Source organism: Schistocerca serialis, chromosome 5 (assembly GCF_023864345.2).
Source record: "Schistocerca serialis cubense isolate TAMUIC-IGC-003099 chromosome 5, iqSchSeri2.2, whole genome shotgun sequence".
NCBI classification, from domain to species: domain Eukaryota; kingdom Metazoa; phylum Arthropoda; class Insecta; order Orthoptera; family Acrididae; genus Schistocerca; species Schistocerca serialis.
Window position 1 is genome coordinate 218,419,971 of NC_064642.1, and position 72,089 is coordinate 218,492,059.

Consider the following 72,089-nt stretch of genomic DNA (forward strand, 5'->3'; position numbering starts at 1 on the left):
TTGTCTTTTTGAAAAGAACGGACACCACCAACACGGCCAGTTTTCTTTGTTTCATTCGATACAGCAGTTGAGTCGGATCCACCTGAAGCAATATCTTCATACAAGTATGTCGTAGCCGAACCACATTTCTTCACTGACGAGCGGAGGAAGAATTTAACCACTACTAGAAAAAAAACAACTACAAGAAAGAAATAAACAAAATAAGTTATAACTGTAAATGATGCTGTGCTACGCAGTACAAATCATGTGAACAAAATCTTACTGCTCCACAAAGAACGGTACTGCCTGAAAATCAGTCGATGCGAAGCAGGCAGTTTAAAACACTGCCAGTTGTTGCCCGATGGGCGGAACATACAAAAATTTTGATGACAATTCCGCGAGAGGGTTGCGCATAAAAGCTTAAAAAGTTTCAGTCGTATGGGATGATTGGCTGGGAAACCCCGAAGAGCAGGTTCAGCCGCCTTATTGGAAAGGCTTTTTCCATTTGCTGAGCACTTGTCAGTTGATTCTGGAGGACTCAGAAACGCTAGACCGTGCTTGTATAGAGTAACGCGAGAGCGCGACTTCAAAAAAGGGAACTTAGAATTTTTCTATTTTTTATTTGTTCTATTTAATTTTCCTCCCCCCCCCCCTCCCCACCCCCCCTCCCCACCCTAAAATGTGGTTTGGCGACGGGGGACGGGGAAGGTGCGCGATCATCCACGGAGTCGACGCCCCTGATGTTGACTGCTATGTTTCCAAATCATCCCAGACAGTTTCTGTGGGATTATGATTGGTAATTAATGGACCCGCCAGATGCGATAGGATACCTAAGTGTTTGTCAAACTAGGAACATATTCATACCTGCCTGGATAGCCGTGAATTTTAAAGCGTCGCTTCCGGGACGGGGAGGTGCGCCAGCCTGGATCGAATCCGCCTGGAGGATGAACGATGAGGATCGGCGTGCCGGCCGGTCTCTATGTGGATGGTAGTGGTTTCCTCCATCCCACCGAGCGAGGTGCGCAGTGGCTAGCACACTGGACTCGCATTCGGGAGGACGACGGTTCAATCCAGCGTCTGGTCATCCTGATTTAGGTTATCCGTGATTTCCCTAAATCGCTCCAGGCAAATGCCGGGATGGTTCCTTTGAAAGGGCACGGCCGACTTCCTTCCCCGTCCTTCCCTAACCTGATGAGACCGATGACCTCGCTGTCTGGTCTCCTCCCCCAAACAACCCAACCCGCACTCCTCCATCCCAGTAAGTAAATACCGGGCTGGTACCCAAATCTCACCTTAGTTACACAGTTCTCAAACATTTAGAAAATTTTCGCCCACTTTCACATGAATAACACTGCACAGGGTGAGCGGTTCTAGGCGCTTCAGTCTGGAATCGCACGACCGCTACGGTCGCAGTTTTGAATCCTGCCTCGGGCATTGATGTGTGTGATGTCCTTAGGTAAGTTAGGTTTAAGTAGTTCTAAGTCCTAGGGGACTGATGACCTCAGAAATTAAGTCCCATAGTACTCAGAGCCATTCCAACCATAACACTGCACACAAACAGTTGCAGTACACATATTGCGTCCTGTGGGGTAACGGGGTGGCGTCAGACAAGGCAGGTGACCACTCCTGAGGCTAACCATGCAAAATCGGTAAACAAACGTGCCGACCCTGCGCTGATGCAGAAAAAAAGGCACGAGAAGACAAGAAACCAGATTAATACACTTGCAGTACTGGAAGACGGGACTGTCAACAGTATACTCATCATGATGACGAAGAAGAAAGGGCAAAACTTGGTCAGTGAGAATGTTGAAATAAACGCAAGTCTTCACGTTCGCGTTAACCTAAATGAGTGGGATCATTTAATGGTACGAAAAACGCACCCAAAACATCACGGGCCACATCCCGCCTCCACTACGAGGGGCGCTCAATATGTAATGCAACACTTAAGAAAAGGAGGGGGAGAGGGTTGGTTTTGTTCAGGATTCCAATGCACCGCATTATTTCCCACTCTTTTGACTACAAAAACCCTATTCGCCGTTCAATGCGATAGCCTTACGCTACCTCACTGAGAGGGCCGGAATGCCCTCATGGTGCCACTCTGCTGATCGACGTCGGAGCCAACGTTTTGCTGCATCGATAAGCTCCCCATACTGCTTCTCGTGGTGTGTAAACTTCGTAGTGCCAAACAGATGGCAGCCGGGAGGTGCGAGATCTAGGCTGTTGGATTGATGAGGGAGAACACTTGGATGAAGTTTTGTGAGCTCCTCTCGGGCACGCAGACTTTTGTGAGGCCTTGTGTTGTCATGGAGAAGAAGGTCGCAGCATATAAGCCGAAGTGCACCATAAGGGAGGTCATCAACCGATGTTCGACAAAAAATTGTCACGATCAGCCTCGTAACGCGGAAACTATTCTGTACAGATGGTTCTTGTTGCTCTTTGCGATCTTCTATTAGGCGGCGAGGAACCCAATGTCTTAGAACACCCCAAATGGCGGACGAAAGAGTCAGCACTACAAACGGAGACGTCCAGTTGAGCAGTGAGGTGTTGGAGTGTGATCCATAGATGACTTCCGAATTCAAGTGTCCTCAGGTCCCAGAGCTTACACTGCATGCCTGTAGCACTCTTGCCTGTAGCACCTCAGTGTGAGTTGGACAACTGTCAGAGTGAGGTAGCGTGCTAAATGTTTGCTTTCTATTGACGCTGAATATTTTCCGTTTTCCGTGAGTTAAGGGAAGTACGTATATATTTCGAACGTAATCCCCATTTAATATTTCGATTATAATATATTTTTTCGTGTATTAAAGCATATAAATAAATAATATAATTTTTGAATAATTCTCAGTACATTTGATAAAATCTTTAATAAGGCACCTGCAGGTAATAACACCATTTCTGTATTTTTCTCATCTAGGTGACGAAGTGGGTACGCACTGTCAAAAGCTTCGTGCAAAGTGGATTACTGAGGATCTACAGAAGGCCACTGCAGCAGTTACATCTGGAGTTACTGTTTTGGAGACTTCAAGGACATTTAAACCCACACTTCGACCTGGCTGAACAAGGATGATGACAACTAGGAAACTTGGCCATAATCCTGTGTTGAAGCCCAACATTGAAAAAGAACTTAAAGAAAGAGTTGTTATGCTGCAGCAAGTTGGTCTTGGTGTCACCAACAAACTTCTATGCAAGAAGGCAGCTTTAAAGAATTTCGAAAGTTTAATCTTGACATTGTTCATAGGAGGGGTTAAAATTTAAGTTCTTACAGGCTTATGCGATTCAATATGCAGACAGTGAAGCACTTTTTTGATCTTTTGGCTTCGGTGTAAAACCAAATGGAACTATTCCCACATCAAAGTTATAATGTGGATGAAACTAGTCTTTACTTAATTTTCAGTGATGCCAACAAAGTTCTCGCTCGAAAGGCTAGTAAAAGTGTGCATGTGGGAACATACTGGAGAACACGGAGAAACAACTACAGATGTCACATGTCGTAATGCTATTGGTATGTGGATTCCACCAACTGTCCTTTACAAAGACGCTATGCAAAAAAGGAATTCGAAGATGACTTGCCAACTGGCAACACATTTGCTACGACAACATAGGGCTACGTCACTACAGAGATTTTCTGCTCATTTATGAGACATTTCTACAGTGCCAGTCTTCTTGAAACTAATTGCTCTTCTTGGACGGCCATAGAAGTCACATGGATGTCAGTGTACTGTATCTAGTAGAACAACTAGGTATCAAGATACTCCGTCCTCCTCCCCATTGGAGTCATGGGCTCCAGCCGCTGACAATAGCCTTTTCAAATCTCTTAACCTCTACTAGAATGATCTTGTTGTCGTTTTATGTCGTCAGAATCCAGGACGATCATTTGAGAAGCTACAATTTCCAAACCTGTTTTCTGAAGCATGGGACTGAGCAGCAACTGTTGCTAATGTTAGTTCTGGGTTTACCGCAACTGTAATTTTGCGTACAACCCAAATCTTCTCTCAGAAACGTCATTTGGACTGAATCCTGTATCTGAGAGAGTCATTGTAGAAGTCAACTCGCTAGCTTAAAGTGATAAGGCTACTGAGAAATCACCAGTTCGACAACTAATGGCAGCAGAAAGGAAAGCTACCAACAGAAGCGCACTTAATGCCAAAGCAACAGTTCTCAACAGAGAGTTGTTTAACACTGATCATCACCAGCATCAACATTGGGTCTTGCAAATGCTGGCAAGAAAACCTCAATCAAAGCACGTTCCAAGTCCTGTAATAAGAGTCTGTACTAGTATGACTGTGGTGGCTACCTCGTCGACAAAAGGAGCAAGAAGGACTGGATTCAGAGCACACAATGTAAAACATTATGTGATAATGAAGCTGTAAAAAAATTAGGGCTCTGTACTTTGTCCTAAAATGGCTGTTCTAAACTTGAAGGTGACTGAATAAGAAGTTCATTGTATGCTTAAATGTTGAATCGTTTCCACAGTTGTTGACTGTATCAGTTCCATCATTGGTTACAATTATGCATCATTTTCATTTTTGACTAATGTAAGGTACGTTGGGTGAGATAATTTCAAGGTGACGTTATTACCTTCACTACTTTTTACGAACACTAGTTTTCCCTTTCCTACATAAAAAATGATACATAAAGAAATAGTACATATGGACCAATAATTTTTAAAGGAAGCTATAAGGGAGGTATTAAGGCACAAGTAATTAAATATTAGACGTTTAGGATGTTTCTATACAACATTAGAGACAAAAACTGCGTACATGGCATTATTACCATCAGTTATCCTATGTAAACTTTTAGATGACAACCATTTGTAGGTATAACGCAACAAACGTGATTTTATTTATTTACTACTGTATTTTATGCTGACTGTGACTGATTAACCAAGATGCTGCCACACCTCTTATTTCATTCGATGCTCCCATTGGCCATGGACGCTTACCTGGAAATGAATTGCTTGTATTTTGTTCCAATAAGTAAATGTGTACACCTGACACTATTATTTGTATTTGTGTAACAGTTGTACATTTCCCACCGTCATTTACTACATTGATGAAAAGATTAATAAAGGTGCTTCGACTCATCCACATCTAAAACGCGACACGCCAATTCGCTGCAGATGTGCGCCTGTACATGAGGCGCCATCGAAAGTTTCCTGGTACTGTTGGTTATGTTGGCCTCCAGTTTCATTCTGACTTGCTAAATAGGCACGTCTTGATTGTGACAGTCATCTGTGATCACTTTATAAAGCATCTATTGCCAATTTGATGTTACTAAGATCAGGCACTTTCAGTTCAGATATGTCTGAAACTAAGTAATCAGTTTCTGTCATATTTGAACTGTTTACATTGTAATTCCACATTACATTCACAAGGTCCTTAAACTATGTACTATTTTTTTGTAAACAGTTACCAGATGGCACTGCATTCATGCAACTTTGTCCCGAGATAAATTTTAGCAGACGGCCCTTACTTCTCGAATGTTGTTGTTGTTGTGGTCTTCAATCCTGAGACTGGTTTGATGCAGCTCTCCATGATATTCTATCCTGTGCAATCTTCTTCATCTCACAGTAACTACTGCAACCTACATCCTTCGGAATCTGCTTTGTGAATTCATTTATTGATCTCCCTCTATGGTTTTTACCCTCCACGCTGCCCTCCAATACTAAATTGGTGATCCCTTGATGCCTCAGAACATGTCCTACCAACCGATCCCTTCTTCTAGTCAAGTTGTCCCACAAACTTCTCTTCTCCCAAATCCTATTCAATACCTCCTCATTAGTTATATGATCTACCCGTCTAATCTTCAGCATTCTTCCGTAGCACCACATTTCGAAAGCTTCTATTCTCTTCTTGTACAAACTAGTTACCGTCCATGTTTCTCTTCCATACATGGCTACGTTCCATACAAATACTTTCAGAAACGACTTCCTGACACTTAAATCTATACTCGATGTTAACAAATTTCTCTTCTTCAGAAACGCTTTCCTTGCCATTGCCAATCTACATTTTATATCCTCTCTACTTCGACCATCATCAGTTATTTTGCTTCCCAAATAGCAAAACTCCTTTACTACTTTAAGTGTCTCATTTCCTAATCTAATTCCCTCAGCATCACCCGACTTAATTCGACTACATTCCATTATCCTCGTTTTGCTTTTGTTGATGTTCATCTTAAACCTTCCTTTCATGACACTGTCCATTCCGTTCAACTGCTCTTCCAAGTCCTTTGCTGTCTCTGACAGAATTACAATGTCATCGGCGAACCTCAAAGTTTTTATTTCTTCTCCATGGATTTTAATACCTACTCCGATTTTTTCTTTTATTTCCTTCACTGCTTGCTCAATATACAGATTGAATAACATCGGGGATAGGCTACAACCCTGTCTCACTCCCTTTCCAACCACTGCTTCCCTTTCGTGCCCCTCTTATAACTGCCATCTGGTTTCTGTACAAATTGTAAATAGCCTTTCGCTCCCTATATTTTACCCCTGCCACCTTCAGATTTTGAAAGAGAGTATTCCAGTCAACATTGTCAAAAGCTTTCTCTAAGTCTACAAATGCTAGAAACGTAGATTTGCCTTTCCTTAATCTAGCTTCTAAGATACGTCGTAGGGTTAGTATTGCCTCACGTGTTCCAATATTTCTACGGAATCCAAACTGATCTTCCCCGAGGTCAGCTTCTACTAGTTTTTCCATTCGTCTGTAGAGAATACGCGTTAGTATTTTGCATCCGTGACTTATTAAACTGATTGTTCGGTAATTTTCACATCTATCAGCACCTGCTTTCTTTGGGATCGGAATTATTATAATCTTCTTGAAGCCTGAGGGTATTTCGCCTGTCTCATACGTCTTGCTCACCAAATGGTTGAGTTTTGTCAGGACTGGCTCTCCCAAAGCCGTCAGTAGTTCTAATGAAATGTTGTCTACTCCCGGGGCCTTGTTTCAACTCAGGTCTTTCAGTGCTCTGGCAAACTCTTCACGCAGTATCGTATCTCCCATTTCATCTTCATCTACATCCTCTTCCATTTCCATAATATTGTCCTCAAGTACATTGCTCTTGTATAGACCCTCTATATACTCCCTCCACCTTTCTGCCTTCCCTTCTTTGCTTAGAACTGGGTTTCCACCTGAGTTCTTGATATTCATACAAGTGGTTCTCTTTTCTCCTTTCATCAATTAAATTCAGTATTTCTTCTGTTACCCAAGGATTTCTACTAGCCCTCGTCTTTTTACCTACAAGGTCCTCTGCTGCCTTCACTACTACATCTCTCAAAGCTACCCATTCTTCTTCTACTGTATTTCTTTCCCCCATTCCTGTCAATTGTTCCCTTATGCTCTCCCTGAAACTCTGTACAACCTCTGGTTCTTTCAGTTTATCCAGGTCCCATCTCCTTAAATTCCCACCTTTTTGCGGTTTCTACAGTTTTAATCTACAGTTCATAACCAATAGATTGTGATGAGAGTCCACATCTGCCCCTGGAAATGTCTTACAATTTAAAACCTGGTTCCTAGATCTCTGTCTTACCATTATGTAATCTATCTGAAACCTGTCAGTATCTCCAGGCTTCTTCCATGTATACAACCTTCTTTTATGATTCTTGAACCTAGTGTTAGCTATGATTAAGTTGTGCTCTGTGCAAAATTCTATCAGGCGGCTTCCTCTTTCATTTCTTAGCCCCAATCCATATTCACCTACTACGTTTTCTTCTCTCCCTTTTCCTACTACCGAATTCCAGTCACCCATGACTATTAAATTTTCGTCTCCCTTCACTATCTGAATAATTTCTTCAATCGCATCATACATTTCTTCAATTTCTTCATCATCTGCAGAGCTAGTTGGCATATCAACTTGTACTACTGTAGTAGGCGTGGGCTTCGTGTCTATCTTGGCCACAATAATGCGTTCACTATGCTGTTTGTAGTAGCTTACGCGCACTCCTATTTTTTTATTCATTATTAATCCGACTCCTGCATTACCCCTATTTGATTTTGTATATATAACCCTCTATTCACCTGACCAAAAGTCTTGTTCCTGCTGCCACCGAACTTCACTAATTCACACTATATCTAACTTTAACCTATCCATTTCCCTTTTTAAATTTTCTAACCTACCTGCCCGATTAAGCGATCTGACATTCCACGCTCCGATCCGTAAACGCCAGTTTTCTATCTCCTGATAACGACGTCCTCTTGAGTAGTTCCCGCCCGGAGATCCGAATGGGAGACTATTTTACCTCCGGAATATTTTACCCAAGAGGACGCCATCATCATTTAATCATACAGTAAAGCTGCATGGCCTCGGGAAAAATTACGGCCGTAGTTTCCCCTTGCTTTCAGCCGTTCGCAGTACCAGCACAGCAAGGCCGTTTTGGTTAGTGTTACAAGGCCAGATCAGTCAATCATCCACACTGTTGCCCCTGCAACTACTGAAAAGGCTGCTGCCCCTCTTCAGGAACCACATGTTTGTCTGGCCTCTCAACAGATACCCCTCCGTTGTGGTTGCACCTACGGTACGGCTATCTGTATCGCTGAGGCACGCAAGCCTCCCCACCAACGGCAAGGTTCATGGTTCTCGAATATGTCTCATAATATGAAGTAGTTTATCGTTTGCTATGTTTTCATTGGAGATTTTGATAAGACGTACTAAAATTGAATGTGTCAGTCATGGGAAACGTAAATCAAAATAATTACATTAAAGGCCTAATGCACCACACTACGATATACCATGGCTGTAGATATAATGTGGTGTAATAGTGGTACATTATTGGTACTGCACGAAATGAGAGTAGAAAGCGGTCGAAGATGGCGACTGAGAAATTGGAGAAGGAGAAGAAGAAGAAGAAAATCTTCCCATACGTGTGAAATATTGGATACTATAAACAAAGTGATTACGTGGATGGAGAGATACAACAGACTGAACTACTGTATAATCAATTGTTGCTCCTGATGAACATAAAACAATACACCCAAAAAGATATTGCGTGAAATGACTCACCTAAAAATACTTCTTTAAAGTGGGGGAAAATGAACCTGCAGTAGCTTGCAGACAGTGTTGCAAATAGTCGTTTATTTTGCACTGCATTTTGCTGAGTGCTGTTGGCAAACAGGGTGCGCTCAGCTCACGAGGCCAACTGAAGAGCTACTTGACAGAAGTAGCGGCTCCGGTCACGAAAACGGACAACACCTAGGAGAGCGGTGTGCTGGCCATATGCCCCTCTGTACCTACATCCTAAGGGCTGAAGGTGACACGGCAACCGGAAAGCCTGTTCGGACGGTGTTTGTTTGTCTTATATAGCAGCACATTATTTTATTTGGAGCTATTCTAAAGCTATTGTTTGGTCGCCGTTTGAGTGTTTTACCTAATGCTGTATTTGATAAGATTTTTATTTCTAATTTTAATTTTAAATAAAATACAATATACAGTACGTTAAAACATTACATAGAGTTTTTCCAAACTTCCCATGCGTTATTTAGCCATTCCATATCTCACTCTCGATATACCGCGTTTCCTCTATGACGCAGGGTAAAACTGCCCCCTGACAATCTCGTTATGCTAGGCTTCTTCATTATTCATCTACTGCTTTGCCCTTCGGCAGCTAACGGCTATCGAGCCATCTAAAATACGGAGTTTCTACTGTAGTAAAATTTGCGAGACTTGTCTTACAAGAAGGAGCATGACGAGAATGTTGACTGCCCATTTTGGATGCGTTACTTACCAATGGACACAAATCGAACTCTCACAATAATTCGTGTGAAGTGAAACAAAAATGCAGTTGCTATTCAGAATACATCGTAGGAAATTAATATTTGTCTGCGAAACGAAATGCAGACTTGGAGAAATTATCTGCAGCACAAGTTACATTCGCAGACCTTGTAATGTAAAAATCACAGTTTGATGTCTTCCTGTCAAAAACAGTGGTGGTCATATTCGAAATCTGAGAATATCATATGAATTGACGTGATAAGTGCACCGAAAACAGTTTGTTAGGGTATCCCAATAAAAGGTTTATACTCTGCAATTGAATCTCTCTTTCATTAAAGCAGGTAGAAATAGCAATTCACAAGACAGTGAAAAACTTAGCAACGCTTTAGCCCTCAAACGGAGTTATGACTTTGTTGTACCATAAGTAGCGTTGTAGGGTCGAAAAGGACACCGCTTTTGTTTATGCCCTGAGAAGTAATTTAATTTTCTTTCATTATAAATATTTATTTATAAATTTCATGCTTGCATATATTAGAAAATAAAACACAGAAGAAAAACAAGTTTATACAATCCTGCAGAAAACCAAAGTGAAATGAAACATTAAAATTCAACAAAGTTTATTGTGTTAGGAGAACGGTAATAGATAGCTGTAAGATGAACAAATACGACGTGAAAAATTAGCAGCATATAATGAACACACTATTTACACATCATCACTGAACCTCCTCTCTGAATTCATTTCGCGTTATCTGAGTCACAGCTTTGTTCTGAACAGTTTCATGTTCACTATTGTGAGAAGTCACTTTCATCTTCGAAATCATTTTCCATCGCTATCTTCGTCTTGTTCTTACGATCACCTCACAAAATCCAGAAAATTTGCATAAAGCAGTGACAAACGAATTAGGGTCCCAAGCCATAGGAACATTGAAAATAAATGAAAATACTAACTAAGCCCAAAAATAAAATGATATTTAGTTGATACATAACGTTTGACCGTATTGAAAACACGAACACTTACGGTGTCGTGGGGTCAATAATGGGACTACCCAAACTTTACGGCTATGCACTGAGAAAGCACACGACTCGATATGCTTCTAGTTCGATAGTCGCCAAGGTGTGTCGAACCTCGAACAAAGAATGACGAATAGAGGAAATGGCAGGGGTGTACAGTTTCACTGGTATCGAAGAGGACCCCACGACTCCGTTATTTCAAAATTGTAAATATACATGGCGTTATCGTCTGAAGAATAGAAGTGAATGCTGAAGTATTACTGGACAACAAAAAATGCAACTGAGGTTTTTACGACGCCAGAGAGTTGAATCTGGAACATCATCAGCTTCACAATTAACAAAAACAAGAATCCGAGACATGTTTGAAATCGATGGTATGGTACATGATATGAAGAAGGGACGTGGCAGGAGAAAAACACGTTCAACAGAGAACGAAAATGTTGATATAGTGATTCAGATGAACACGAAGTCCTCTAGAAGATACGTGAGACAATGCTCTCGTAATACTGGAATCAGCAAAACTAGTGTTCACAATCTTTTGCGAACTCAAGAGATGGAAGCCCTACATTTCGACACTTCTCTATGCTCTGAAAGGGAATGATCTCGACAAGCGAACTGAATTTTGTGAGTGATTCGCCAAGATGTGTGAAGAAAATGAACGTTTCTACGATGTAATTCTTTGATCGGATGAAGCGACGTTAAACTTAGCTGAACAATTAACCGCCATAAGTGCATGTACTAGGCTAACAAAAAGCTACACGTCACTGAAGAAAGGAATATGAGGTGTCATCAACACGCAATGGGTATTTTTTTTTTAATTTCTTAGGTTTTATACAACAGACTTTGAAATTTTTTATCTTGTTGATACACCTTTTCCTGATGAATGTTTGCGTTTCCAGCTATTTTGAAAGTTTTTTCGAGAGTTTGCCAAATTTTTAGCTTCGAAAAAGGTGGATCAAAGAATTTTATTAAATTTTGCTTTAAAAATTGAATGAAGTGCAGCACCGCATTCGAAATGTTGACTGTGGCTTTCGTCGAATGTACTATGAGTAAGGCAGATGTTTACCAGTGGTATAAACGTTCAGTGAGGCTCGAGAAGACGTTGATTACATCGACCGCCCTGGACGCCCTGGCACATCAATTACCGACGATAATGTTGAAGAAGTAAAGAAAATTGTTCGGGAAAATCGCCAGTCTCCATCAGAGAAGTTGCTGATGATGTCGGCTTATCCTTTGGCTCATATTAAACAAATTTTTCAGTTTCTTTGGCCATGAAATGTGTAGCAGCAAAGTTTGTTCCGAAGTTGTTGAATTTCGACCAAAAACGACGTGGCGCAGACATTGCTCAGGAATTGCTGAATGAAGTAGACAATAATCCAGAACTTGTAAAGAGGGTTATAACAGGTGACGGAACATGAGTATACGGGTATGACGTTGAAACCAAGACCCTATCATACCAGCGGAAAATGCCTGAAAAGACAAGACCAAAAAAAATCGTCAAGGTCGATCAAAAGTCAAAGTTCTCCTCACTGTTTACTTATATTGTAATGGGATAGTTCGTCATCAATTCCTGCCATATGATCGTACGGTCAATAAGGAATACCGTCTGGAAGTAATGTACCGGTTGCGGAAGCAATCCGAAGAAAATGGTCAGAAATGTGGCAAAGCCACTTGTGGAAGTTGCATCCGATAACGCTCCCGCTCACACCTATGACTTTTTGGCAAAAAACAAAACCGTTATGTTGCCTCAGTCACCGTATTTGCCGTACATAGCCTTCTGCAACTTCTTTCTATCCCCGAGGCTGAAGAGAACCATGAAAAGTCGTCGTTTTGCCACCACTGATGAGATAAAAGGAGAACAGCCGAAGTTGCTGAACGCCATAACGAAAAGTGAGTTCCAGAAATGGTTCAAAGATTGGAAAAAACGCTGGCACAAGTGGATTACAAGTGAGTGGGATTTCTTTGAAGAGGACAAAGTTGATGTTGATGAATAAACAAAGAGTCTTTACAAAAACACCCGTTACTTTTTGATCACACCTAGTATAAATCTACCACGAGTATTAGTCTGGATAGTGTAGTGCATCGTCTAGAGCAGAGATGGAGAACCAATGGCAAACTTGCCAGTAGTGGCACGTGTCCAAATAATTTGAGAACGGTATTAAATGAGAAATTTAGGTAGGCCTACCTAATCGAAATAATCCATTTTTTCGTCTGCAGTTCAAGTCATAGTACCGAAGTTCGTCGAATACGGACTCTCGGTGTCGAGGTGTCATATAAGCTGTAGATGACAGACCTTCGTTCATGCGCACAAACTGTGAATCACGATGTAGTCAAAAGCATCACCTGTTAGATAGATTGGCAGCTTACGATCTCTACTTACAAGTACTGTACTGCCACCTTGCGACGAAATGATGTTCACAGGTTTGGTTTTGTATGTTGCGCACTTACGTTGTGTGCTGCAATTGTTTATAGTTAGTACCATTTTTAATCTTGTTAGTATTATTCGACATGCCTAGTTTGGCAAAGAAACAAAAAGTGCAAGGGAAGTACATTACAAAATTTCAAACCTAGTGAAATGAGAAATACGGTGTGATTAATACGGGTAACAAAGCGGTGTGTGTTTTATGTTCCGGGGCAGGGGTATGTAAAACATCACTATGGAATAAATTACAAATCTCTTAGTCAAAAAAGCGCACCAGATGTGAAGAAGTTAATTGTATGTGCTGTAAGTAGGCTGTTTAGGTTTTCTTATTGGTAACGCCACTAGCGCTCTGTGTGAAAATTACTGGCTGTGCTGTGTGCAGTCTGTGGCTAGTTTGCATTGTTGTCTGCCATTGTAGTGTTGGGCAGCGGCAGCTGGATGTGAACAGCGCGTAGCGTTGCGTAGTTGGAGGTGAGCCGCCAGCAGTGGTGGATGTGGGGAGACAGATGGCGGAGTTTTGTAATTTGTCATGAACTGCTACATATATTATGATTATTAAGGTAAATACATTGTTTTTTCTCTATTAAAATCTTTCATTTGCTAACTATGCGTATCAGTAGTTAGTGCCTTCCGTAGTTTGAATCTTTTATTTAGCTGGCAGTAGTGGCGCTCGCTGTTTTGCAGTAGTTCGAGTAACCAAGATTTTTGTGAGGTAAGCGATTTGTGAAACGCATAGGTTAATGTTAGTCAGGGCCATTCTTTTGTAGGGATTTCTGAAAGTCAGATTGCGTTGCGCTAAAAAAATATTGTGTGTCAGTTTAAGCACAGTCTTGTATAATTGTTCCAAAGGGGACGTTTCATATGTCGACCCTTAGCCGAGGATACCTCACTGGAATCTTCTGATTTTTTTCTTGTAGTTTGTGTAATTAGTGTAGCTATTGTTTATTGCTAGCGCGTAATTGTAGAGAGAATCTCCTTTGTAGTTGCAGTCTTTCATTGTTGTACAGTAAAACAGTTGTAGCATGCATGTAGATTTGCACCAAGTATTTTGCAGCTGCGCTTGCAGTTAACTACATATTATTTTCAGTGCTATGTTAATGTGATCTCTTATTTTTGCTTTTCAAATTGTGCTTTTCTGTGTTATCGTGTGAAATATTCTGACAATAATGGCCTGTGAAAAACGTAACACTAGGCGTCAAAGTAAACTGAGAAATAACAGTGACGACGAGCGTAGCTTATCAGCACCACCGTGTAGTGAATTAACAGACATTCGAAGTAGTAATTTGGTAACGGTGCATAGGAAAATGGAGCGGGCGTCAAATAATGGTGTAGACAGTGAAACAAGTAGTGAACAGGGAAGCATTATCGATCGATCGGTCGGCAACAGCTCGCCTCAGGAATACGAAATGACAGGACACAATCTTGCAAATACTGCAGATTCAGGTTTTGGGTCCTCGCCGTTCTCTCAAATAAGTCAACACACATTTTCTGCAAGTCAAAATGTGAATGTTGCCGGTGCAAATGCACTGCCGAAAAGCGTAGAGGAACAGATTCCAGACACTAATGCATTGTTATTACAATTAATGCAACAAATGGAACAAAATCTTCAAAAGTTAGACACTATGGAACAAAATCAGCGACAAACACAGCAAAAGCTTCAAAAGTTAGACACCACACTTGAGCAAACGCGTGAAGATTTAACTACTGAGTTACATAACATTGAATCGAAATGTCAAAAAGTCTGTAATGACGTAAAAACACAAATTTGTGAGCATTTTCAACCTATTTTTTCGCGGCATGAAAATGCATTACAGAATCACGAAGCAGCCATAAAAGAACTGCAAACCATTGTTCATGAAAATCATGAGACCTTGTCGGCTAAAATTGACTCAGTTGCATCCACCGTTTCGGTTACGCAACTTGCAAGAACTCAAGAAAACTTAAAGGACACAGTAGATTCGATTTCAACACAAATGGACACTCTGAAACTTGGTTCAGAAAAACACACTGAGGAAATGTGTTCACTATCGGAGAAAGTAGTCGAACTTTCGGATCAGTTCACTAACTTATCTACGAAGGTAGATGATAATCTGAACGACACAAAACCGGTAGTCTTTAATGACACAGAAGAGTGCGAACAAATTAGTAAATTCAAACAAAATCAGAATCAAATTAATACGCAACACCAAAGAGAAATTCGGGAAGTACAAGATCAGCTGACTCAGGTAATACAAGAATTACGTATTTCAGAGGCCACTCGCGCTCCAATACGGGAAGAGGGACTTAGAAATACGGAACAACCACAATATAATAACACAGGACAATTCGGAAATTATGAAAGAAATTGGCAAGGCACACCGAATTTTGAGATGGAACCGCCGAAACGACTTAATAATGACCGACATGCGACTCGCCGACATGATGATTTTGACTATAAGCTGTTCATTACTACACGTAAATTCAAAACATTTAAGAATTCTGGCAACGACATTCATCCACAAGCGTGGCTACATCAATTCTCTCATTGTTTTCCTCCCAACTGGTCATTAGAGCACAGATTAGAATTTATGTGTGGCTACTTAGAGAATGAACCAGCTGTAAGAATGCGGTCGGTCATTCACGATTGCCACAGTGAAGGAGAGTTTTACCACGCCTTCCTCTCAGCATATTGGTCTCAAGCCACACAAGACCGAGTAAAACATAGCATCATAATGATGAAACGTTTCGAACAATCTGAATTTTCCAGTCTTATGAAATATTTTGAAGACATGTTGCACAAGAATCAGTACCTGTCAAACCCATACAGCCCCTCAGAACTCATCCGCATTTGCTTAATCAAATTGCCTGAACATCTACGACATATTATTTTGGCAGGACGTTGCAAAGACGACATTGAAGCTTTTCAGGGACTCTTACAAGAATTAGAAATTGACACTGACAATCGCGGAAAGCGGAAACAGGAACACAACAATTACAGGCCATATCCGTCGCAATTCCACGATGAAAGAAATAACAACTGGACGCGACAAGGCTATTCTCACAACACAAATCGTGACCAAAACAGACACCACCCGTATGACAACCGTTGGCAGAGTAGTAATAATTACAGGGAAAGATCACCTCTCCGCGGTAATGACTATCACAAAGACAATCAGAGAAACAGACAATATGGGAACCAAAACAATTATTATCAAGGGAGGCAGAATAACTTCAGAGGCAACAGTTTGGCGCACAGTTACGATTCACGGAGAAATTCTCCACCACGTGACGGACAAGGAAGAAACTACGGAATCTACCGACATGACGACAGACGATATATTCGTAACGACAGACCTGAATTGCACCAGAACTGGCGGGATTCAAACACGGCAGGGCCTTCTCGTCAGAGTGAATTTGTAGAAGTTAGGTCTCCTAATCCCAATAACGGCGCGCGCCAACAAAGAGACAGACAATGACTCGCACAGCAGGCAGCCGTGTGCGCCCGCCGGCTCCGAGAAAAATAACATAAGACGCTAGCCTTGAGAAAAATTTTTGCATTCTTTACCGATGTATACAACATGATAATTGCTTTGAAGTTGAAAGTCTGCGTACTAGGTAGAGTAAAGGTTTACACCACATTTCACATGTAAAACCGTTTATTGAATGATAATCTGCTGTTTAACTTAGTCTTTGCCATAAAACTTTTCACTTCACATTTCTAGTATGCTTTGTCAGACTTAAGAAACTGTTAACATGCAACAATGTTTGAAGTTAAATATCCAGTCTAGAACCTAGGGAACATTTTTAAACAGAAATTACGAATGCATTGTTATTGCGAACAGACGACACAGTGTTATTGTGTGTGTACATTTTTGCTTGTTAGTTGCACGGTTACGTAACTACTATAAGGCTCACATACTTAGAACATTTACCAGTACTGCTAATGAGATTTTAATGCAACATTTTGGTTTACCTGAAAAATACATTCTGGATTTAAAGTACTTTCTGTGAGATACCAGATGACACAGTGGTTAGTTTATGTGACAGCTACACGATTTTATTACGACGCTACTAATGAGTGACAATTTACAATGTTGCTTTTGCGGTGTTTCTGTTTTAAATCTGCACAGTTTTCTGTTTTATTCTGGAAAGTAAAACATGTTTTAGTAGTAACTTTTGTGGTATAGCAATAATGAGACAGCCTTTTCCGTAGCACAACAATACGTTACAGTACAGTACTTTCTTCATCACAACAATAAGCGTAATAACTACGATATCTATACACAAGGCATTTCACTTTTGTTTATCATGAGGTAAGTACATTGACTTCTGCAGAACTTAGCTTTTGGAGGACGATAACTACGACACTTACACAGAGATTATCTTACAACAAGACGCACAGTTTAGCGCTACAGTACACGTATTTGAGTGATTAATTTTGTTCTTAAAACATTTATTTTTAAAGATTTTTGGATTACAAAGAAAGTTTTCTGTGATATATTTCATTCCATTCTTGTAATCTGTAACGCCTGAGGGTATAATTACATTAATCCTCAGGGGGGTACACGCTTACTTTGTGTACCATGTGTTTGGCAAGCACAAGGAGTCCTAGCGAATATTGTATTTGCTTATACAACTTTACACATCGGTACCATATTTCTATAACACATAAATTACACAGCTATCTGATCATTTAACTGAGAGAGATAAACATTTATTTTACTACATCAGTGACACATGTTTACGCAATTACACAGTTGGATAACTTCACACTTATGAAATTGTATTTTGTCTGTACTTTGTGATCTGTTCATATTTTTTCGGAACCATTGTGATACCATGAGAGCTTTGAATGATATATTTGGTAAGGGAGCATGATTTTTAAAGTACGTTTCAGGCAGATGACACTTTTGACATGAGCAGAGAATTTTCTTAGGTTTTGAAATTATTGGAGGAAGCTACGACGATTTTGAGAGTTGACTGAGGTGTTATGATGTTATTATTACGATGACTATGTGTATTATGCTGTTGCGGTATGTTTATGATCAATAAGCTGATGCTATATGAGGAATTTGATTATGCTACGTATTTATTATGATGAAATATTGAAGAAGTGTCGACGAATATCTACAGGGTGTTTCAAAAATGACCGGTATATTTGGAACAGCAATAAAAACTAAACGAGCAGCGATAGAAATACACCGTTTGTTGCAATATGCTTGGGACAACAGTACATTTTCAGGCAGACAAACTTTCGAAATTACAGTAGTTACAATTTTCAACAACAGATGGCGCTGCGGTCTGGGAAACTCTATAGTACGATATTTTCCACATATCCAACATGCGTAGCAATAATATGGCGTAGTCTCTGAATGAAATTACCTGAAACCTTTGACAACGTGTCTGGCGGAATGGCTTCACATGCAGATGAGATGTACTGCTTCAGCTGTTCAATTGTTTCTGGATTCTGGCGGTACACCTGGTCTTTCAAGTGTCCCCACAGAAAGAAGTCACAGGGGTTCATGTCTGGCGAATAGGGAGGCCAATCCACGCCGCCTCCTGTATGTTTCGGATAGCCCAAAGCAATCACACGATCATCGAAATATTCATTCAGGAAATTAAAGACGTCGGCTGTGCGATGTGGCCGGGCACCATCTTGCATAAACCACGAGGTGTTCGCAGTGTCGTCTAAGGCAGTTTGTACCGCCACAAATTCACGAAGAATGTCCAGATGGCGTGATGCAGTAATCGTTTCGGATCTGAAAAATGGGCCAATGATTCCTTTGGAAGAAATGGCGGCCCAGACCAGTACTTTTTGAGGATGCAAGGACGATGGGACTGCAACATGGGGCTTTTTGGTTCCCCATATGCGCCAGTTCTGTTTATTGACGAAGCCGTCCAGGTAAAAATAAGCTTCATCAGTAAACCAAATGCTGCCCACATGCATATCGCCGTCATCAATCCTGTGCACTATATCGTTAGCGAATGTCTCTCGTGCAGCAATGGTAGCGGTGCTGAGGGGTTGCCGCGTTTGAATTTTGTATGGATAGAGGTGTAAACTCTGGCGCATGAGAAGATACGTGGACGTTGGCGTCATTTGGACCGCAGCTGCAACACGGCGAACGAAACCCGAGGCTGCTGTTGGATCACCTGCTGCACTAGCTGCGCGTTGCCCTCTGTGGTTGCCGTACGCGGTCGCCCTACCTTTCCAGCACGTTCATCCATCACGTTCCCAGTCCGTTGAAATTTTTCAAACAGATCCTTTATTGTATCGCTTTTCGGTCCTTTGGTTACACTAAACCTCCGTTGAAAACTTCGTCGTGTGGCAACAACACTGTGTTCTAGGCGGTGGAATTCCAACACCAGAAAAATCCTCTCTTCTAAGGAATAAACCATGTTGTCTACAGCAGACTTGCACGTTGTGAACAGCACACGCTTACAGCAGAAAGACGACGTACAGAATGGCGCACCCACAGACTGCGTTGTCTTCTATATCGTTCACATCACTTGCAGAGCCATCTGTTGTTGAAAATTGTAACTACTGTAATTTCGAAAGTTTGTCTGCCTGAAAATGTACTGTTGTCCCAAGCATATTGCAACAAACGGTGTATTTCTATCGCTGCTCGTTTAGTTTTTATTGCCGTTTCAAATATACTGGTCATTTTGAAACACCCTGTATATGTGTAATAAGGTAAGGAATAATGAGTAGTGTTTAGGGACTCTGATTTGTGGAAAAGGTTGTTGGAAACCAAGAATCGTACTTTAAGAGTTATGAAATGTGTGTAAATGCGTGAACGTATCACTATGCCGACGAAAACTTTTTGAACACTGTCATATTCATAGGATTTTGTTTCTACACATTTGCAACGCAAATTCTCGACTTGTGAAATATTTTTATATGAGACTGTCACTGTGGCGGAAACTGCCATCGTAAATATTTCAGCAAGAAAGGTAAGTGACCTAGGCATAATGCGTTTTGGGCGCCCAGCTGAGAGGTAGACGTCTGACAATAGAAAGCCATTAGGTGCAAAAAAAAAAAAAAAAATGGGAGGCCATTATCCTCGCTATTGACATTCCTTTGTAGAAAGCATCGCAAATACGACACGCTCAAACTTGGAGACATATGATAACACTGTGGAGCTCTTAATTTATGATATTTACTGAAATGCCTAATGAAATGACGAGAAATATTTTTATGTCTATACACCTGATTATGACTACTGTCTTTCTAGTTGAGAGATTTTTCTACTAACTTATGAAATGCCTCATGACTACTGAATGATGTTCTTATGCTTTACTTTGTACATAGTTGCTTATTTCATTTGATATCTGGTTTCCAGCTGTCTTGCAGCATTGGTTTCATAAAATAAAATTAAATGTATTTGCTAATGTGAACACTTTCTGTCAACAGATCTATTAAATAATTATTTTATGACCCACATTCTTCGAAAAAGGAGCTCTGGAATGGAAAGAACAATAAGAAGGGACTAATAACAGAAACTGCATATATCATTTTCTTTTCAAGGACTTGGTAATTTCTTTTGTAGAAATAGTTGTGGTGCACCACTTTAATTACATAGACATTAAGATTCGATTATACATTACCTTTATCTGCATTGTTGTCTTTAGTGTACTATTTTTTCTGCTTGAGCTTTGTCATGCTTAGGTATACGTTATAGCATTTACTGCTGCTGTTTGCCAGGCATAGTGCTACTGAATTTTAATTTGTGTTACTCTGCTAAGCCAGTTTACTACTGATTTATTTTTCTTGTTTGCTGCTCATTGCCTTATATTAGTTGTAATTTATGCTGCTTGCTTTGCCTTTTGTATTTTTTATCATTGCTGTTTGTATTAATTGTTTTATGCTGCTGCATTACCTCGTCCCTTAGTTTAGCATCTGCGCTCAGTAGATTTAAGTTAGCTTAAGAGGGGGTAGACTATATAAGAAACTAACTATGATGAATTGGAAGAAATGCATTGAGAAGCTATAAGAAAATGGTTTGGCCAAAAAAAAGGTAGTGTACAGTGGAGAAAAACTATTTTGAAAGAGGATGTGAACAGAATACAGAAAGCAGGCTTAGATAGTACTTTTGGGAATAATGATGAACAAAGGGAGATCTCCATGCAAAATACTGCAGTAAAACAAACCCTGTCCTTTCCTTTTGTGTCATCCCTCTATATGTTTGTGTACCCTTGTGTATTTGTGTTTTTCCTGTCTTCATGTGTTTAGCTGATGAGAGCTATGTTGTACAATTTTCCTAATACTATGTTATTTACTTTGTAAAGATGTTGAGACATTATTTATTCTGTTTTGTTGCTCATATGTGAAGGTGATGTTTCAAAAGTTATTCTGATCTTTTATGTATTTACTTATGTCATAATTCCTGTAACACTGATGTATATGTTTATTTCTATTCTTTTGTAAAGCCCCTATTACTACAAATGTTATCTGTATTATTATGTTTTTAATGATGTGTTTTGTACCTTTGTTATTGTGTTCTAATGCTATAAAATTGTACTTGACACCAGTTCATCAAATTAAGTAACTTGTAAGTTCTACTTCACTGCACACGTTTCTGTTGGTCATAGTATATGGACAATATGTGAGAAGTAGGGACTGTTAGTGTTTGCACGTGTGTTAATAATTCAGCAAGGGACTGGATAACAGCATTGCTGGTTCTAAGGACAATTCCAAACACTTTGTGAGTGCACAAGTGGTGGTTATGGACTTGCTATATTCTCCGCAAGAATCTTCGATGGTGATTGTGCACCTGCACAGTCGCAACGGATGGCTGCTGGCCGTCTCTACAAGGACTACAGTGTGTCTACACCTTTGCTGACTCACCAGTACCATTATTTCTACAAGGACTGCAGTGGGTCTGCACCTCTGGTGGCCCACCAATACCGTAATCTCTACCAGGACTACAGTGGTCTGCTCTGTGATGACCTACCTACCAATATTCTTCAAAACTTCGACTGACTCTGCTGTGGGTTTGCTCTGCTGTCTTTCCGTTGGAAGGACAACACTACTTCTTCAAGACTGCATGGAAATCCACTACTTCTGTGTGCAATTTCTTTTACTAATGAGACTGTGAAAAAAAACTCTAATTACTATTATGATGAATGATCAGGACTGTCTTTATGGACTGTGGCAAAATTTTAGCTTTTGACCAACATTGTATCAATAAGTGTGTGCATTTGATTTCTTTGTTATTGTAATTATGAAAAATTTTTTCAAATCATTAGTGGCCACTGCCCAAAACAATTTGTAAAATTTTTTGTGGGGAGCATGGGGGCTATGTAAGTAGGCTGTTTAGGTTTTCTTATTGGTAACGCCACGTAGCGCTCTGTGTGAAAATTACTGGCTGTGCTGTGTGCAGTCTGTGGCTAGTTTGCATTGTTGTCTGCCATTGTAGTGTTGGGCAGCGGCAGCTCGATGTGAACAGCGCGTAGCGTTGCGCAGTTGGAGGTGAGCCGCCAGCAGTGGTGGATGTGGGGAGAGAGATGGCGGGGTTTTGTAATTTGTCATGAACTGCTATATATATTATGATTATTAAGGTAAATACATTGTTTTTTCTCTATTAAAATCTTTCATTTGCTAACTATGCGTATCAGTAGTTAGTGCCTTCCGTAGTTTGAATCTTTTATTTAGCTGGCAGTAGTGGCGCTCGCTGTTTTGCAGTAGTTCGAGTAACCAAGATTTTTGTGAGGTAAGCGATTTGTGAAACGCATAGGTTAATGTTAGTCAGGGCCATTCTTTTGTAGGGATTTCTGAAAGTCATATTGCGTTGCGCTAAAAAAATATTGTGTGTCAGTTTAAGCACAGTCTTGTATAATTGTTCCAAAGGGGACGTTTCAGTGCTATTAAAGATAGGAATCAATATCTACACTCCTGGAAATTGAAATAAGAACACCGTGAATTCATTGTCCCAGGAAGGGGAAACTTTATTGGCACATTCCTGGGGTCAGATACATCACATGATCACACTGACAGAACCACAGGCACATAGACGCAGGCAACAGAGCATGCACAATGTCGGCACTAGTACAGTGTATATCCACCTTTCGCAGCAATGCAGGCTGCTATTCTCCCATGGAGACGATCGTAGAGATGCTGGATGTAGTCCTGTGGAACGGCTTGCCATGCCATTTCCACCTGGCGCCTCAGTTGGACCAGCGTTCGTGCTGGACGTGCAGACCGCGTGAGACGACGCTTCATCCAGTCCCAAACATGCTCAATGGGGAACAGATCCGGAGATCTTGCTGGCCAGGGTAGTTGACTTACACCTTCTAGAGCACGTTGGGTGGCACGGGATACATGCGGACGTGCATTGTCCTGTTGGAACAGCAAGTTCCCTTGCCGGTCTAGGAATGGTAGAACGGTGGGTTCGATGACGGTTTGGATGTACCGTGCACTATTCAGTGTCCCCTCGACGATCACCAGTGGTGTACGGCCAGTGTAGGAGATCGCTCCCCACACCATGATGCCGGATGTTTGCCCTGTGTGCCTCGGTCGTATGCAGTCCTGATTGTGGCGCTCACCTGCATGGCGCCAAACACGAATACGACCATCATTGGCACCAAGGCAGAAGCGACTCTCATCGCTGAAGACGACACGTCTCCATTCGTCCCTCCATTCACGCCTGTCGCGACACCACTGGAGGCGGGCTGCACGATGTTGGGGCGTGAGCGGAAGACGGCCTAACGGTGTGCGGGACCGTAGCCCAGCTTCATGGAGACGGTTGCGAATGGTCCTCGCCGATACCCCAGGAGCAACAGTGTCCCTAATTTGCTGGGAAGTGGCGGTGCGGTCCCCTACGGCACTGCGTAGGATCCTACGGTCTTGGCGTGCATCCGTGCGTCGCTGCGGTCCGGTCCCAGGTCGACGGGCACGTGCACCTTCCGCCGACCACTGGCGACAACATCGATGTACTGTGGAAACCTCACGCCCCACATGTTGAGCAATTCGGCGGTATGTCCACCCGGCCTCCCGCATGCCCACTATACGCCTTCGCTCAAAGTCCGTCAACTGCACATACGGTTCACGTCCACGCTGTCGCGGCATGCTACCAGTGTTAAAGACTGCGATGGAGCTCCGTATGCCACGGCAAACTGGCTGACACAGACGGCGGCGGTGCACAAATGCTGCGCAGCTAGCGCCATTCGACGGCCAACACCGCGGTTCCTGGTGTGTCCGCTGTGCCGTGCGTGTGATCATTGCTTGTACAGCCCTCTCGCAGTGTCCGGAGCAAGTATGGTGGGTCTGACACACCGGTGTCAATGTGTTCTTTTTTCCATTTCCAGGAGTGTATAATTAAATATGTAAGCATGGATTGTCTTACCAGTAACGCGTTTCTCAGCTGCAAATGGCATTGCCCAGCATAGTAAGCCTTTCAGAGGCCGGGCATCTTTAAAGGAAGCCTGGTCAGCATGTGCCCCATCAGTTTTTGAAGATTTCGAAAATAAAACTAAAATAATTGAGCACATTAAAAATACTCCTTTATCTAGAAACAGGCGAAAGACAGAACCTTAAAACAGCAGAAAAAAGGAACAAAAAAAAATACATCAAGTCCTCTGCCTATAGTTTTCTGTGTCTCGACGAAAGTACAGATGTAACTAAACCCACAACTTTAGATGTGTTTGGTCGATATTGTTTTTGTAAATGACATCAAATAAGAATTGATTGCGATGGATATCGTTACTGGCAGCTACTAAGGGCACAGATATTCGTAGGCTGTTAAAAATTTGCTGACTGAAAAAGAAATAGTTTTGAGCAAGATTATTTCAATAACGACTGATGGTGCTCTCTATATGGTGGGCAAAAAAACAAAAAAAGAAGATCCTATTAGTTTATTTGAAGGATATATTAGACATTAAATTTCTGAATTCCACTACATCATACATCAACAAGCCTTGTGTGCAAAGGATGATTTCGTTTACCTTGATGGCGGCTGGAGCCACAAAAATAGTAAACCTTATGTCGTCGCAAGTTTCCAATAAAAGAAAGTTTGAAGCGTTGTTAGATGAAGTCAACTTGATGAACAGTGGCTTATTAATGTAACTTATAACAATGTTTGTTGGCTGAGCTGCAGCAACGTTCTTCAAAGCTTTGTCAGTTGTTTGGAAGAACTCAGCCTGTTTTTACAAAATGAGTAAAAAATTGTGCAATATTTACAGTTAATGAATTTTACATGGCTACCAAAATTAATGTTTTTCTCAAGCATGTACCACCATTTCAACGACCTGAACATAATGCTTCAAGGCATATACAAAAGAGTTGTTGGTGTGACACATTTTATTCAAGCTTTTGAGGCTTGATTATAATTTTATAATAATGATATTGTTCCCAAAAGCTACAGCTATTACCTAAATTTAGCAGCAGTTTGTATGTACGGTACACAAAAAAACCAGACCAAGAAGAATTAACTGAGGAATTTTTTTGTTTGTAGTTTACACAAACTAAAAATGTTTGTTTTATGATTACTATACGAAAAGTAGATTTCTGTTTGCAAAAAAAGAGTATTAATATGGAATTAATTGTATTAGCCAATTCATTAATCACCAGAGCCCAAATTTCTATGCACTATCAAATCATAAAATATGCATTCATTCATGCACTATCGTATGTCTAAACATGCACAAAATCAGCAAGAACAAAGAGTAATATGAGGTAACAAATTTAGTTATTCGATTAGTTTGATGACATGCAATGGCTGCATTAAATATTTCTTTGGAAATATGGCATATAGATAATATAAAGGCTCGCCACCCCTCTTAACAATATGTTTCATAACAAAGATTACTCCTTTCATCGCAATGGGTCACCAGCCCACTTTCTACTTGATGTGAGCAAATTTCTCAATAGCCGGATAGGGTGAAGAGGACGTGCTATGTAGTATTGTATTGTTGCCTGAAAATGGAAAAAGTGCTAAATAGATATTGCCTTGCATGTGAAAAGACACGAAGTGACAAAAGCAAAAAATCCAATGAACTAAGATAATAGTTGTATCTCCGATGCAACAAAATCAAAGAAAATACAACGTTCATTGTTAACACTAACTATGTAAAAAGTGTGATACTGTTAACACTTACTTCTGTTCGAATCCTTGGAAGAATAAGATGCAAAGTTGTACAATAACTTTTTATTACATGGATGAAAAGGTATGTGATGAAATAATTTCTGTTAGGTATCTCAGAATATAATTATTGTTCGTTAACATAAAATAACGGATTTTTTCATATTCATATGTGTGTAAAGCACCTTTACTCTGAGTTATTGCCATTTTCAGTGTAGCAGGTGTATGTTAATTGTTGGCAGCCATTGCTGCAACATTCTTTAAATTCACCTAAAGCTGGGCGTGTCTCCCACATATTCGCTAAAAACTGGTTTTATCAATCAAGAGAAGTAAAATTTGGAAGCAGTTCAAGCACTTATTGTCAGAATTTTAAATTATTTCAGTTACACCAGGGCGCAGCCCGCTGATGTTAAACAACGGCGGAGCTCATTTTCTTTTACTGTTTTCAGCTACTTACAAATGTTTTCTTAGTCGTCAGCAGTCGTACGCGCAGAAACCACATTTATCCTGAAAATCCGATAGCTCTTGTTCTCCTGTTTAATCTGCTGTTTAAGAGAATAGTCGTTATCTCACTCTTATGAAGTTAGCCACATCTTTAATCAAATAGTGATTATTTTGAGACTTTCGACTTTAACTACGTTTGCTATTACGTGAAATGGACCTCATTTTCTTGACAGTGTTGTATACTCCAACTTATATGAGCTTCGTATGAAACAGAAAGAACTTTCAAAGCAAAGGTTTAAAGAATAACAATAACTACTCTCCTTTTATATTTTACATCAAGTTTAGGGAAACTAAAGTGCAACACTTTTCCCCCTTTATCCATCACATACATTTTTAATAAGTTAGTGTTTATTACAGTAACGCCCAGCGTGGGGCCAGAGAAATATAATCTTTCTGTATATAGTAATTAACATTTTACAATATTTATAGATAAGTGAACTTTTGTACATATTTATGCCTTTTGCTATATGTTAATGGGGTTGTAATTTCTCATTCATATACGGCTATCGAGAACTTTGAACGAGAAGGACAAAACTAGTAACCATTCAAGAAAATAGACCAGTTAAATTAAACGACTTAAAGTGAGTCAACAGTCTACACAAGGTAAGGAGCTTTGTGCATGTTTTTGTAGTTGCAGGTCATGTTTCAGTGAGACTGCAGGGCATGCAGCTGAACAGATTTGCGCAGACAGTTCTTAAATAATTTACATAGCACCAGTTGTTTGACTGTTTACTGACGTCAAGAGTAATTTTCTCATAACAGTGAAAGAACTTTGTGTATGCATTTGTGTATAGTTAGTTATTAGGTGTAATACTGTGTGTACTAGGTTGTCACTGATATCACGGTTAGGCTAAAAAAGGAACGACAGGATTGACGTTGAAGAAATCCCCATTACGGGAAACCGCGACAGTTTATCTAAGTTAGACATTAATCTTAACATGAACAGAATGACTTCTGAAGCCCAAATGTGCGGGACAGAAGGACGTGACGAAGGTTTTGAGACACTAAACCCCGAGCGCGGATGCGTTTCTAGTGAAAGTGTACCTACGGTGTTAGGCAATAATAACGTTGTCGATGTTACGGGGCGGGGAGCAGCCGGAACTGATACTTTGCCAGTAATAAGGCAGGAGTAGGACCTAATTATTGTATTGCTACGGAAGTTGGAATTGCGTGAAAAGGAAAGAGGATGGATACGAGAAGAGAAACAAATAATCCTAGAGCAATAATGCGAAAAAAACAAAGAATCCTAGAACAGGAACGCGAACCAAGACAGAAAATCTTAGGAAAGGAATTCGAACTAAAACAGAGACAGATTCTCGCTGACTTTGAAAGGCAGCGTAGTAATATTAGCGCTTTGCAAACAAGTTGTAGAGACCTACCACAAACTGTGGAACAACTTAGTTGGCTCTGAGCACTATGCGACTTAACAACAACTTAGTGACGATGTGACAAGTTTACATCTGAATCAGGATCAGTTACAAGAAAAGATGGAGAATCTGGCCACATCGGTAGGCGAAATTAACAAAGACATGAAAGAGACAATTTAAGAGGAAGTTAAGTTAGAAGTGTTGAATGTAGCATCGGACGTGGTGTCTGGCAAGGATGTACCAGCCAAGAACAACGAGAGGAGTTTGATAGTCTTAAGAATTTAGTTCAGTCCATGTTTGCCGCGTGGCAGAACTAAAGTAAACGGCAGGTCAGAGGACCTGAACAAGAAATAAAAGGTTAAAGACATTACAAATAAGGGAATGTGCCTCATTCACTATCTCAGTACGGGAACACACCTTTAGATACAGCACCATCTGAAACTGCATTGCATGAAGATACAGGTCGTGTTGAGTTCACATTTTCCGAATGTTAACCGAATGACTACTAGCGTACACCCAGTAGCACCAACGTTCACAAAGTCTCAAACAGGAGGAAAGCTTAACTAAGCACTGGCAGTTCCAAGCGTTTAATGAGGACAAAAAGACAATCCACACTGTTGTATTCATATAGAACATCCGTATTGTTTTGCCTCGGTCGTGGACCGAGCGGCAACAAATGCAGTTTACAACATCGCATATAACAGGTTAAGCCTCGTTGTGGGCACTACAAGTTGCAGAAAGTTTCACTCTTTCGCAGAGCACGAAAAATGTCTCCTAGGACGATTTAGGTCAAGTTATTCATAGGAACGTTAACGACTATAGGAGAGAATGGGAAAGGGGGCGGAAACCACAATAACCATCGGAGTGATTGTAACCATAAAGGAAGTGGTTTCAGGCCTTATAACAACAATAGCAATGTGAATAAGTGTACTATAATCACAAATCTAACAACAATGTTACTCATAGTAACAGTAGACCACAGTCCGGTAATCCCGAAAATGGTAACTACCAAAACAACTACAAATCCAAATCGGAATAGGCAAGGTGACACTGGATTTAATTCCAACCGGAATAAGAACATGCGCACTTCAAACGGATCTCGGCAGAATGGTTCAAATGGCTCTGAGCACTATGGGACTCAACTGCTGAGGTCATTAGTCCCCTAGAACTTAGAACTAGTTAAACCTAACTAACCTAAGGACATCACAAACATCCATGCCCGAGGCAGGATTCGAACCTGCGACCGTAGCGGTCTTACGGTTCCAGTCTGCAGCGCCTTTAACCGCATGGCCACTTCGGCCGGCGATCTCGGCAGAATCCCGGACCCTGTGGCTGCAACCCTAATGCAGAACAACAACCAGAACAACAACAAAATGTACCGGAAAAACCGTGTTACCGCGAAGTCAGCGCCTGAGACATATCAGCCGCACTGGCAAGCTTCGCAATGTAGCGAACAAAATGAAACACCGCCGCATAGTGTAGGTATTGTGGAGGTAACGAGAAACAATCAAAATCAACCTTCACAAGGGTCAAACTATGCGCGGTCCCTGTAAGCCTTCGGCTGGAGGTCACGGCACAAGGTGAAGGCACACAGTACAATCTCGTAAACATGATTAGATATAATGACGGTCAAGACCTCAACCAAGAATTGTTCAAGGAAAACAGCAAATGCAAAAAGGAATGTATCGAATAGGTACAAGCTGCCGCATAAATGGTATTCAAGTGTAGTGAGTATTCATTACCGGAGCATCGGTTTCAGTTATGGATAGCAATGTCTATAGATATGTGAACCAATTTAAGAGGTTACCCGTCTTGCTGGTACATAATTGCAAAGTATTGGGTGCCATTGGGGCAAAGAGTCAAGTAATTAAGACGAGGTGTAGGCCGAAGAGGTTTTCGGAAAGGAGTAATATTGTGCGCTTTTCTTTCAGTAAATAATTGATCGGTACCTGTCATCCTAGATTGGGATATTACAACACAAAGGGACACACAAACTGACCTCTCCCGTGAACTCATTAGCTTCAGGGACCATGATATACAACTGTCACTGGGGATGATGAAAACTGTAGAAAGCCATAGCAAGTTTTGTCAGTTCGTGTCCGGTATATCCGAACAAACATACTGATGGGTAGACAATAATCAATCACAAGAGGGTTATTGTAAGATTGGGAATGATCACACGTCATAAGCAGAGGAAATACCTGACTTAATAGAAATGAAAGTTAAAGAATCTCATTGTCTAAGCCCGGCACAGCAAAATGAATTATCATGCCTTTTGAAACAATATGAAGCCGTATTCTTGGAGAGACCAGGCACTATTCGGGGATACGTACATGAGATTCAAGTTTTCGAGGATCAAACGTACTGTCGAACGGCCTACCCGGTGCCGTGGACCTGAAAAGAAGCTTTCATAAAGGAGATAAGAAAGATGCTGGCTTGGAGTATAACAGAACATTCATTTCTCCTTATAGTAGCCCTTTACTGGCTGTTATGTAGTCATATGGTAACATTCGCTTGGTACTCGACGTTCGCGATATAAATAAAATAATAATCCCAGTGCGGACTAGACTCAAGAATTTAGAGGAACAGGTCTTCTGGTACGAAATACCTCAACTCGATTAACATGCGGTCATCGTACTGGCATTGTCTGCGTCATCCAGAAAATACAATGCGTTCATATTTGCTGGACGTAGTTACCAATTTAAGGTATTACCGTTTGGTCTCAATGTAAGTGTGGGCATGTTTATTGCTGCACATAACACGGCGTTAGTCCCTGAGCTGCTAGACCAAGTAATTGTCTACGCTGATGACTTACTTATTGCTACCAGTACTTGGCAAGAGCATGTAGAATTAGTGGACAGAATACTGCGTAAGTCTGCGAATGCTGGAGTAACTGTCAACCTGAAAAAAATCTAAATTCGGTCGACAACAGATAAAATTAGTTGGGCATATTATGTCACCCGACGGGATTGTACTTGAGCCGGGGAAGGTGGATGCGATTGCGAATTGTCGGTACACTAAGACCAAAACACAAAAAGCGTTCTTAGGGCTTGCTTCCTTTTATCGCCGCTTTTTACAGGCGCAACTGGTGAACAATAATGCCTTAATGTGCCTCTTGAGAAAAAATGCTCGTTGACACTGGACGGAAGAATGCAAGGTCGCATTCGATAATATTAAGCAGGCACTAGTAAATTCAGAGATGCTGCATCATCCAGAAATGAGTAAGTATTTCTGCCTGGTGACGGACGCTTCGCGCTACTAGCGGGGAGGCTTGCCTTTTCCAGACAGATAAAACTTCTGAGAAGACAGAGATTCGAATCATTGCATTTGCAAGTAGAGTCCTGTTAGAATGTGAACGGTCATACTCATCGACAGAGTTTGAGGCATTATCGGATGTGTGGGCCTTAAACAAATATCATTATTACATTTAGGGAAAATAAGTAAAGGTATTCTGCGACCACTTGGCACTCAGTCTTCTGTTGTCATGCAAGTTCGTGCACGCTCGGCTGGCTCGATAGACATTAGCCCTGCAAGAATATGACTTTAAGATCCGTTATATAAAGGGACAGAATAACATCGTGGCCGATGCTTTATCCAGGTTGCTCCAAGGTCTCTCGGAATTTGCCGACTTGGTACAGAAATCCACCGAGTACAAGGTACTCCTGATAAAAGACCTTACTTTTAGGCGTATATATCTGAGTATGTGTAAAAATGTAGGGCAATTGCAGGACGCAGATCCCAATTCGTCAAACGTTAAGGAAACGTTGAAGGGTGACTCTGAATAAGTCCTAAGTCGACATTACCAGCCGCAGAAAGAAATATTGTTCTGTAAACACAGACCTGACCAAGGCAAACGGCGTGCTTTAGTGCCTTCGAGGCTCCTACAGGATTTTATTTGATATATCCATAACACCTGGAGACATTTTGGGATGAAAAGGTGTACTGACAAAATAGAGCAATATTGTCACTACCTAAACCTGAAGAAACAATTACAACTGGTACTGAGAACTTGTGTCATGTTCCAAAAGGCAAAGCCGATTAACATAAGCAGCAAATCGGAATTACGTCCAATATTACTTCTGAAGCCACTGCAAATCACTGCACTGGACGTTACAGGATCCCTCCTGACAACAAGAGGTGGTGTGAAGGTCATAGTAGCTATGTATGGCATATTCAGCAAATACATAAAAATGTACCCAGTGAAAGCTGCAACATCCACCTCAATTACAAATAAGATCACCTCTGATTACCTACCGGTGGTAGGCAGCTCCATATCTATTTCGTCAGATAACGCTTCATACTTTGCCAATAGAAAGTGGAAAGAGTTTATGCAAACACAGGGCATAAAGCATATTTTAATATCACGCTTCAGCCCGAGTAGTAATCCAATTGAGAGGATATTACGGGAACTGAACTGTTTTATCACAACATATGCTAATGGTTAGCAAACCAAATGTGTCGAATATAAAGCTCAATTTGAGACAATATATAATAACCTGCCACATATGTCTACAGGCTTTAGACCAGCTTAACTCATGTTCACAACCTCTGAGCATAACGAATGGGTACATCACCTTCCTCAGACTGTTGATCAGGAAGATAAAACAAATCAATCTGTAGTCACTCTTGTAGAGCGAGCGACGCTCCACAAGAAAAAACTTGACAAAAAGCCCACTAACTCACAAACATACAATGTTGGATAGTTAGTGTTGGTTAGGTCCTATCTGAAGGCATCACTAATTAAGAAAAAGAATAATAAATGCCATTGTTATACACTGGGCTATACAAAATTCTGAGTATGAAACTTGAAGGTTGTTATGTACTGGGCAGTTCCGACAATGACCATGTAAAAGGACTGTACCCACATGTTGACATTAAAACATTTTATATGTAAGTTGAACCATTCAGCTGAAGCAGAAATTAAGTACTTTTCTTTGTGCATAGTAGTAATTAAGTATTCTTTTTTGTGTTACTTTGTATGCTCATGTTAAGTGATTAGTGTAGCATTACTTTCGTGTTCCTCACAGAACATTAAGCACAGTGAATAAGAACCCTGACTTGAACATTACCCTGAGATTTCATATTTGAAGTGAGAACAAATACTCCCTACTTGTTAATTAGGGTAAGATTTTATTCTTTCTATATAAATGTTTATTTAATGTGTTTGTATATATATATGTGCTGTCATATTTAAATTGTGCAACATATATCCTCATAACAAAGCTATTAATGTGAGAAAGTTTAACGTAAAAAAAAGGTTAACGGCTAAGATACTTGCATACCCTGCAGGCTAACTGATACGCATACTTAATTATACCGAATTTTAATTTCATATATCAGGACGTTTTGAGTACAGTTTTTGCTGTGAGTGTTTTTTGGACGCTGCAAGATCGCAATTTCTGTCATGTATCACGTTGGTTGTTTTTAACTAAGGCGAAGATACACGCATACAAGTCCTCATTCATATTAGGCGTGACCTAAATAACAGAATGAATGAAATGTCTATTGAATGAAATGTCTATGTAAAATATCAATGGCAGTGGTAGTCCGGTAGTGGCCAATTGACAATAATTCAAAGCCAGTTGCTATTTTGCAGAAAGACTGCGTAAGTCAATACTTGTAAACAATACCGGTACGTCTACATTAGAAATTTCTGAGATGTGTACAGTGGAAGGATCGAAATAATGAAATGAACTGACTAAAATATCCGCTTATGTGTACTGTACGCACACTGAAATACGAACACTGAATTATGTGTTATCCAGTGCATCTGGATAAAAGAAAAGACATGTGAGTGACTGATAAATCACATTGAATGATGTGTATGTATCAGTGAACTTAAAGACCCTCTTACAGTGCTGAAAACTTTGCATCGGACGAAAATTCGTTCTCCGTATAGTAGCTTAAATATGTCATAATAATAACATGCAGACCCCTTCCAAAAGAACTGTGAGTAGTATCAGAGCATATCTAGTGGACCAAGTTGCGAAACAGACTGTACCTACATTGCGCGCAACAATAAAATATTTGGTGTGGTCGCTCGGAAGCTGCGAGTGCTGCCAACTCCGGAAAATGGAATAGAAATAAACTGTAGACGGTGGCGTTTAGGTGAACGCTTTTAGTAGTGCAAAACCTAGTGCATAGTGTTCACTATGCACTAAATGGTGCAGTGTTGATCGTGACTATTTATTGCAGAGCCCTACACGATCATAAACAGTGATAGCCACAAACTATGTGCGAGTGGAATTTGAACGGTCACAAGACTAACTTTTCCCTTGCAGCGTATAACATTATAAATAGGTAAACTAATACTAATCGTTTTCATTACCTCCCTTTGAGATGCAGTTCTGGAGAGTCTTGCAGTCCGTACAATGCGGACAGCAGAGCAGCGCAATTTCCAGCTCATGACCAACTCGTAGCTACGCCGTCATCTGGTTCCGCTGAACTTCAGGTTCCAGCCACACGGACGACTGTCGCTTGCCGATGACGACATATACAAAAACAACGCCTCAAAAATGAAGATTGTAAAATAGTTTAAACAATTCAAATCGATATGAACTGAAAATACTGAACACTCCAGAGCACGTGAACACCAATACGAAAAACCAACATTTTTGTGTCACATGTCATAATGCACTTAAGCGAATTATTTTCAGTGGTAATGTATGTTTCTAAATTGTCAATTTTACCTAATATGTAAACTACTTTAACTGTTGGCAAATCAAAGTCGCCTGAAAGTACACAACTCATGAAGTTAATAGTCACTGTAACATCTACGAGATAAATTTTAGCTACAGTGCGACGAGAGGACATTATACCTCTAACAGTTATAAACATTATCTATCCGACATATGTAAAAACAGTGAAATAAAACAAAACGGTGATTAATATTAATTATTTATATAATATTTTATGATGTAATTGGACATATCGATGTGTATCATACAATGACAATGATAATTGTAAATTCCTTTTATGCTCTGCGTTTCCCTTCCATTGCTTTTACCTGTTTTTTGGTTGGCTTTTGTAGGTTGCGGACGCAAGACGCATATCAAACGGAGGTCTGTTAAGAAATTGTAATTATTTGTTAATTATTTCTTGAGAATAGAGTTCATCATTATTATAAATAGGAGTGAATAATTATTTGTAACTTTAATGCCTCTCTCAATAAGCATTATCTGTGTTAATTATTTCTTTCAGCTGCAAGGAGCGCAGTCAATGATGATAGCGATTTGTGTCGCATTTTTATATGTGCTTCTTACGAACGATTTGCTTGATGAAAATTAGTCTAAATAGTGCACAATATAAAAGTAAAGTTTAATAAGCATTAATGCAAATACTTATCCTGTTAAAAGGAGATTTGCTCTAACAATAGAAAGTCTCTGTCAATTGTCTGCCGCCATCTTAACAATTATCTCAGCGGCAAATTCAAATTACACAACTCTGCAGACATAAATGCCGAAGGTAATAAAAATACGTAAAAATAAATGTGCACCGGTGGTCCCGGACTCATTTTAATGAAAATAATTCGAATTAAATTGGTTCTTTAAAAACACTGCTCATAGCACGATCCATATAACAAACTTTTTCTTGCTGATGTATGGAGCCGAAATTGATTACGCATGAGTTGCGAAGAATATTGTTTCAGGTAACATACGTCAGTGTTGTGCGCGGCTGATATTTGGTGGTTTTAATGATCATTTTGCTGAAGATAACTGTTTCCATCATAATCAATAGTTGTAAAGATTCTGTTGTATGATCTGTGATTTAGTGACACTTACACAACTTACAGACAACACTTCAACACAACGTTAACTTGGATTTCTTTAGCAACTTGACCAAATCTTTAGCCGGGAGAAAAAATTATTTTGTAATTACTCACTGTAATGAAATAACATTATCATTTTCATTTATAAATTAGTTAAATACCAAACCACTGAATAGTGCAGCGAGCGCCACATCACACATGCAGTCAGATGATGCAGTTTCAAGGCTATAGGCCGGTTTTGTTCCCAGTTTTCCAATGCCTGTGAACCCAAATGTGGGAGCAAATTTTAGACAGTTTCCTGGAAGTATTCGAAGTCTTTTCCAAGCTGCACTCATGCTGACAAAAACAATAAAGTAAACCACAGGCAGTTACAGGATGACACAACTGTATTTTGCAATCGCAAATTTTGTATACTTTTAAACAGTATGTGATTATCAGAACAAGTCAAGGAACATTTAAGGACTAATTCTGGCCTAACGTTGAATCAAATGTTTTTTTCGTACACTTGTGTTTGTGAAAAGTGTTTATTGAAACTTGACTACATGAAACAGTAATTTTCCTGTCATCAATGTGAAAACGTTTGGCACAAAAAAATTGCATCTATGGACGAACCTGTATTGTATTGTATTGTAGCCTGGAAACGAAAAAAGTGCTAAATCAATATATTCTTGCGGGTGAAAAGACACGAAGTGACAAAAGCAAAAAATCAAACAAACTAAGATAATAGTGGTATTTGCGATGCAGCAAAATCAAGTAAAATATAATTTGCATTGTTAACACTAACTGTGTAAAGATACTATTCACACTTACTTCTGTTCAAGCCCTTGGAAAACTTGTTCCCTAACATTTTATCATGCGGAAGGAAAGGTCTGTGATGAAATAATTTCTGCTTGTTAACTTAGAATATAGTTATTGTTCCTTATCATAAAATAACTGATTTTGATTAATCTACAGGGGTATTACAAATGATTGAAGCGATTTCACAGCTCTACAATAACTTTATTATTTGAGATATTTTCACAATGCTTTGCACACACATACAAAAACTCAAAAAGTTTTTTAGGCATTCACAAATGTTCGATATGTGCCCCTTTAGTGATTCGGCAGACATCAAGCCGATAATCAAGTTCCTCCCACACTCGGCGCAGCATGTCCCCATCAATGAGTTCGAAAGCATCGTTGATGCGAGCTCGCAGTTCTGGCACGTTTCTTGGTAGAGGAGGTTTAAACACTGAATCTTTCACATAACCCATAACCCCACAGAAAGAAATCGCATGGGGTTAAGTTGGGAGAGCGTGGAGGCCATGACATGAATTGCTGATCATGATCTTCACCACGACCGATCCACCGGTTTTCTAATCTCCTGTTTAAGAAATGCCGAACATCATGATGGAAGTGCGGTGGAGCACCATCCTGTTGAAAGATGAAGTCGGCGCTGTCGGTCTCCAGTTGTGGCATGAGCCAATTTTCCAGCATGTCCAGATACACGTGTCCTGTAACGTTTTTTTCGCAGAAGAAAAAGGGGCCGTAAACTTTAAACCGTGAGATTGCACAAAACACATTAACTTTTGGTGAATTGCGAATTTGCTGCACGAATGCGTGAGGATTCTCTACCGCGCAGATTCGCACATTGTGTTTGTTCACTTCACCATTAAGAAAAAATGTTGCTTCATCACTGAAAACAAGTTTCGCACTGAACGCATCCTCTTCCATGAGCTGTTGCAACCGCGCCGAAAATTCAAAGCGTTTGACGTTGTCATCGGGTGTCAGGGCTTGTAGCAATTGTAAACGGTAAGGCTTCTGCTTTAGCCTTTTCCGTAAGATTTTCCAAACCGTCGGCTGTGGTACGTTTAGCTCCCTGCTTGCTTTATTCGTCGACTTCCGCGGGCTACGCGTGAAACTTGCCCGCACGCGTTCAACCGTTTCTTCGCTCACTACAGGCCGGCCCGTTGATTTCCCCTTACAGAGGCATCCAGAAGCTTTAAACTGCGCATACCATCGCCGAATGGAGTTAGCAGTTGGTGGATCTTTGTTGAACTTCGTCCTGAAGTGTCGTTGCACTGTTATGACTGACTGATGTGAGTGCATTTCAAGCACGACATACGCTTTCTCGGCTCCTGTCGCCATTTTCTGCTCTGGCGGCAGAAACCTGAAGTGCGGCTTCAGCCGAACAAAACTTTATGAGCTTTTCTACGTATCTGTAGTGTGTCGTGACCATATGTCAATGAATGGAGCTACAGTGAATTTATGAAATCGCTTCAATCATTTGTAACAGCCCTGTACATATGTGTGTAACGCACCTTCCTCCGAGTTATTGCCAGTTTCTACATAGCAGATGTAGGTTAATTGTCGGCAGCCAATACTGCAACGCCGCGCGGGATTAGCCGAGCGGTCTAGGGCGCTGCAATCATAGACTGTGCGGCTGATCCCGGCGGAGGTTCGAGTCCTCCTTCGGGCATGGGCGTGTGTGTTTGTCCCTAGGATAATTTAGGTTAAGTAGTGTGTAAGCTTAGGGACTGATGATCTTAGCAGTTAAGTCCCGTAAGATTTCACACACGCACACACAATACTGCAACATTCTCTAAATACATCAAAAACTGAGCGTGGCGCCCACATATTCGCTTAAAACTGGCTTCATTAGTCAAGATAAGTAAAGTGTGGAAGCAATTCGAGCACATATGGTCAGAATTTTAAATTATTTCGGGTACATCAGGACGCAGTCAGCCGCATGTGCTAGACAACGATGCAGCTCATTTTCTTTTACTATTTTCAGCTACTTATAAATGTTTTCTAGGTCATCAGCAGCTGTACATGCAGAAACCACATTTGCCCTGAAAAGAAGACAGCTAATGTTCACCTATTTAATCTGCTGTTTAAGAGAAGCTAGAATCTTTAAGCAAATAGTGATTATTGTGAGACGTTAGAACTTTCTCTTAACAGTGTTGTGTAATCCAACTTATGTAAATTTCGTATGAAACTTAAAGAACTTTCAAAGCAAAGATTTAAAGAATAACGATAACCATTCTCCTTTTACATTTTTCATCAAGTTTAGCGAAATTAAAGTGCATACATCACTTGCGCTTTTAATAAGTTAGGGTTTATTACAGTCTCAAGCTCGTTCACTGCATTTAATCCCTTTCGTTGGAATACTTTCAAGAGCAAATTGTACTCCACAAAACCATAAACGCTGGATGATCCAAGAGAACGAAGTCAGGAAGACTGCAAAGCTGTTCCATTAGAAAAAGTACAATTATGATCGTTTTATTCTAAGTCGTCTACGATGCTCGACGCTGGAAAGTGATCATTCGAAGCATAAAGAACTTACAGTGTCAGGCCTGGGGTCTATCGACACCTAGATTATCGTTTACGAACCCTCCGTTTTCTGCAGCAGTAAATGTCCATTTGGCGCCACGTATCCTCCGCGTGGCACCGACATCTTCCATTCTGGCGTCCCTGGCCCGCCGCATGCTAGCGGTATTAGATTCATAAATTTGCCAAGATATGGTATGAGACCCTCTCCCTCCCGTGGAGCAGGGACGATTTAGGTCTATATCATGACCCTGACAGACCGATGGCACGTTTCGTCAGATCTCGAATGCGCCGTTGTCCAACGTGCATAACCAACCTGTCGCTGGAGGCCCTCTCTCAGCCCCTATACAGCTTTCGGACGTCTCGCCGCCCTTTTATTTCCGCTATTTTTTCCTCGAACTGAGCTCTGTCCATACTGCGACACTGACAACGCGCTTAGTATCCACGCAAACGAACTGTGGCTTTCTTCAGCAGAACAGGTTACCGAATGTGACTAAGGGGAAGCATCCCACGTCGTACTGATACGGAAGGAAGATTAGAGCTTTAATGTCCTATTAACAGCGCGGCCATTAGTGACGGAGCACAAGCGCAGATTACGAAAGGATGGAGAAGGAAATCGGCCATGCCCTTTCAAAGAAACCATCCCGGTAAACGCCTGGAGTGATTTATGGAAACCACGGGACACTGGATTTGCGGTCTACCAGAACTACGGTTCGGTAGTTTTAATACCCTAAACGTCACATTTAATGGTAATATTACCTGTAGTAATGGCAGCATTGGTAGGGAAAGGAACATAAATGAATTTTTGTTGTTGTTTTTGTTTGTTTGGTTATTTGTTTTACGCATAAGTAGTACGTCACCTCATTCAGTGATAGACGATTGTGTATTTTACATCTTTACAGATTATACAGTAAACTGCGTTTTACAAGTAGCAACAATTAGTCGATTACGTAACTTCTGCACTTTTATAAAACCAAAGCCATTACCTTCGATGCAAGCAGAGTTTAAATATACAATCATTATAAAATGTTGTTACCTTGCACTTAATAGAACGCTCATCACCATGATCAAAGGCAAGAGTTTCCTATTATTATTGATGAAAGCAAAAGTTGTTTGTGAATAACAGAAACATGTTTTTATAATTTCAACGAAGTATTGAAGTGATGGTTGACATATTTTTGTTTTGAGTTTTTTTTTAATTTTACATTTTTGTTGAGGAAGCGCTGTATGATATATCTTTATTGTGTTCTTTATTTTATTGCAACATGCCTCTGTTTCACGTTACTAATCAATAATTTTCGAATAAAACATGAATTAAACACCGAGAATTTCAATTTTGCTACAAATATTGGTTACTTTTGGTTACTTTTAAGTAACAGACAGGAGGATAACTGAGAACAAAAATGTTTCGTAGGTTATCCAACGCTTTATATATCCTCACTCAGTTTCTAGGCGATTCGCCACTTCCGGTGTTGGGGGAATCTAGTAGGACACTGATCACGTACGTAAAGAAAGCAACCATTATGAGGTGTCGCCCTATAGGTATGCAACAAACGTAACGTACAGATAACGATGGTACCACCTTAACTGATCACAGTTACTAGGAATACTACTTTAGTCTACGCTTACTTATTATAGTCTACAGTAGTCTACGGCAGTTTTACAACTCTACGGAAAGTCTAAATCAGGATGGCTGGACATCTGAACTGTCGTTCTTCCGAATGCGAGTACAATATGTTAACCGCTGCGCCACCGCGCTTGGTGCGGCATATTAGTGTAACACTGCTTGGGTGTGGAATTGTGTCCTTCCAATGAGACAAATCTCATAGGAATCGATCAACTCGGTGGTCGCGAACGAGCTGTTTACCTCGTACTCGACGCTTTTCGGTGAAATGCGAGAGCACATACGTAGCTCACTGCCCATCCTTTGCCAATGAGTTAAGCGAGCAAACTGAAAATGGCACAAGGTGGTTTACGTATCAGTGGACAACCACATACTGGTATGTCACTATAAGTAACCGCCGCCGCAACCGAGCCCGCTAATGCAGACCTGTGCGTTGGCCTCCTATTCGCAGGTAGCCGGTTCATATCTGGTGGTGGGTCACATTTTCACTGCCAGTCCGGCAAAGAGAAGAGATATTAGCTTGACGTTTCTCGTCACCAGTCTTTGCTTCAATGTTACGTGCTAAATTACAAACCTCCTCGCATTGTTTCACGGAGTGAGAGTGTGTGGTTGTGGTTCAGCATCAAAACTGATAAAGGGATTAGTGAACACAGGGTCGTCGTAGCGAGATTGAATACTGTAACCCCCAAATCTTCCAAAAATAAGCGAAAAATATACATATCCAAAAAAGCAGATAAAAATACACTAGACGCCTTCCTGAGAGACAATCTCCACTCCTTCCAAATTAATAATATAAGTGTAGACAAGATGTGGCTTGAAGTCAAAGAAATATTATCGGCAGCAACTGAGGGATTTATACGAAATAAATTAAAAAACGACGGAGCTGATCCTCCTTGGTACACAAAACGGGTTAGAACACTGCTGCAGAAACAACGAAACAAACATGCCAAATTTAAACAGACGCATAAAACCCAAGATTGGCGATCTTTTACAGAAGCTCGAAATTTAGCGCGGACTTCATTGCGAGATGCTTATAACAGTTTCCACAACGAAACTTTGTCTCGAAACTTGGCAGAAAATCCAAAGAGATTCTGGTCGTATGTGAAGTATGTTAGCAGCAGGAAACAACCAATCCCTTCGTTGCGCCATAGCAATGGAGATACTATCGAAGACAGTACTGCCAAAGCAGAGTTACTAAACACAGCCTCCCGAAATGCATTTACAAAAGAAGACGAAGTAAATATTCTACAATTCGAATCGAGAACAGCTGCTAACATGAGTTACGTAGACGTAATTATCCACGGAGTAGTGAAGCAACTTAAATCACTTAATAAAAGCAAGTCTTCTGGTCCAGACTGTATACCAATTAGGTTCTTTTCGGAGCACGCTGATGCATTAGCTCCATACTTAACAATCATATTCGACCGTTCACTCGACGAAAGAACCGTACCCAAAGACTGGAAACTTGGACAGGTCACACCAATATTCAAGAAAGGTAGTAGGAGTAATTCACTAAATTACATCGTTCCTGTGAAACACAACTAGCTCTTTATTCACATGAAGTGTTGACTGCTATTGACAACGGATTTCAGATCAATTCCTTATTTCTGGATTTCCGGAAGGGTTTTGACACTGTACCAAACAAGCGGCTCGTAGTGAAATTGCGCGCTTATGGAATATCGTCTCAGTTATGTGACTGGATTTGTGATTTCCTGTCAGAGTGGTTACACTTCGTAGTAATTGACGAGAAGTCATCGAGTAAAACGGAGGCGATGTCTGGCGTTCCCCAAGGTAGTGTTACAGGCCCTTTGCTGTTCCTTATCTATATAAACGATTTGAGGGATAATCTGAGCAGCCGACTTAGGTTGTTTGCTGATGACGCTGTCGTTTATCGACTAATAAAGTCATCAGAAGAGGAAAAAGAATTACAAAACGATTTAGAAAAGGTATCTGAATTGTGCGAAAATTGGCAGTTGACCCTAAATAACGAAAAGTGTGACGTTATCCACATGAGTGCTAAAGGGAATTTGCTAAACTTCGGTTACACTATAAATCAGTCTAATTTAAAATCCGTAAATTCAACTAAATACCTAGGCATTACAATTACGAACAACTGAAATTGGAAGGAACACACAGAAAACGTCGTGGGGTAGGCTAACCAAAGACTGCGTTTTATTGGCAGGACACTTAGAAAATGTAACAGATCTGCTAAAGAGACAGCCTACACTACGTTTGTCCGTCCTCTTTTAGAATACTCCTGCGCGGTGTGGGATGCTTACCAGATAGGACTGAAGGAGTACATCGAAATAGTTCAAGCAGGAGCAGCACGTTTTGTATTATCGCGAAATATGGGAGAGAGTGTCACAGAAATGATACATTATTTGGGCTGGACATCATTAAAAGAAGATATTTGGTTGACACCGACCTACATAGGGAGACACGATCACCACGATAAGAGAAATTAGAGCTCGTACGGAAAGATATAGGTATTCGTTATTTCCGCGCGCTATACGAGATTGGAATAATAGAGAATTTTGGAGGTAGTTCGATGAACCCTCTGCCATGCACTTAAATGTGATTTGCAGAGTATCCATGTAGATGTAGATGTACGTACCGGCGTTCAGCGGTGAGGTTATCAGCACCCGAGTGAGGGCGTGCGTCACTGTTGCTGTACTGTGTTCATTATATGAATAAACATGATGCAAACATTACACCACGAATTATCCCGCGTTTTCTGGACTCTCACTGAACTTCCTTTCACGTGGAGAGGAAGCCAAGCTGTCTCGAGCCGCGCAGGGAAGCTGCGCGGTATAGGGCGTCTTGTTACGGTCCTCGCGACTTCCCTCATCGGAGGTGCGAGTCCTCCCTCGGGCATGGTTGTGTGTGTCGTCCATGGCGTAAGTTAATTTAAGTTAGATTAAGTAGTTTGTAAGCTTAGGGACCGATGACCTTAGCAGTTTGGTCCCATAAGGCCTTACCTCAAATTTCCAAAAGCTGTCTCGAGCACAGTCAAGTATGATAATAATATGTTTTATGCTGTGCGATTCGCACACGTCAATTGATAAGGAGACGGTATGACATGTGGGGCACCGATTTTGATCAAGATTTGCAAGGAATTTCTATATTGAAAGTAAGGAGACGTGTGTATCGGCTTTTTTCTAGACATTCTCCAGTTTCTGAAAAAATCAAGTTCAAAGTTGATAACGGAAGATCATATTTTCAGTGCTAAACATCGAAAGATCATCTACAAACAAATATTTACTATCCATATAATATGGGGTCCAATGTTAATAATGCTAGAATTATTAACGGTTTGCCGGCCGCGGTGGCCGTGCGGTTCTGGGCGCTCCAGTCCGCAGCCGCGCTGCTGCTACGGCCGCAGGTTCGAATCCTGCCTCGGGCATGGGTGTGTGTGATGTCCTTAGGTTAGTTAGGTTTAAGTAGTTCTAAGTTGTAGGGGACTAATGACCACAGCAGTTGAGTCCCATAGTGCTCAGAGCCATTTGAACCATTTTTTTTATTAACGGTTTTGTATTTTCATGTTGTAGCGTGGGTACCCATCATTCAATGTGTCTAACAGAGCAGGGTCGACGGTATAGCGGTAAAGACATTAGACTACAAAACTGTTGGTCTGTTTTCGATTCTAAGTCTTCGCTTTCTTTTCTTTCATTGGATATATTTTTCGGTGTACTTGATAACTGAAATCTATCTCTTGGCCTTTTTTTCAGTAAAACATAGGGAGGCACCGGAAAATATTTAGGACGAGGAGATTTCGTTCGAGTGTTGCACATGATGCGAGAAATATTTATGGGTTGCCTGTTTCTGTGATAAGTTTCGCCGCACTGATTGCGAGAACGCTCACGAATACAACTTCGATTAGGATTGCACAATAATATATTTTAGGTGTATTACTGTACTATGTATCACGACGAAAATAACTGTCAATAAGTAGCACACTGGACTCGCATTCGGGAGGACGACGGTTCAAACCCGCGTCCGGCCATCCTGATGTAGGTTTTCCGTAATTTCCCTAAACTGCCAAATGTCGGGATGGTTCCTTTGAATGAGCCGACTTCCTTCCCCATACTTCCCTAATCCGATCGGAACGATGACCTCGCTGTTTGATCCCTCCGCCAAATCAACCAACCAATCAACCAACTGTCAATACCTGAACAGTTCAGTTCAGTCAACACGTGGACAATTCATCATCAGAATGGACAGCAAACCAATACCGACAACGATAGGTCAGATATACATAACGACATCGGAAGCAAAACATGAAGAGGTAGAGGAAGTGTATTAGGATACTGATGGATAATTCAATACGTAAAGGAAGATGAAAATCTAGTAGTTACTGGAGATTGGAGGGCGGCTATAGAGGAAGAAGTAGAAGAAAGGGTTACGGGACAATATGAGTTTGGTATTAGGAATGAGAGATGAAAAAGACTAATTGAGTTCTGCAATAAATTTTAGCTAGTAATAGTGAATACTCTGTTCAAGAGTCACAAGAGGCGGATGTATACTTTGCAAAAAGCCGGGAGATGCGGGAAGACTTCAGTTATATCATGGTCAGACAGATTCCGAAATCAGGTACTGGATTGTAAGACTCACACAGGAGCAGATATAAATTCAGATCACAATTTACTATTGATGAATAGTGGGCTAAGTTTAAGAGAATCAGAGGAAGTTAGGAATGGTAGTTAGGAAGAATCAATGCGCAATGAAACGGGATACGGAACTACTAAGGAATGTAAAGACATGCTTGAAGTTCTCTGAGGCTATAGATGCTGCGATAAGAAATAGTTCAGCAGGCAGTTTAGGTGAAGAGGGAGGTGGAAAGAAAAGCATAGGTACAATGAAGGTAACTGTGAAGAAACCTTGAGTAACAAAAGAAATGCTTCCGTTGATCGATGAAAGGACGAAGTACAAAAATGTTCAAGGAAATTCGGGAACACAGGGAAACATGTCACTTAGGAATGAAATAAATAGGAAGTACAGGGAAGCTAAGGCAAAATGGATGCATGAAAAATTTGAAGAAATCGGAAAAGAATTTAGTGTGGGAAGGACTGACGTGAGTCAGCATATAGATAACTCAAAACAACCCTCTGTGAAATTAAGAAATGGTGGTAACATTAACACTCCAATGGGAATTCCAGTGTTAAATACACAGGAGAGAGCTGATAGGTGCAGAGAGTACACTGAAGGACTCTATGAACGGAAAGACTTGTCTGATGACGTTATTGAAGAAGAAACAGAAGACGATATAGAAGAATTTAAAAGAGCTTTGTAAGACTTGGGAATTAATAAGGCCGAAGGGATAGTTAACATTTCATTAGAATTCTAAAGTCATTGCTGGAAGTGGCAACAAAACGAGTATTTACGTCTCTGTGTAGAATATATGAGTCTGGCGATAAACCATCTGAGTTTTGGAAGAACATCATCCATACAGTTCCGAAGCAAGAGCTGACAAATGCGAAAATTATGGCACAACAGCTTAACAGCATCCAACTTGCTGACAAGAATAATATACAGAAGAATGGAAAAGAAAATATAGGATGTATCACATGTCAATCAGTTTGGGCTTAGAAAAGGTAAAGGCACCAGAGAGGCAGTTCTGTCGTTGTGACTGATAATGGAAGCAACACGAAAGAAAAATCAAGACATATTCATAGGATTTGTCTACCTGGAAACAGCGTTCGACAATGTCAGATAGTGCAATATGTTCGAAATTATGAGAAAAATAGGGGTAAGCTATAGGGAAAGACGGGTAATTCACAACATGCACAAGACTCAAAACAGAACAATCAGAGTGGAAGACCAAGACTGAAGCTCTCGGATTACAAACGGTGTAAGTGAGCGATGTAGTCTCTCGCCCGTTACTGTTCAACCTAAGGTGAAGGAATATCAATGATAAGATTCGGTGATGACACTGCTATCCTCTGTGAAAGTGAAGAAGAATTACAGGATGTGTTGAGTGGAATTAGCAGTCTAATGAGTACAGAATACGGATTGACAGCAAATCTAAGAAAGACAAAAGTAATGAGAAGTAGTGAAAATGAACACAGCGAGAAACTTAACAACTGGATTGGCGATCGCGAAGTAGACGGAGTTAAGGAATTCTGATACCTAGGCAGCCAAATAACCCATGACGGATGGTGGAAGAAGGAAATAAAAAGACCATCAATGGCAAAATGGTATTACTGACCAATAGAAGTTTACTAGTATCAAACACAGGCCTTAATTTGAGGAAGAAATGTCTTAGAATGTGCGCGTGGAACACTGCATCGTATGGTGGTGAAACATGGACTGGGGGAGAATAGGAGCAGAAGAGAATAGAAGCATTTGGGATGTGGTGCTACAGAAGAATTTTGAAAATTAGGCGGACTAGTAAAGTTAGGAATCAGGAGATCCTCCAGAGAATCGACGAGGAAAGGAAAATATGGAAATCACTGACTAGATGAAGGGACAGGATGGTAGAACATTTGTTAAGACATCAAGGAATGACTTGCATGGTACTAGAAGGAGCTATAGAGGGCAAAAACTGAAGTGGAAGGGAGAGATTATAATACAACAAGCAAATAACTGAGAACGTAGGTTGCAAGTACTACTCTTGAGATGAAGAGGTTGACACAAGAGAGGAATTCGTGGCGGGCCGCATCAAACCAGTCAGATTTTTGACTAATAACTCAAAAATAAAAAGCATTATAATATAAATAATATTAACCGCAATTGGTCTATTCGGATTCTGGGGAGACCACAGAAGTGTGCATGGAGGTAAATCGGAGTACCTCAAAACCCCGTAATAACAAAATCAAACCAAAATCTAGAATTTGGCTAATGGCATTTAATGTAAATTCTCTCTTAAAAATGGGAAAACAAAAAACATCCTGGACAAATCCAGATAACGTAAAATCAAAATTATTGCATTTCAGGAATCACGATATACAGACGAAAATCCTTTTAATTCGGAAGGATGCAGGATATACAAAGGAAAACCTGGAAAACGAGCCATGGCAAATTGTCCACAAATTGGAACTGGATTTATAGTAGATACATCAATACTTGATTCAGTCGCAACTTTCAAATCTTACTCGGGTCGGCTCTCCACGATGACAATAAAATCAGCTAATAAGATGTACACCCTAATCAACGGACATGCACCAACTAACATCACTAACAAAAACAAAATAGAAGAAGTAGAAGAATTCTGGAACCAATTAGATAATATTCTCCAAAAAATCCCAAATAACCATGTCAAAATCCTTATGGGCGATTTCAATGCACAAATCGGTAAAGAAAAGAAATATCGATATTGGGTAGGTAAATGGTCAGGGCATACACAGACCAACCGGAATGGCATGCGACTCATTGAAATCTGCAAAAACCATGACCTATTTTTCAAATCAACATTGTTCAAGAAAAGAGCCTCGGAAACGAAAACTTGGATCTCACCTAATCCATTACTAGGTGAATATCAGTTGGATCATGTAATGATCTCCCGCGTAAATACAGTAGAAATCATGAAACTTAAAGTCCTTAATGGACTATACCTAGATTCCGACCACTACCCAACAAAATTCTCCCTGGATGTCATTCCAGAAGAAAGAAAATTCACTAAGAAATCTCCACACCGTAAATATGATGTACAAAAGATAAATGGCAATGAACAATTTACAAAAGAAACGCAAAATTTTAAACCACAAAATTGGCAACAACTGCAAGCAGGACTTTTAAATGCAGCTGAAACTGTAGCACCGCAAACAAGAACACGTAAACACCCATGGTGGACAGATGAGTGTGACCAACTGATAAATCTCAGACAACAAGCGTGGCAAAATTGGTTGTGCAACAAAAATCAAAAGACCCTGGAAGATCTCAAAGATACCAGGAAAACAGTCACAAAAGCAATACGAACAGTCCGTAAACAACACGAAGACAAAAAATTGCAAGGCATAGAAAATGATTTCAAGAAAAACAATTCCCGAAATTTCTACAGAGTATTCAAACAAACATTAACAAAGTACTCTCCTCCATCACTCCAGTTCAAAAATTACCATGGGGAAATTGCTCATACCAACACCGAAAACTGTGAAATTCTTGAAAAATACTTTTCTAAATTACTGAATTGTGAAAAGCCTGCAGAAAAATTTGAGTTCCATCGTACACAACGAAACCCAGACTCAAAGCCACCAAGTTTACAAGAGATTAAAGAGATAGTTCAGTCACTGAAAAATAACAAAACATCAGGAGAAGACCAAATCATCGCAGAATTATGGAAAAATGCAGGAGAAAATCTTATTGCAAAACTCAAAGAAAGTGTAAAATCTGGAAAACTGAAAAAATCCCCACAGATTGGAAGACTGCAATCATACATCCTCTGTACAAAAAAAGAAGTAGAACAGACCCCAACAACTATCGTGGAATCTCTTTATTGTCAATAACACACAAAATTCTGTCTAAAGCCCTACTAAACCGCGGAGAACCTCAGCTGGATTCAAAACTAGGCGAATACCAAGGTGGGTTCAGAAAAGGTCGATCATGCGTAGAACAAATCCTTAACTTGAAAAACTCAATGAAATATTTACGTAGTACTTCAAACAAAAGTTATGTCATCACGTTTGTCGACATTAAAAAAGCATATGACAGTATGGACCGAGAATCCCTTTTTGAAGCATTAGCAGAATTTGGACTAGATCAAAAGACAACAAACAAAGAAACACTCACGGAGACCAAATCCAAAGTAAAATTTATGGGAGAATTGAGCGCAGAATTTGAAACAGATACAGGAGTACGACAAGGGGATGTACTGTCCCCAGTGCTCTTCAATTGTGCTCTTGAAAAAGTTGTTAGAGAATGGAAAAAAGCAGGTGCACCAGCACACAGACTGGGACCAAGACATAAGGGCATAGAATTAGACTGTTTAGCATTTGCTGATGACATGGCACTGATCGCACAAGACATTACCGATGCACAGAAACAGCTAGAATTATTACAAGAACAGGCAGCTAAAATAGGATTACAAATTTCATTTGAAAAAACAAAATTTATGACTGACATCAAAGATGCACCTTCTGATCTCAAAATTGGTAATAACTACATCTCTCGAGTAAAAGAATTTAAATATTTAGGTGAATGGATTGCAGAAAATTGTAATGAAAAGAAATCTGTCAGATCAAGAGTCCAGAAAATGGAGACGGCATTTCAGTCAGCGAAAAACATTTACAACAAAAAGAGTCTCTCGTGGAACTGCAAAATACGACACTATACAACAGTAATTAGACTCGAAGCTCTCTACGCATCTGAGACACTAAACCTTCAACGCAGAACACTAAAAGAGGAATTAGAAATAAAAGAACGTAAGATAATGAGGAAAATCCTAGGACCAAGAACTAAAGATGGGGTACATTATCCAAAACCCAATGCAGAAATATATAAAAATATCTCCAAAATAACAGACACAATCCGCATGAGAAGAATCCAATTCATGGGGCACTTAGAAAGAATGGACTCAAACAGGTTAACGTACAAAATCCATACATTTTTAAAGAACAAAACTACAAGATCGAACTGGTACAAACAGACGGAAAAAGACCTGAGAGAATTAGGGTCTCCAAATCTACATGATAGAAATGAAATCAGAAAAATCACAAACACACGGGGTTTTGAGGAAGAAGAGAGAAAAACTAACCGACATACATGGTCTACGCAACGAAAGCTAGCCCATTCGTTGTTTATGAAGGAATACTGGGCGAAAAGGAAGGCCAACAAATGTTGATTACGCGTGGTCCTAAGTGATCCATCCGCGAAGAAGAAGAAGAAACTTATTTGGTTATTAATCATCCATCCAGATGTTTTACTTTTAAAAAAAGGTAAATAAAAGTACTCCAATTATCAGAACATCATCAGATACACTGAAAAAATATCGATTGAAAACAGTCGAACATGGACCATCAGTTTGGTAGTCTTAATACCTTGAACACTCGACCGCCGACGGCGCTCTGCTAGAGGTAATGAAGGACGCGGTTACCCAAGCAGCAGCATGAAAACACAAAAGGGTTAATAGGCCTAACTCCCAACTTTATTAACTTCGGATCCTATATCGGTGGTAGGCAATGAAGACCTCGTAACTCCGCCTGTCTGTGAAAACTTGTGATTCCAGTAACCAGTAACTCAATAATGAAAGAAGGATTTGAAAGTGCGTGGGTTTCTCTAATCTGTCTATAAGTAGGCTTCTACTACATAGTTATAGATGCTGCAACTTTCAGAATCACTTTATATTGCTTTTTAAGAAACCGTTTTTGCTTCACCTGCAAAATTTAGCAAAATGGAGTTACGAGGTTTTCATTTCCTACCATCTATTATTACATTAGTAAAAAAATGTTTGTTTTTTGATGATCTTTCGATGTATAGTGTGGAAAATACCATTTTCTGTCATTTGGTCTCGTTTTTTTTTTTTCAATAACTACGGAATGTCTAGCAAAAATCCGAAATAGGTGTCTCTGTATTTTCAGTACAGAATATCCTAGCAAAACTTGATCAAAATCGGTGACCCACAGGTCACACCCTCACCTTGTGAGTGATAATACGGCACAACAGTCTTACCGGCGCAATTGACTTGGACACCACTGGGTAACCAGCTGGTCCAATTAACCTGCAGTGATTTGAGCAGCTGCAGTTACGACTTACAAAGAGACGAGCAGAGAAACATTATAGCTTCGAATTTAATTCAATTTTCGACGAGAATGAAGTAATAATATTCGGCAAAACTCCGGCAATACCGCAAACTAGGGTTGCCACATCTAGCAGGGACCTCATCGGGCCGCTCTGAGACGGGGGTGTAGAAATGAATTGAAAAAATTATTTAATATAATTAATTTTTATTTATAACACAATTACGTGGAACTTGTTGCGGGAGAAGGAATTGGTGTACCATCTTTTTCGGAAGATTTCACCTTTTTCAGAATGTCTTTTTTCCGCTTTTACTTATTTATAAAACTCCATGCAAGTCAGCTTGTAGTTAAATTGGCACTGTAAGGTAAATCTGACTGAGGCTGCATTTACATGTTATTTAATTACTTGAGCCAAACTCGTAACAGTATTGTGAAGAAGCGGGACAAAATGAGGTCGCGTCGGGTTGTCGGGACAAGAAGTTCCATAAAGGTGAAGGTCCCGATGTATCAGGACGGATGGCTATCCTGCGCCGGGCTAAGTCCGCATACAGCAGACGGATATTTGGTTCATCATAAGAACAATCCTGATACAAACAAAACAAACACTGTGGTTGGTCTGCAGCCGTAGCACTCGCATGCAGAGTGGTGTTATTACGCTATTGGAAGTAGGTCCTTACTTATGTGTTAGATATCTTATTATCATGTTATGATATTTTAATTTATTAAGAGCCATCAACGGTTTTCATGATTATATTTTAATTACATAGAAACTAAATTATTAGGGCAAAAATGAATAAACAAATACTCTTTGGACTTTTTCCATTGCTTTATACCAAGATGTGGTATGTATGTATGGACAGCATTGTGGCACATCCCGTAGGCTGTGGCGCAATGTCGTTTCTTCTGGGAGTCCTAGTTCTGCAAGGTTCACAGAAGAGCTTCTGTGACGTTTGGAAGGTAGAAGATAAAGTAATGGAGGAATTGATACTGTGAGAACGGGTCGTGAGTCGTTTTTGGGTAGCTCAGTTGGCAGAGAACTTGCCTGTGAAAGGCAAAGGTCCTGAGTTCGAGTTTCGGGCCGGTACACAGTGTTAATCTGTTGGGGATTTTCATACTGCATACTCTATGAGAAAAAAAATGCGATGTTTAACTCCATACTACGAGGGTTGACTGAAAAGTAAATCCTCCACTTGAGTAACTCTTCAACAATTGGCAGCATTGGTATGTGGCAGGTACTGGCTTGTTCCTTAGCCTCTTCTCTACAGCTCCAGTTGGCGGGAAGCTTAAGCATTGATCGGTTGTGTTGTTACAGTGTAAAGTATGGAACCCTGTGCGGACGGTCGGTCAACGCGATTTAAGCAACGTGCAGTCATTGAATTCTAGACAGCAGAAGGTGTCACCCCCAAAGGAGTTTCATCAGAGAATGAAAGCAGTTTACGGTGACTGTGTTGATGTGCGTACTGTGCGTCGTTGGGCAAGTAAGTTTAAATATATTGAGGCGGAAACATCTGACCGTCGTGACAAACAAAGAGTTGGACATCCTGTGACAGCAACCACCGAGTTTCACAAGCAAAATGACAGATTGATTCACGATGATCGTCGTATCACTTAGAGAGAAATTGCAAGCACAATCGGCATTTCACAAGAACGTGTGGGTCACATTATTGCTTTGCTTGGCTATCGCAAGATCTGTGCACGATGGATACCCCGGATGCTGACTCCTGAAATGAGAGCGCAAAGACTTGAAATTTGCCAGTAACTCTTCTCGCATTACGAGAATGAAGGTGACGCCTTTCTCCATTCAACTGTGACTGGAGACGAAACATGGGTACAACATTACGACGCGGAGACGAAACGTCAATCTATGGAATCTCGACACAAAGACTCGCCCCAGAAAAAGAAATTCAAGGCGCAGCCCTCATCTGGAAAAATCATGGCCACAGTGTTCTGGGACTGGGATGGTGTTATCTATGTTGATTTCCTTGACCTTGGAACAACAATAAATTCAGAGCGTTACATCACAACACTGCAGCAGTTAACAAGGGTCCGAAAGGGAAAGGAAAATGTTTTCCTGCAGCATGACACTGCCAAACCACACACTTCACGTGCCACCACAGCAGAACTTCAGAGACTGAATCTCACCACCGTACGAGATCCTCCAGTCAGTCCAGATTTAGTACCGTCTGACTTCCATCTGTTCCCGATAATGCAAGACGATCTGAGGGGACATCATTATGCTTTTGATGAAGATGTTGAGAGAACTGTGAGACTGTGGTTGCGGAAACAGAGGTCGGCTTCTTCCGTGACGGCTTCAGAAAACTTGTTCATCGTTGACACAAAAGTATCCAATTGGCTGGTGATTATGTGGAAAAGTGAGTATTGGTAATAAAGATCACATACTAAGAAGTATTTCTGCGTTTTATTTATTAAAATATTCCCATCCAAATCCAATTAACGAAGGTGGAGGCATTAGTTTTCATTCAACCCTCGTTTATGGCGGCTCGTATGTTCTGCTTGTGACATAAACGATGTCGCATATCGTTAGCCACGTTCCTCTAGACGAGACAAAAATCTGACATCACGGATTCTTCATTTCACACTCAGCAGTGTAACGGAACGTGGAATTCCACACTGTGACGTCACCAGCTCGTCGCCCAGTTGCGTTTTCACGTCCTGTGAGAGGACGGCTGTAAGGATGAAGACCAAAAGAGAAATGCTCACATTAAAAACACACAAGGGAGGGACGCAGTTTTTCTCCGCCGTTGTTCAACCAGCATATCGAAGAAGCAATGAAATAAATAAAAGCAAGGTTCAAGGGTAGGATTAAAATTCAGAGGGAATGGATGTAGAAGACAAACCATAACAACATTTTTAATGCAAACGTAGCTCTGTCTGTTACTTTTTCACTAAACTGCTGAACCGATTTCCATAAAATTTAGTACGGAGACAGTTTAAACGCCGAGGACGAACATGCAAGTAGGCTACTTTAGAAAGCGGAATATGAGATGTTTATTGATATGAAGAATATTACGCAAATAAGGAAAAAATATTTACTCTTGGAAAAGCTATTTACTCTTTGACTTTTCAACTTCATTGTAAATTGTTTGTGAAAGTGCTTTTATTGGTTGATGTTGTTGTTGTTGTTGTTGTTATCTTCAGTCCAGAGACTGGTTTGATGCAGCTCTCCATGCTACTCTATCCTGCACAAGCTTCTTCATCTCCAAGTAACTACTACAACCTACATCCTTCCGAATCTGCTTAGTGTATTCATCTCTTGATCTCCGTCTATGGTTTTTATCCTCCATGCTGCCCTCCAATACTAAATTGGTGATCCCTTGATGCTTCAGAACACGTCCTACCAACCGATCCCTTCTTCTAGTCCTGTGCCACAAATTCCTCTTTTCCCCAATTCTGTTCAGTACCTCCTCATTACTTACGTGATCTACCCATCTAATCTTCAACATTCTTCTGCAGTACATTTCGAAAGCTTCTAATCTATTATTGTCTAAACTATTTATCGTCCACGTTTCACTTCCACACATGGCTACAGTCCGTACAAACTTTCAGAAATGAGTTCCGGACACTTAAATCTATACTCGATGTTAACAAATTTCTCTTCTTCAGAAACGCTTTCCTTGCCATTGCCAGACTACATTTTATATCCTCTCTACTTCGACCATCATCAGTTATTTTGCTCCTCAAACAGCAAAACACATCTACTACTTTAAGTGTTTCATTTCCTAATCTAATTGGTTGATATGCTCTGCATAATACGATTCAATGTAATAAATGCAATGCCTATACAGTCCTCATAGTTTTTAATCCATTATTTCAAACTAATATTATTAAAAGCGAAAGTAATGTGTTATTTATTCACGACCAAACCACTGAACCTATTTCGGTAAAGTTTGGTATGGACACAGCTAGAGCCCTGAGGAAGAAGACAGGCTACTTTAGAAAGTAAAAGAAAAATTGAAGAAATTTTAAAGTCAGTGAGCATAAAATTATTAAATTTGTTGCATGATGTACACTTTGTATGATGTATAATAGCAGTGTCCATAAACCACGCTAAAAATTATTGAATCTGTTGCAGTATGTACACTTTGTATGCTGTACGCGTATAGCTAATTCAGTAGCACGATGTATAGATGCGCGCTTCTATCCCCTGCACATCACGAGCTTACTTATCCGAATAGGCAGCCAAGTGAGGGCAGTTGAGGTCATTGGATGTACAATAGTTACTTACTCACCCTCAATCGTCGTAACAAAACTACTGATATGCAAGTACTGACATGGGTAACAGCCAGTGATAACAATAATAATAATAATAATAACAATTTGTCAAGAAAGACACAGCCATAAAACCAACAGTCCTGTACACAAGCGAAACACTGATACTTGACAGAACACACGAAATTGAAGAAATCAAAAAAGAAGAGAGAATGATCGCTGGAAACATTTTAGGAGCAAGACATAACCAAGGTGGTTACAGGCTACAATCAATCACAACAACAGAAAAGTTATCAAACATCGATACCGACATGAAGAAGAGGCCAATGAAATTCTATGGTCATGTCAATAGACTACGAAGAAAAGCGATTGAGAAAAAGGGCAACAGATTATGTAAGATCACTTAAGAACTCAACATCTCAGCTAAACCAAATTCGAAAGGAGCTCAAAAACGCCAACATAAGACCAACCGACATTTTAGAAAGAAACACATTTAGACACAAAGTAGACAAATGGGAAGTTACATCAGAAAAATAAAAACAAAAAAAAGTACAGACCACGGTAGTCGGAAGTACATTAACAAGCCTTCTCGGAACTAAGGAAAGTATATTGGAACAACAAGAGGTGTCCTAAAGAAAAGCTGATTGATTTACTTGCTAAATGTTTTCCATTTATTGGGAGAATTGCTAATAATAATTTCATGTGATTCAATGGGGGGGGGGGGGTTGAAAGTCTTTGAATTCAACGCCATTTAGGGGATCTTTCTGTCTCTAATCTAACGCTGTTATCTATCTTGCTGGCAACTCTTAACATCATTGAAAGCTGAAGACTGTATTACAGACAGACTGAAAATTTCCGTGGTCCGCTCAGTATTCCATCCCTCAATTTCTTGTATTTCAGGCATAGGTTTTACCACAGGACCACTATGCCCGGCATCGATTTTAAGATTCACTGAACAAGTCCCATAAGTCTTCCTCACTTTCACAGAGGAAACGATACCATAAATTGGTGATAACATTCACCGAAGGCTTTGCTATCCCCTGTAAAATAAAGAAGAGTAGCAGGATCTGTTCAATAGGACGAATACTCTACTGAGCAGAAATAAAGATAGATAGTAAACTGGTTAATGTACTGAGGAGCAGAAGAATTGGCATTAGCGACGGACTTAATATCAGAATTGGGCATCACGTAACAGATGATGTGCAGAAATTCTGCGAACTTCGACGCAAAATTAGCAGTAACTGACGAAGAAATGTTGGATATGATAAATGGACTAGCCGCGGAAAGAGAGTACTCCTGGCTAAAAGAAATCTACTGCGAGGGTCATTTCATAGGTCCTGCACAATGCGATGCCACTACCCGAATTTACTGTATTATTATTAGATCATGCGGCATCGGACTTCCGGAAAGTGGCTCTCTCGTGTAATAGGTTTGAATAGACACCCTATGGTGATCCAACTACTACACGGAATTTTTGGAATAAATAATGATAATGGCGCGTAACAAACTTATTTTTACGTCTGTATTTGATTATTAGTAGCATTGATAATCTCTTTGAAGTGACTGAACAGGGAGCACTTAATTCCGTATGTTTGATATTTCCTAGCAGGAGGACATTATTAATTTAAAACAATACCACAGCCTGAAATCGTTTCACAATACATAAACACACATGATAAACACTTGAACTTGTTTTAGGTTAATGTAAACTACACAAATTGTAATTACTGAATTTAATGTTATTGAGCTACCATTTTGCTGAAGGCACAATGTGTACTGTGGTGGCAGCAATTTCCTTGACCGCTTAATTAAAGAACAATATAGATCTGCTTGTCAATATAGTTACTGAAAACACTAATTCAGAATCACGTTGCTCGGAAGGAACCGAGAAATTTTTGACTATGGCAATGTACTGAATAGCCACAACATCGAGCTGGATAGTAATTAAGGTGGCACAGTACCTGGCATCTTCCATCCGTTGCATGAAGCGGCGTCTGCTGGCAATTTCGGCGTTAATTCCAACTATTTTCTCTTGTAATATAGCTACGCCGATACTCACGCACCATAATTTTCCACTGATGTTGCAGCACATAGAAATCACAGGATATGGGGTAATAATGTGCTATTTCCTGTAAATAATTGATTACACTTGGGGAATGCAATTTAAACCACAAAATTATTATTTCCTCCGAACTTTACACACTGTAGAGAACTTGGTTTGACTGTTACACAAACTGATTCACAAAATATGAATGTACTGGTAATGGCGTCGGTATAACCACCACTGTTCATAATAATACTCTTGTAAGATAACTTATAGCTCATTAGTTATTGAGATCACAATACGCCGTTGGATGTGGCATCTGGTCCTTTCACACCTCGCCGTTGGCACAAGCAACTCGTCGCAATTAACACAGCATTGCACCATGCAGTGCCATGTACCTCAGAGCGGGAAACCGTACTATTTTGCCGCTCACAGCCCATCTCCGTCGAAATACGGCGTCTTACAAGCCTTTGTGTCCATTTTGCTTGTAGCCATACGATAAAGGAAGTCCATATCTGTTTTCAGCTCACTTCTAAATGGTTTATTAGCAACGTTACTGTAGTACACACCGGCAGTCACTTTTACGCCACTTAACACTTGTTCTGCCTCAGAGCTACGCCAACTTACTTCTACCGCCAATATTACGCGTCAACCTGTACACTGTTCTCCTTCTCGGGGATTCCCCCCCACACCTAAACATTATTTAACACTATGCCAAGTTCTCTATTTACAATTAAACATACCATAGCATTACAATATTCAATTACAGTCATTTTCATGTATTAAAGTAATATTAAATTTATATTTTTGCTACACATAACAATATTATTCAGTTTAATTCTTTTATAATTTCGCTGTCAGAGTGCAGCACAAGCCAGACACTGTCTCCCACATAGCGTCCTTTAATTTAGCTGCCACCAGGCGGAAGCACTTCCGCTTTGCCTTCGATTCTGGGCCACAGATGGAATAAGCGTCCACTTTCTCTACTGTTGCGCCTTGACTATGCCTGGCATTCACTAGACGGCACGTTGTCACATTACAACACTGTGCATGCGCAACCTTTACGGTGGTGTGATCAAGTTGAAATACATGTTAGCTGTGAGCGAGAATTTAAGCTTCACTCTCAAATACACTTTGTGATCAAAAGCATCCGGACACCCCCAAAAACATACGTTTTTCATATTAAGTGCATTGTGCTGCCACCTACTGCCAGGTACTCCATATCAGCTACCTCAGTAATCACTAGACATCGTGAGAGAGCAAAATGGGGCGCACCGCAGAACTCATGGACATCAAACGTGGTCAGGTGATTGGGTGTCACCTGTGTCATACGTCTATATGCGAGATTTCCACTCTCTTAAACATCCCTAGGTCCAGTGTTTCCGATGTGATAGTGAAGTGGAAATGTGAAGGGACACGTACAGCACAAAAGTGTACAGGCCGATCTCGTCTGTTGACTGACAGAGACCGCCAGCAGTTGAAGAGGGTCGTAATGTGTAATAGGCAGACATCTATCCAGGCCATCATACAGGCATTACAAACTGCATCAGGATCCATTCAGGCGGGAGGTGAGTAAACTTGGATTTCATGGTCGAGTGTCCGCTCATAAGCCACACATCACGCCAGTAAATGCCAAATGACACCTCGCTTGGCGTAAGGAGCGTAAACATTGGACGATTGAACAGTGGCAAAACGCTGTGCGGAGGGATGAATCACCGTACACAATGTGGCGATCTGATGGCAGGGTGTGGGTGTGGCTAATGCCCGGTGAACGTCATGTGCCAGAGTGTATAGTGCTAACAGTAAAATTCGGAGGTGGTGGTGTTACGGTGTGGTCGCGTTTTTCAGGCAGGGGGCTTGCAACCCTTGTTGTTTTGTGTGGCACTATCACATCACAGGTCTACATTGATGTTTTAAGCACCTTCTTGCTTTCCATTGTTGAAGAGAAATTCGGGGATGGCGATTGAATCTTTCAACACGATAGATCACCTGTTCATAAAGCACAGCCTGTGGTGGATTGGTTACACGACAATAACATCCCTGTAATTGGCTGGCCTGCACAGAGTTCTGACCTGAATCCTATATAACACCTTTGGGATGTTTTGGAACGCCGACTTCGTGCCAGGCCTCAAAATGGTTCAAATGGCTCTGAGCACTATTTGACTTAACATCTGAGGTCATCAGTCCGCTAGAACTTAGAACTACGTAAACCTAACTAACTTAAGGACATCATACACATCCATGCCCGAGGCAGGATTCGAACCTGCGACCGTAGCGGTCGCGCGGTTCGAGACTGAAGCACCTAGAACCGCTCTGCCACAGGGATGGCGTCCCAGGCCTCACCGACCAACATCGATACCTCTCCTCAGTGTAGCACTCCATGAAGAATGGGCTACCATTCCCCAAGAAACCTTCCAGCACCTCACTGAACGTATACTTTCGAAGGTGGAACCTGTCATCAAGGCTAAGTGTGGGCCCACACCATATTGAATTCCAGCATCACCGATGGAGCGTGCCAGGAACTTGTAAGTCATTTTCAGCCAGGTGGCCGTATACTTTTGATCACATAGTGTATGTGTTTGCTGGTTTGTGTGGCTGTGTCGTGAGTTACTTATTTTTACACGTTGAACGCCAAATGTCCACTGGTGGATTATGTGGTCCCAGTGAATATCAAAATCATATGCGGACTGGGCAGAATGTATATACTGATAGTGAGTTCTGAGGATCAAGAACCTGTAGCGTCTCAATATAGGAAACTGCACAAACCCCACCAAGAGAATGATCCCCAAAACCTTACAAATTTCGTTAGCATTGGTGTCAAACCATTTTGTTTTGGAGTTCCGGTTGCAGAAACGTTTTCAGCAGCAAACCTATTGCTCTCTTCAACTAACAGCAATATAGTTTTATCGTCTATGAAGTGTTTAAAATAAACGATAGGAGGTAGTCCTTAATGTTTTTGGACTACCTCTGGATGAACACCAATTTTTGGTGAGGAGAAAGTAAATTTAATTTCTTTCCCTGCTACATTTGTTTCAGACTGGAAGATTCACAAGGGGGACGTCAGCATTAGGCTCAGAATCGGTTTCTCCTGCATTATGTTCATCATCATCATCCTGAGAACTCGAACTGGAACCGTCATCATGCGAAACATTCGGGTCTTCAACAGAATAATCGGAAAGTCCTGTGGAATCATATTCAGGAAGATTAGCTAGCATTTCTGCGATTTCTACATCTGAGAGACATCTGCCAACCATTTTGGTTCTAAATCTGAAATGAAATAAATACGTTACCCCAAAAACAAAATGCCCACATCTGGTCATTTGTTTCCACGATGAGAGAAGTGTGTGTGAATAGTGTAGAGGATCGTAGCACAGTATCATGATGGACTGTTCGTTTCAGTGAGGGTCGTGTAAGCGCTGAAGACAGCACTAGAAGTGGAAGGCCATCGACTGCAGTCCGCAGCTCGTGGTCGTGCGGTAGCGTTCTCGCTTCCCGGGCCCGGGTTCCCGGGTTCGATTCCCGGCGGGGTCAGGGATTTTCTCTGCCTCGTGTTGACTGGGTGTTGTGTGATGTCCTTAGGTTAGTTAGGTTTAAGTAGTTCTAAGTTCTAGGGGACAGATGACCATAGCTGTTAAGTCCCATAGTGTCCAGAGCCATATTTGAACCATCGACTGCAATTTTTAATGACTTTTTGAGAGAGGATCGACGAAAAACATTTGAGGTAATTGTATATGAGGCCAGAATGTCTGTCACTGACATTAATCGTAACTGAAAAGTTAAAGTTGAGAAAATTTGCTGCCAGATGGTTTCCGCAAAATAATCGCAGAAGAATTGTTTCAACGTCAGCGAAGAAAACTAGAAGAGTTTCTGAAAAGGTTTATAGCACCTGATGAAACCTGGATGCAAGTTTTTGAGTCAGAATTGAAGTCTCAGTCGTCACAGTGGGGACGTTCCGACTCTCCACGTCCGAAAAATTTCCACCGCCAGCAGTTAAGGGTAAAACTGATGATGATTTTCACGTGCGACGTGAATGGAGTCGTAGATAGAAACAGAGTGCCTCGGTGGGCTACTGTAAGAGGCACATACTACATGCTGTTTCTGCAAAACATTTCGCGCCCGAAAATTCGTCAAAGAAGTTCTGACATGCTTGCAGCTGGTGTCCTCATTTTGCACGATAATGCAAGACCGCATATTTCCCTATCAGTGAGAGAAACCCTCGACAAATATGGATGGGAAATACGTCACCTTGCGCCATACAATCCCGATATGAGCCCGCTAGACTTTGATTTGTTTCCCTAATTGAAGGAAAAACTCCACGGAAAAGGTTTCGATACAGCTGATGAAGACAGCTCAACAATAATTGTGCCCTATACGGGAATACAGAAGGTGTAAAACCGTTGGGAAGCTACCCTAAGCAAGAATGGAAAATATTTTGCGGACCTGTAAAGTTATTTTGTAAAATAAATTATTTTCTTCAATTCTACAGTGTGCAGAGCTTTTGAAATGAACTTTATAGAATAAAACACAGAGAAAACATTTCAAAAATAAACGTGTGAGAATGCACGTCTAGAGCACAACGTTCTATGGAAATGAATTATTGTCTGCGAGAGCACAGGAACATAAGAGAACCGAAGTGTCTGAGATGTGGTGCTACAAAAGGACGTTGAAAATTAAGTGAGGTCATGTGATATTAATTGCGGAGGTTCTGTGCAGAATCGCCGAGGAAAGGAAACTGTGGAAATCAGTGACAAGAAGAGGGAAAAGGTTGATAGGACATGTGGTAAGACATCGGGAGCAACTTCCATGTTAATTCAGGGAACTGCAGAGGTTAAGAATTGTAGGGGAAGACTGAGATTGGATTATAAACAAGAAATAATGGAGAGCGTTGGGTGTAAGTAGTGCTCTGAAATGAAGAGATTGTCACGGAAACAGAAGAGTAATGACTCAAAATAAGAAATTAAGTTCAGTGGAACCTCGTTTACCGGAAATAGGTAGGACCGTAAACTGCTGGATAATCGAAAAACCAGGTAATCTGGAAAGTCGGAATAACTGAATGACACGAGCTAGATGCTATAAATGCAAAGTCGTATTTATTTTTACACAAAGGCGCAAATTATTCATTTGACATAAATGTTGTTGTTGTTGTGGTCTTCAGTCCTGAGACTGGTTTGATGCAGCTCTCCATGCTACTCTATCCTGTGCAAGCTTCTTCATCTCCCAGTACCTACTACAACCTACATCCTTCTGAATCTGTTTAGTGTATTCATCTCTTGGTCTCCCTCTACGATTTTTACCCTCCTCGCTGCCCTCCAGTACTAAATTGTTGATTCCTTGATGCCTCAGAACAAGTCTTATCAACCGATCCCTTCTTCTAGTCAAGTTGTGCCACAAACTTCTCTTCTCCCCAGTTCTATTCAATACCTCCTCATTAGTTATATGATCTACCCATCTAATCTTCAGCATTCTTCTGTAGCACCACATTTCGAAAGCTTCTATTCTCTTCTTGTCCAAACTAGTTGTCGTCATGTTTCACTTCCATACATGGCTACGCTCCATACAAATACTTACAGAAATGACTTCCTGACACTTAAATCTATACTCGATGTTAACAAATTTCTCTTTTTCAGAAACGCATTCCTTGACATTGCCAGTCTACATTTTATATCTTCTCTACTTCGACCATCATCAGTTATTTTACTCCCCAAATAGCAAAACTCCTTTACTACTTTAACTGTATCATTTCCTACTCTAATTCCCTCAGCATCACCCGACTTAATTCGACAACATTCCATTATTCTCGTTTTGCTTTTGTTGATGTTCATCTTATACCCTCATTTTAAGACACTGTCCATTCCGTTCAACTGCTCTTCCAAGTCCTTTGCTGTCTCTGACAGAATTACAATGTCATCGGCGAACCTCAAAGTTTTTATTTATTCTTCGTGGATTTTAATACCTACTCCGAATTGTTCTTTTGTTTCCTTCACTGCTTGCTCAATATACGGATTGAATAACATCGGGGACAGGCTACAACCCTGTCTCACTCCCTTCCCAACCACTGCTTCCCTTTCATGCCCCTCGACTCGTATAACTGCCATCTGCTTTCTGTACAAATTGTAAATAGCCTTTCGCTCCCTGTATTTTACTCCTGCCACCTTCAGAATTTGAAAGAGAGTATTCCAGTCTACATTGTCAACAGCTTTCTCTAAGTCTACAAACGCTAGAAATGTAGGTTTGCCTTTCCTTAATCTAGCTTCTAAGATAAGTCGTAGGGTCAGTATTGCCTCACGTGTTCCAACATTTCTACGGAATCCAAACTGATCTTCCCCGAGGTCCGCGTCTACCAGTTTTTCCATTCGTCTGCAAAGAATTCGCGTTAGTATTTTGCATCCGTGACTTATTAAACTGAGAGTTCGGTAATTTTCACATCTGTCAGCACCTGCTTTCTTTGGGATTGGAATTATGATATTCTTCTTGAAGTCTGAGGGTATTTCGCCTGTCTCGTACATCTTGCTCACCAGATGGTAGAGTTTTGTCAGGACTGGCTCTCCCAAGGCCGTCAGTAGTTCTAATGGAATGTTGTCTACTCCCGGGGACTTGTTTCGACTCAGGTCTTTCAGTGCTCTGTCAAACTCTTCACGCAGTACCATATCTCCCATTTCATCTGCATCTACCTCCTCTTCCATTTCCATAAGATTGTCCTCACGTACATCGCCCTTGTATAGACCCTCTATATACTCCTTCCACCTTTCTGCTTTCCCTTCTTTGCTTAGAACTGGGTTTCCATCTGAGCTCTTCATATTCATGCAAGTAGTTCTCTTTTCTCCAAAGGTCTCTTTAATTTTCCTGTAGGCATTATCTATCTTACCCCTAGTGAGATACGCCTCTACATCCTTACATTTGTCCTCTAGCCATCCTTGCTTAGCCATTTTGCACTTCCTGTCGATCTCATTTTTGAGACGTTTGTATTCCTTTTTGCCTGTTTCATTTACTGCATTTTTATATTTTCTCCTTTCATCAATTAAATTCAATATTTCTTCTGTTACCCAAGGATTTTTACTAGCCCTCGTCTTTTTACCTACTAGATCCTATGTTGTCTTCACTACTTCATCTCTCAAAGCTACCCATTCTTCTTCTACTGTATTTCTTTCCCCCATTCCTGTCAATTGTTCCCTTATGCTCTCCCTGAAACTCTGTACAACCTCTGGTTCTTTCAGTTTATCCAGGTCCCATCTCCTTAAATTCCCACCTTCTTTCAGTTTCTTCAGTTTTAATCTACAGTTCACAACCAATAGATTGCGGTCAGAGTCGACATCTGCCCCTGGAAATGTCTTACAATTTAAAACCTGGTTCCTAAATCTCTGTCTTACCATTATATAATCTATCTGAAACCTGTCAGTATCTCCATGCTTCTTCCAGGTATACAACCTTCCTTTATGATTCTTCCACCAAGTCTTAGCTATGATTAAGTTATGCTCTGTGCAAAATTCTACCAAGCGGCTTCCTCTTTCATTTCTTAGCCCCAATCCATATTCACCTACTACGTTTTCTTCTCTCCCTTTTCCTACTACCGAATTCCAGTCACCCATGACTATTAAATTTTCGTCTCCCTTCACTATCTGAATAATTTCTTTTATTTCATCATACATTTCTTCAATTTCTTCGTCATCTGCAGAGCTAGTTGGCATATAAACTTGAACTACTGTAGTAGGAGTGGGCATCATGTCTATCTTGGCCACAATAATGCGTTCACTATGCTGTTTGTAGTAGCTTACCCGCACTCCTATTTTTTTATTCATTATTAATCCGACTCCTGCATTACCTCTATTTGATTTTATATTTATAACCCTGTATTCACCTGTCCAAAAGTCTTGTTCTCCTGCCACCGAACTTCACTAATTCCTACTATATCTAACTTTAACCTATCCATTTCCCTTTTTAAATTTTCTAACCTACCTGCTCGATTAAGGGATCTGACATTCCACGCTCCGATCCGTAGAACGCCAGTTTTTTTTTTCTCCTGATAACGACGTCCTCCTGAGTAGTCCCCGCCCGGAGATCCGAATGGGGGACTATTTTACCTCCAGAATATTTTACCCAAGACGACGCCATCATCATTTAACCTTACAGTAAAGCTACATGCCCTCGGGAAAAATTACGGCTGTAGTTTCCCCTTGCTTTCAGCCGTTCGCAGTACCAGCACAGCAAGGCCGTTTTGGTTAGCGTTACAGGGCTAGATCAGTCAATAATCCAGACTGTTGCCCCTGCAACTACTGAAAAGGCTGCTGCCCCTCCTCAGGAACCACACGTTTGTCTGGCCCCTCAACAGATACCCCTCCATTGTGGTTGCACCTACGGTACGGCTATCTGTATCGCTGAGGCACGCGAGCCTCCCCACCAAAGGCGAGGTCCATGGTTCTTGGGGGGGGGGGGGGGGGGGGGGGGCGGGGTTGACATAAATGCTGACCACGTATTGAAAAAAAATTGGACAACAGTGAACAGGGCTCGTGGCTGAGGTTTACGTGCAAATTTAATACTATCCATCCGGGAAATCGAGTATTTAAATGATTTTTACCTGTTTTAGATATAGCTACTGGCAAGATATTGGTCGCAGGAATTCGAAGACAGTATCAAAATCCCTGTAGTGGTTCCTCAGATCAACCCGAAGATACAAGAAGAAGAGAGTACTTCAGTTTATATATGCAGAGAGAGTAGATTTAATAAAATATTTTTTACTTATTTACTAAAACATTATTACAACTTACATGTTATATTTGCATGCAATAATGTTCGTCTATTTTACTTTTGACAGGTGACTCACGTAATGTATGTTCTAATGGCAAAAAAATTTTTACGTGATGTATATCAAAATATGTGACATTAATAGCCGAATCTTTTGATTACAATGACTCAGAAGCTTACATTTCTTACACCGCCGAGGTATCACAGATCTTAGCAAGTGACACAAACTTGAATTTGATAAGCCAATCTGTTCAAGAGAGAAAGTGGTCTTAATAGACGGACAGACATATTGACAGATGGACAAAAGCATGACATGAAATATTTGTTCGTGTTATGTAATTATAAATTAACAATATCCAAATTTTTTTGATTTACCTGTACTGTGAAACCTTGCTTCTTGTGGAATTTCATGACGCTACCTCAACAGGAAATACCCTACAGGTTTTTGTGAGTGGGTTTGCGGGATTCAGAATATGTGACATAAATGGCCGCCTCTTTTGACTGAATTTACTTAGAAGCTTAAATGATTTTCACCGCCAAGGCACACAGACTTCAGTATGTGACATAAATTGGAAATTGATACTTCAGTATGTTCAAGAGAAAGAGGGGTCTTAACAGACAGACATGCCAACTAGCTCTGCAGATGAAGAAGAAATTGAAGAATTGTGTGATGAGATAAGAGAAATTATTCAGATAGTGAAGGGAGACGAAAATTTAATAGTCAGGGGTGACTGGATTTCGGTAGTAGGAAAAGGAAGAGAAGGAAAAGTAGTAGGTGAATATGGATTGGGGGTAAGAAATGAAAGAGGAAGCCGCCTGGTAGAATTTTGCACAGAGCATAACTTAATCATAGCTAACACTTGGTGGAAGAATCATAAAGGAAGGTTGTATACATGGAAGAAGCCTGGAGATACTGACAGGTTTCAGATAGATTATATAATGGTAAGACAGAGATTTAGGAACCAGGTTTTAAATTGTAAGACATTTCCAGGGGCAGATGTCGACTCTGACCGCAATCTATTGGTTGTGAACTGTAGATTAAAACTGAAGAAACTGAAAGAAGGTGGGAATTTAAGGAGATGGGACCTGGATAAACTGAAAGAACCAGAGGTTGTACAGAGTTTCAGGGAGAGCATAAGGGAACAATTGACAGGAATGGGGGAAAAAAATACAGTAGAAGAAGAATGGGTAGCTTTGAGAGATGAAGTAGTGAAGACAACATAGGATCTAGTAGGTAAAAAGACGAGGGCTAGTAGAAATCCTTGGGTAACAGAAGAAATATTTAATTTATTTGATGTAAGGAGAAAATATAAAAATGCAGTAAATGACGCAGGCAAAAAAGGAATATAGTCGTCTCAAAAATGAGACGAGAGGAAGTGCAAAATGGCTAAGCAGGGATGGCTAAAGGACAAATGTAAGGATGTAGAGGCTTATCTCACTAGGGGTAAGACGGATAATGCCTACAGGAAAATTAAATAGACATTTGGAGAAAAGAGAACTACTTGTATGAATATCAAGAGCTCAGATGGAAACCCAGTTCTAAGCAAAGAAGGGAAAGCAGAAAGGTGGAAGGAGTATACAGGGTGAGTCACCTAACGTTACCGCTGGATATATTTCGTAAACCACATCAAATACTGACGAATCGATTCCACAGACCGAACGTGAGGAGAGGGGCTAGTGTAATTGTTTAATACAAACCACACAAAAATGCACGGAAGTATGTTTTTTAACACAAACCTACGTTTTTAAATGGAACCACGTTAGTTTTGTTAGCACATCTGAACATATAAACAAATACGTAATCAGTGCCGTTTGTTGCATTGTAAAATGTTAATTACATCCGGAGATATTGTAACCTAAAGTTAACGCTTGAAACCTTCGACATTCAGTTGCGTGTTGTAACAAACACGGGCCACGGTCGGCGAGCTGCAACATACATCGCGTTTCTACAGAATGATCTGCTAACGTTGCTCGAAAATGTCCCACTGGAAACGCGTCGACGTATGTGGTATCAGCATGATGGTGCACCTGCACATTCCGCAATTAACACGAGGCTGACCCTTGACAGGATGTTCGACGGGCGTTTCATAGGACGTGGAGGACGCATAAATTGGTCAGCCCGTTCTCCTGATCTTACACCTCTGGACTTCCTTCTGTGCGGTACGTTAAAGGAGAATGTGTACCGTGATGTGCCTACAACCCCAGAGGATATGAAACAACGTATTGTGGCAGCCTGCGGCGACATTACTCCAGATGTACTGCTGCGTGTACGACATTCAGTGCGCCAGAGATTGCAATTGTATGCAGCAAATGATGGCCACCGAATTGAACATCTATTGGCCTGACATGTCGGGACACACTCTATTCCACTCCGTAATTGAAAACGGAAACCACGTGTGTACGTGTTCCTCATCCCTCATGGTAATGTACATGTGCGTCAGTGAAAAAGACCAATAAAAAGGTGTTAGCATGTGGACGTAATGTGCTGTTCCAGTCTCTTCTATACCTAAGGTCCATCACCGTTCCCTTTGGATCCCTACGTAATTCGGTGCTCTCCGATACACACGATCGAACAGCGGAGTAGTGGTATTCAAGCGTCAACTTTAGGTTACAATATCTCCGGATGTAATTAACATTTTACAATGCAACAAACGGCACTGATTACGTATTTGTTCATATGTTCAGATGTGCTAACAAACTAACGGGGTTCCATTTAAAAAAATGTAGGTTTGTGTTAAAAAAAATACTTCCGTGCATTTTTTATGGTTTGTATTAACCAATTACACTAGCCCCTCTCCTCACGTTTGGTCTGTGGAATCGATTCGTCAGTATTTGATGTGGTTTACGAAATATATCCAGCGGTAACGTTAGGTGACTCACCCTGTATACTCCTTCCACCTTTCTGCTTTCCCTTCTTTGCTTAGAACTGGGTTTCCATCTGAGCTCTTGATATTCATACAAGTAGTTCTCTTACAATGCAACAAACGGCACTGATTACGTATTTGTTTATATGTTCAGATGTGCTAACAAAACTAACGTGGTTCCATTTAAAAACGTAGGTTTGTGTTAAAAAACATACTTCCGTGCATTTTTGTATGGTTTGTATTAAACAATTACACTAGCCCCTCTCCTCACGTTCGGTCTGTGGAATCGGTTCGTCAGTATTTGGTGTGGTTTACGAAATATATCCAACGGTAACGTTAGGTGACTCACCCTGTATAGAGGGTCTATACAAGGGCGATGTACTCGAGGGCAATATTATGGAAATGGAAGAGGATGAAGATGAAATTGGAGATAGGATACTGCGTGAAGAGTTTGGCAGAGCACTGAAAGACCTAAGTCGAAAACAGGCCCCCGGAGTAGATAACATTCCATCAGAACTACTAACAGCCTTGGGAGAGCCAGTCGTGACAAAACTCTACCATCTGGTGAGCAAAATGTATAAGACAGGCGAAATACCCTCAGACTTCGCGAAATAGGGGAGAGAGTGTCACTGAAATGATGCAGTATTTGGGGTGGACATGGTTAGAACACAGTCGCTTTTAATTGCGGCGGAATCTTCTCACGAAATTTCAACCACCAACTTTCTCCTCTGAATGCGAAAATATTTTGATGACGCCGACCTACATAGGGAGAAACGATCACCATAATAAAATAAGGGAAATCAGAACTCGCACCGAATGATATAAGAGTTCGTTTTTTCCGCGCGCTGTACGAGATTGGAGCAATAGAGAATTATTGTGAAGGTGGTTCGATGAACCCTCTGCTAGGACTTAAATGTGATTTGCAGAGTATCCACGTAGATGTAGATACCTGGACAGTTTAGTCGGTAAGAACATTACTCGTTATATCGTGGGTTTTCGGACATGTTCCGTATTCCTTGAGGATACTTTCGCTGCGGGTGTGTGGAACCAACAACGTAGCTAGATACAGGAGATGATGGGTGCACGACATTAATAGCAAGAGAGAAAGCTTAGTAGAATGCCATCGTCTGTGTACTGAACTGGAGTCTGACGAAGATAGGTTCTTCAAATATTTTCGTATGTCGCGAGAATGTTTCGAGGAACTGCATCTCCTGATAAAAGAGAGCACCGAGAAGTGCACAACGAACTGGAGAAAGCCAATTGATACAAGGCAAAGACTAGCCATTTGTCTGAGGTAAGTTTCACCATTTGTGCTTCATACAGAAGTCAAATAAATTATTCCATTTCAGTTTTGCTGTATCATATGAAAGGTTCGGCGGAAGAAAGTGCTATCCCACAATGTAGTTACGAGTGAAGTGATAAATTTATTTTCAGTGTTTACAAATACAGCAAACGATAGTAACATCTAGTTCCGTATGTCCCTCTAGAGAGAACTTTCAACTAAATATATTGTTTTGTTTCATTGTATTCATAACATCGTCATTGAATTTAAACAAACATATCTTTGGTCGTTAACTTATCTATTCGTTCTATCGGCATAATTTATTTTAATCTTTTCCAGATACTTGGCTACAGGTGACAGTCACCAGACCATGGTTTTTTCTTTTCGGTTAGGGCGTTCAACAGTCTCAGAAATTGTGAAAGAAGTGTGGCAGGCAATATGGACTGTTCTACAGCCCAAATATTTACCTACTCCTACAACAGAGATGTGGAAGAAATCTGAAGAAGGATTTCTAGAACTTTCGGGGTTTCCGAACTGCCGGAAAGCATATCAAGTTAAAATGCCCGAACGTTAGTGGATGCCAGTTCTTCTGTTAAAAACAATTCTTTTCGCTAGTTCTCCTGGCGATCGTTGATCCATACTACAAGTTTACAGTAGTTGATATTGAAAGCTATGGACGTCACAGTGACAACACTATTTTTGAGAATTCAGCTTTCTATCAAGAATATATCGAGGGCAAAAGTATTCAACCTTCAACGCCGCTACCGGTTACAGACATCCCTGTTCCTCGTGTTTTCGTTGGTGATGAAGATTTTGCACTTCAGACTTATTTACTGAGACTATATCCAAAACCTGCAGCAATCAACAATGCAAAGAAGAAGCAATTCAATGCCTGGTTGCGCCGATCACATCGTGTAGTGGAAAATGCCTTTGGTATGTTGGCAATGAAATTGCGCGTATTTTTGAGCCATAGAAACCGACGTTGAAACTACAGAACATCTTGTTAAAGCGGCTTGCTGTTTGCACAATTACGTTACATCAAGTAATAACAAAGAATACCCACCTTCTGAAAGTGGAGTGCAAGCCAATACGTGCATTCGTAGATATTGGATCAACTAATCGAAGGTCACCTATTGCTGCAATTCAAATTCGTGAACATTTTGTTGATTATTCCAACAGAAGATAAGCTGCACGACATGGACATAAATTTTATTCACTCAAATTTTAATTACTAATTATCTTATAAACATATTATTGTGCGATTACTTTTGAATATCTACCAAGTGTTTCGACCAGTCTGTCAACACAACGCATTTGTATCAAAAGCAATGAAGTTATGATAAACTGCAAAAGGGCCAGTATGTGAGAATAGAAAGACTGGCAGATTCTTTAGAAAAGTTCATTGTTTTGTGTATTCCATTTACTGCAGCAATGTTATTATTATTTCTATACAAGTATAAATTACGCACGTACAGAGCTTTTACATGTGAAAAATCTGAAGTGCTTAAAGTTGTGTGAG